The 71,600-nt window shown below is 47.1% G+C and overlaps 1 long non-coding RNA gene across 1 annotated transcript; it reads left to right on the top strand.

Annotated features, from left to right (window-relative positions):
- The first annotated feature begins 24,204 nt into the window (after positions 1-24,204).
- LOC140608452 (uncharacterized) lies at positions 24,205-60,108 on the top strand. The gene is made up of 3 exons (XR_012010489.1): positions 24,205-24,342; positions 25,412-27,399; positions 59,505-60,108. It is a non-coding gene; the product is annotated as an uncharacterized lncRNA (long non-coding RNA).
- The last annotated feature ends 11,492 nt before the right edge of the window (positions 60,109-71,600 follow it).

Below are 71,600 nucleotides of genomic sequence, written 5' to 3'. Positions count from 1 at the left end.
CTGTTTGTTTCTTTTTAAAGATGTCATTTATTTATTTGAAAGAGAGAGGAGAGAAAAACCAAGAGCGAGAGGGGCAGATGTAGAGGGAGAAGCAGGTTCCCTGCAAACAGGGAGCCTGCCTTGGGAATTGGATCATGATCTGAGCCTAAGACAATAGCTTATGTGACTGAGCCACCCAGATGCCACTTTTTCTTTCTTTTTCTTTTTTTAGTAATAAATTTACTTTTATTGGTATTCAATTTGCCCACATACAGAATAACACCCAGTGCTCAGCCCGTCAGTATACGTCACACATTCACCCCCACCCCCACCCTCCTCCCCTTCCATCACCCCTAGTTCATTTCCCAGAGTTAGGAGTCTTTATGTTCTGTCTCCTTTTCTGATATTTCCCACACATTTCTTCTCCATTCCCTTATATTCCCTTCACTATCATCTATATTCCCCAAATGAATGAGAACATACAATGTTTCTCCTTATCCGATTGACTTACTTCACTCAGCGAAATACCTTTCAGTTCCATCCACTTTGAAGCAAATGGTGGGTATTTGCTGTTTCTAATGTCTGAGAAAGGCCCACCTATTCTCTCTCTTCATCTTCTGAGTCTCCTATGGTATGAATGTTATTGTTTTAATAAGTGGATGACTTCCCTACGTCTGTCTCTGTGGTCCATAACCATTCTTGTTTTGAAGGCTTCCACTTGGGACTGCATCTCAGTTATACCATTTTTAACATTGGCCTGACTAGATTTTAGTTCTTTTATTTCTACAGTAAAGGTTTCTCTAGTTTTCTTCTGTGCTCTTTTTCTAGCCCAGCTGTTGTCTTTATAATCATTGTTTTAAACTGTATTTAGACATCATATATGTGTATTGATAAACTTCCTGGCTGTGAGTAGACCTCATGTTATTTTATGGAGGTGATTTTCTCCATCTCATTATATTTTCCAGAAAAGAAAGAAGGAAGAAAAAGAAAAAAACAAGAAAAACAATAACAACTGCCCTCCCCCCCAAAAAACAAAACAAAACAAAATAAAACCCAGATTATTTTGGCCTGCTTGTTAAAAGATTCTAAATCCCAAAATAGAAACAATTAAAGTGATCCCTGGGTGATGCAGCGGTTTAGTGCCTGCCTTTGGCCCAGGGCATGATCCTGTAGACTCTGGATCAAATCCCACGTCGGGGTCCCAGTGCATGGAGCCTGCTTCTCCCTCTGCCTGTGTCTCTGCCTCTCTCTCTCTCTCTCTTTCTCTCTGTTTGTGACTATCATAAATAAATTGAAAAAAATTTAAAAAAAGAATCACAATTAAAGTACTATGAAAGCAAAAATAAATATATAAGGTACATACATAGAAATTAAAATAAGGCAATTAATAAAAAAGAATCAAAGAAAATAAATGAAAAAAGAGCACAAAGTACAAAGGAATCTAGACCCTACTTTCCAGGCAGAGCTTAAGCTCTGCAGCCACTGTGGTCCAACAACTTGGTGGCAACGAATGCTCTGTGTGGGGTCTGGGGATGGGCCATGGCGCTGATTGTCAGGTGCACATCTGCCTGGGAGATGCACCTGCGGGGGTCAGAGGCGGGGTGGGCGTCAGCGCCTCTGGGCTCAGCGGGCTGCGCTGCCCTGTTCCTGAGACCTGGCCCTGATAGGCGGGATGCGGGTGGGGTCTCTAGGTCCTCTGGCTCTGGGGCAGAGCATCCCCCACCCCAGTCTTCTGGGGCCTCCACAGAAGAGCTGCCAAGCCCCCAGGTCTCCGCGGCTTCTCTCAGAACCCTGAGTTCACTCTACCTGTGTCCGAGCTTCTTTTGGTTTTGTTTTTTTATCTCAGACTGTTATGCCCAAGATTGCTAATCCGAGAAACCACCGAGAAGCTGACACCAAGGCAAACACATGAGAGTTTATTTACAAGCTTGAGCTTGTGTCCAAGTATACCCGACAGAGCAGAGCAGGGACTTGGACCCTGAGGTGGGTTTTAGCTGAGTTTTAAGAGTTGGTCTCTGGGTACTCCCGAAGGGCTGGAGCAATTCCTCAAGTTCTTTTTTTTTTAAACTACTTTTTTTTTTAAAGATTTTATTTTTTTTATGATAGTCACAGAGAGAGAGAGAGAGAGGCAGAGACACAGGCAGAGGGAGAAGCAGGCTCCATGCACCTGGATACCGATGTGGGATTCGATCCTGGGTCTCCAGGATCGCGCCCTGGGCCAAAGGCAGGCGCCAAACCGCTGTGCCACCCAGGGATCCCCCTCAAGTTCTGTTTACATTTTGTTTGTTTTTTTTTAAAGATTTTATTTATTTATTCTTGAGAGAGAGAAGGAGAGACAGAGCCAGAGACACAGGCAGAGGGAGAAGCAGGCTCCACGCACCGGGAGCCAGACGTGGGATTCGATCCCGGGTCTCCAGGATCGCGCCCTGGGCCAAAGGCAGGCGCCAAACCGCTGCGCCACCCAGGGATCCCATCTGTTTACATTTTGATATGGGGCCTTCAAAGGCATTGAGATCTATTCTCATTCTAATAGGGGCTTCCTGCACTTGGCCTGGGCTCATTTTTTATTCTATTGTGGGGCTTTCCAGGGTATTAAGCTGTAAACTTTTGTTATTTTCCTGTAACTGAAGTAATGTAAATTTCAGCTCTTCTTCACAGGGGCCTGGGATGGCTGGACGTGTTCGAACGCTGAACTTAAAGTGGAAAGGCCTTCATTTTCTCGGCCTCCTTGTGTTCCTTCCCATCCTATCTAGCTCCTTCCCCCTTCCCCAGAGCTCCTAAGAGAGCAATTGTTAATGATCTCAGCCTGGCAGCTTGTGTTGGGGGACAGGCCCAGGGATTTGGGATCAGGAAGACCTGGGGCTCGGGCGTCCCAGCTGTGCAGCGGGATTTGATGCTGCAACTCTTATTCCCTAAGGCTATCTTGACAACTGACTTTGTACATAGAAAAGCTGTCCTTTCTCTTTATAAGACGAAGAGCGAGTCAAAGTGTTTTTTTCTCTGCCCATCTGATTGCTCAGATTCCCAGGATAGATGTGGGCCCGCATCCACCCTGACAGGAACACCTGGGCCACTTCAGGACCTGCAGGGAGGCTTCAGGAAGCTGTGGTGCTGCGTCCACTCTGGCAGGAGCTCCCGGGCCACTCAGGACATAATTTGAGTCTTCTGGAAGGTGGGGGCCGCATCCATGGTGTCAGGAGCCCTGGCTTCCTCAGAATCCACAGTGAGGCTATGGGAGGACTGGGGGCCACGCCCAAACAACAGGACGCTGACGTCCTCAGGACCCCCGGTGTAGACTTCGGGAAATATGGGGATGCTTCCATGCAGACAGAAGACCCCATCCTTGTCAGGGCCTGTGGTGAGGCGTAAGAAAAATGTGGGTGCCGAATCCAAACTGACAGAAGTCTCCAGCCTCTTTAGGATCAGCACTTTGGCTTCAGGACATATGGGCCTGCGTCTATGCTGACAGGAGCCCACAGCCCCCTCAGGACCGGCAGTGAGTTTTCTGGGGGCCATGGGGCCATGTCCAGGCTGACAGGAGCCCTTGGCCTCCTGAGGACCTGCTGTGAGGCTTCCAGAGGATGTGAAGCATAGTCCACAGTGACAGGAGACCCGTGTCCTCAGGACCTGCTATGACCCAAGAACACGTGGGGCCACATCCACACTCACAGGATCCTGGCTTCCTCAGGACCCCCTGGAGGACTCTGGAGGTGCTGTTGGGGGCCACGTCCACATCAGAAGGGACTACTCAGAACCACAGGGTAAGTGAATGGGTAGAATGAATGGTAGGGTCAGGGGAGGGGAGGCAGTTGGTGGTTAAGTTAGGTTAGATGTTAGGGTTTAGTGATTATGCTTATGGTTACAGATTAGAGGATAGCGTGAGGGATAAGGGTAAGGGTCAGTGGTTAGGAGTTAGGCTGGGGGTTAGGGATTAGGGAAAGGGGTTAGGGTTAGTGTTAGGGACAGGATTTAGAGTTAGGGTTAGGGTTTAGGCTTAGGGATTAGGGCAGGATGTTAGGAGTTGGGGTTAGGGTTATGGTTGGTGTTAGGGTTGTGATTAGGTTTGCAGTTAGGGTTAGGGGTTAGGGTGTGAGTTAGGGTTAGGAGTTAGCGTTAAGGGTTAGAGTTAAAGTTAGGCCTAGGTTTAGGGTTAGGCTTAGGATAGGGTTTAGTGCTAGTGTTAGGGTTAGTGTTTGGTTAGGGGTTAGGGATAGGGTCAGGGTAGGGTCAGGGTATGGTTTTGGAAAAGGGTAAGAGATATGGTTAGGCAGTGGGTTAGGGATTAGTTTTAGGGTATGGGTAGTGTACAGTTTGGGGTATGAGATAGGGTTAGTATTAGAGGGTTAGGGTTAGGGTACAAATTAAGGTTAGGAATAGGATTTGAGTACATTAAGTTAAGGTTAGGGTTAGAGGTTAGGGTTACGATTAGATTTAAGGTAAGGGTCAGGGTTAAGGAAACCTCAGAATAGGTTTAGGAGTTAGGGTGTGGCTTGGCAGGTAGGTTCAGTGAATGTGGTTTGGTCTTGGGGTTTGTGTTTGGTTTTTGATTAGTGATAGTTCTTGTTTAAGTGTTAGGTTAACATTAGGCTTAAGTGTAGGGTAAGGGTTATGTCTGTGTATGGTTAGAGTTTGTGTCTTGGCATGTGCCTGCACTGGGACTCCTAGCATCTTGGGCAGTTTAGTTTTATGCACTCTATTTAGGTTTTGGTTTCAAAGATAGCCTGATTCCACCAAGTCAGTGGCCTCCCCAGAGAATCAAAATCCAGTCTTCTCTGGGGTGAGAATAGGCATGGCAGGATTCTCGTGAGCTGAGCGAAGGAGGGGATTTGTGGCTCTAAAAACTCTTTGTTTGGATTTTCAGTTGCCTTTCTGATTTTATCTCTTGTGTGCACTTGTTTTCTCTATACTACCAATTATTATTTTAAAGTTTTACTTAAATTCCTCTTTGTAAACACAGTATGATATAGTTTCAGGTTTACCACATAGTGATTCAACCCTTGAATACAACGCCTGGTACTGGTCACAGGTGCCCTCCACTATCCCCATCCCCTGATTTCCCACCCCCCACCTTCCTCTGGTATTTATTAGTTTATTCTCTGTGGTTAAGAGTGTGTTTCTTGGTTTGCATCTCTCATCCCACCCTTTGCCCATTTGCCAGTTTGTTTGGTTTCTTAAAATTCACATGTGAATGCAATTATATGGTATTTGGAATCTGTATTCTCTGACTGACTGAGTTCATTTAGCATAAGTCCCTTCCACTTCTCCCACGTCATTGTAAATGGCTTCATTTCATCCCTTCTGATGACCCAGTGATGTTGCAGTGTGTATATTTAACACATCGTCTCTGCCCATTCATCTGTCGATGGACATCTCGGCTCTATACACACTTTTGCTGTTGTATATAATGCTGCTACCAACACTGGGCTGCATGTTCCTCTTAAAATCTACTAAACTACTTTTGTATCCTCGGGGTAAATACCTAGCTGTGCAATTTTGGAATCGTAGAGTAGCTCTATTTTTAAAGTCTTTTTTAAATTTTTTTTATGACAGTCACAGAGACAGAGGCAGAGACATAGGGAGAGAAAGAAGCAGGCTACATGCACTGGGAGCCCGAAGTGGGATTCGATCCCGGGTCTCAGGGATCACGCCCTGGGCCAAAGGCAGGCACCAAACCACTGTGCCACCCAGGGATCCCCTATTTTTAATTTCTTGAGGACCCTCCAGACTGTTTTCCACAGTGGCTTCACCTTTATTTATGTATTCATGAGAGACACAGAGAGGCAGAGTTATAGGCAGAGGGAAAATGAGGCTTCATGCAGGGAGCCTGATGTCGGACGTGATCCCCCAGGACCCCGGGAACATGACCTGAGCCAAAGCAGATGCTCAACCACTGAGGCACCCAGGTGCCTTACTGATTCAATTTCTTTGTTAGTTATGGGTCTGTTCATATTTTCTATTTCTTCCTATTTCAGTTTTGCTCGTTTGCACATTTCTAGGGATTTGTCCATTTCTTCCAGGTCTCCCAGTTTGTTAGTGTATAATATTTCGTAGTATTCCCTTATAATCATCTTATTTTTCTGGTGTTGATTGTGATCTCTCTTCTCTCATTTGTGATTTTATTTATTTAGGTTTTCTCTTTTCTCGTTGATAAGGCTGGCTAGGGCTTGATCCATTTTATTAATTAATTTTTGAAGAACCAGCTCTTAGTTTCGTTATTCCATTCTACTGTTTTGTTTTTTCTGCATTGTTTATTTCTTCTCTCATCTTTATTTTTTCCCTTCTTCTGTAGGATTTAGGCTTTGTTTCCTATTCCTTTACCAGCTCCTTTAGGTGTAGGGTTAGGTTGTGTATTGGAGACTTCTTGTTTCTTTAGGGCTGTATTGCTATGTACTTCCCTCTTAGGACTGCCTTTGCTACATCCCAGAGGTTTGGAGAAACATGTTTTCATTTTCATTTGTTTTAAATTTCCTCTTTAATTTCCTGGTTGCTCCATTCATTCTCTAGTAGGATGTTCATAATCTCCATGTATTATTGGTTTGTCCAATTTTTTTTCTTACTGTCGACTTCGAGTTTCATAGCGTTGTGGTCCGAAAATGTACAAGGGGTGATATCAACCTTCTTGTACCTGTTGTACCTGTTGAGGGCTGATTTGTGGGCCATGATATGATCTTTTCTGGAGAATGTCCCATGTGCACTTGAAAGGAATGTGTATTCTGCTTTAGGAAGAAATGTTCAGACTATATCTGTTGAGTCCCTTTCGTCCAGTGTGTCAAGGCTATTGTTCCCCTGTTGATTTTCTGCATAGACGATCAGTCCATTGCCATAAGTGGGTGTTAAAATCCCCTGTCATTGTATTATTATCAGTGATTTCCTGTATGTTTGTTGTTAATTGGTTTCTATATTTAGGTACTCCTATGTTGGCAGCATAAATGTTTAGTTGTTTGAACTTTTTTTTTTAGTAAATTTATTTTTTATTGGTGTTCAGTTTACCAACAAACAGAATAACACCCATGCTCATCCCGGCAAGTGCCCCCCTCAGTGCCCGTCACCCATTCACCCGCACCCCCTGCCCTCCTCCCCTCCCAGCATCCCTAGTTACTTTCTCAGAGTTAGGAGTCTTTATGTTCTTTCTCCATTTCTCATATTTCCCACACATTTCTTCTCCATTCCCTTATATTCCTTTTCACTATTATTTATATTAACGCATTGAATGACAACATACATTTGTCCTTCTCCAATTGACTTACTTCACTCAGCATAATACCCTCCAGTTCCATCCACGTTGAAGCAAATGGTGGGTATTTGTCGTTTCTAATGGCTGAGGAATATTCCATTGTATACATAAACCACATCTTCTTTATTCATTCATCTTTCAATGGACACCATGGCTCCGTCCACAGTGTCGCTATTGTGGACATTCCTGGTAAAAACATCGGGGTGCAGGTGTCCTGGCGTTTCATTGCATCTGAATATTTTGGGTAAATAGGGAAGAGTGCAATTTCTGGGTCATAGGGCAGGTCTATTTTTAACTCTTTGAGGAACCTCCACACAGTTTTCCAGAGTGGCTGCACCAGTTCACATTCCCACCAACAGTGTAAGAGGGTTCCCTTTTCTCCGCATCCTCTCCAACATTTGTGGTTTCCGGCCTTGTTAATTTTCCCCATTCTCACTGGTGTGAGGTGGTATCTCATTTTAGTTTTGATTTCTATTTCCCTGAGGCAAGTGATGCAGAGCATTTTCTCATGTGCATGTTGGCCATGTCAGTGTCTCCCTCTGTGAGATTTCTCTTCATGTCTTTTGCCCATTTCATGATTGGATTCTTTGTCTCTTTAGTGTTGATTTTAAGAAGTTCTTTATAGGTCTTTGAAACTACCCCTTTATCTGATACATCATTTGCAAATATCTTCTCCCATTCTGTAGGTTGTCTTTTAGTTTTGTTGACTGTATCCTTTGCTGTGCAAAAGCCTCTTATCTTGATGAAATCACAACAGTTCATTTTTGCTTTTGTTTCTTTTGCCTTCGTGTATGTATCTTGCAAGAAGTTACTGTGGCCAAGTTCAAAAAGGGTGTTGCCTGTGTTCTTCTCTAGGATTTTGATGGAATCTTGTCTCACATTTAGATCTTTCATCCATTTTGAGTTTATCTTTGTGTATGGTGAAAGAGAGTGGTCTAGTTTCATTCTTCTGCATGTGGATGTCCATTTTCCCAGCCCCATTTATTGAAGAGACTGTCTTTCTTCCAATGGATAGTCTTTCCTCCTTTATCGAATATTAGTTGACCATAAAGTTCAAGGTCCACTTCTGGGTTCTCTATTCTGTTCCATTGATCTATTTGTCTGTTTTTGTGCCAGTACCACACTGTCTTGATGACCACAGCTTTGTAGTACACCCTGAAATCTGGCATTGTGATGTCCCCATATAAGGTTGTCTTTTTTAAATTCCCCTGGCTATTCGGGGTCTTTTCTGATTCCACACAAATCTTAAATAATTTGCTCTAACTCTCTGAAGAAAGTCCATGGTATTTTGATAGGGCTTGCATTAAACGTGTTCATTGCCTGGGTACCATTGACATTTTCACAATGATAATTCTGCCAATCCATGAGCATGGAATATTTTTCCATCTCTTTGTGTCTTCCTCAATTTCTTTCAGAAGTGTTCTATTGTTTTTAGGGTATATCCTTTACCTCCTTGGTTAGGTTTATTCCTAGGTATCTTAAGCTTTTTGGTGCAATTGTAAATGAAATTGACTCCTTAATTTCTCTTTCTTCAGTCTCATTGTCAGTGTATAGAAATGCCATTGATTTCTGGGCATTGATTTTGTATCCTGCAACGCTACCAAATTGCTGTATGTGTTCTAGCAATCTTGGGGTGGAGGCTTTTGGGTTTTCTAGGTAAAGTATTATGTCATCTGAAAAGAGGGAGTGTTTGACTACTTCTTTGCCAATTTGAATGCCTTTAATGTCTTTTTGCTGTCTGCTGAGGCTGGGACTTCCAGTACTATGTTGAATAGCAGTGGGAGAGTGGACATCCCTGTCTTGTTCCTGATCTTTGGGGAAAGGCCTCCAGTGCGGCCCCACTGAGAATGATATTTGCTGTGGGCTTTTCCTAGATTGCTTTTAAGATGACGAGAAATGTTCCTTCTCTCCCTATGCTCTGAAGTGTTTTGATCAGGAATGGATGCTCTATTTTGTCAATTGCTTTCTCTGCATCTAATGAGAGGATCATATGGTTCTTGGTTTGTCTCTTGCTGATATGATGAATCACATTGATTGTTTGACGAGTGTTGAACCAGCCTGTGTTCCGAGGATAAATCCTACTTGGTCATGGTGAATAATTTTCTTAATGTACTCTTGGATCCTATTGGCTAGTATCTTGTTGAGAATTTTTGCATCCATGTTCATCATGGCTATTGGTCTGTAATTCTCCTTTTTGGTGGGGTCTTTGTCTGGTTTTGGTATTAAGGTGATGCTGGCCTCATGGAATGAATTTGGAAGTACTCTATCTCTTTCTAACTTTCCAAACATCTTTAGTAGGATAGGTATGGTTTCTTCTTTAAACGTTTGATAGAATTCCCCTGGGAAGCCATCTGGCCCTGGACGTTTGTGTCCTGGGAGGTTTTGGAAGACTGCTTCAATTTCCTCCCTGGTTTTTGGCCTGTTCAGGTTTTGTATTTCTTCCTGTTCCAGTTCTGGCAGTTTCTGTCTTTCCAGGAATGCGTCCATTTCTTCTAGATTGCCTAATTTATTGGTGTATGGCTGGTCATAATATGTTTTTAAAATCCTTTTTATTTCCTTGGTGTTGGTAGTGACCTCTCCTTTCTCATTCATGATTTTATTAATTTGAATATTCTCTCTCTTCTTTTTAATAAGGTTGGCTAATGGTCTATCTATCTTATTAATTCATTCAACGAACCAACTCCTCCTTCCGTTGATCTGTTCCACATTTCTTCTGCTCTCGATTTCCTTGAGTTCTGCTCGAATGTTAATTAACTCTATTCTTCTGTTGGGTGTAGGATCTATCTGCTTTTTTTTTGCTCTAGCCTCTTTATGTGTAAGGTTAGCTTTTGTATTTGAGTAGTTTCGCGTTTTGGAATAGATGCTTATATTGTGATGTATTTCCCCCTTAGGACTGCTTTTGCTGCAAGCCAAATATTTTAATGGTTGTATGTTCATTCTCATTAGTTTCCATGAATCTTTTAATACTTCCTTAATTTCCTGGTTGGCCCTTTCATCTTTTAGCAGGATGATCCTTCACCTCCACGTGTTTGAGCTCCTTCCAAACTTCTTGTTATGATTTAGTTCTAATTCCAAGGCATTATGGTCTGAGAATATGCAGGGGACTATCCCAATCGTTTGGTATCGGTTCAGACCCTATTTGTGACCCAGTATGTGGTCTATTCTGGAGAAAGCTCCATGTGCACTTGAGAAGAATGTGCATTCAGTTGAGTTTGGATGTAAAGTTCTGTAGATTTCTGTGAAATCCATCTGGTCCAGTGTATCATTTAAAGCTCTCATTTCTTTGGAGATGTGCTTAGAAGACCTATCGAGGGTAGAAAGAACTAGATTGAAGTCACCAAGTATAAGATAATTATTATCTAAGTATTTCTTTACTTTGGTTATTAATTGGTTTAAGTATTTGCCAGCTCCCATATTCGGGGCATATATTGAGGATTGTTAAGTCCTCTTGTTGGATAGATCCCTTAAGTATGATTTAGTGTTCCTCTTCATCTCTCACTACAGTCCTCGGGGTAAATTTTAGTTTATCTGATATAAGGATGGCTACCCCTGCTTTCTTTTGAGGACCATTTGAATGGTAAATGGTTCTCCAACATTTAATTTTCAGATTGTAGGTGTCCTTCTGTCTAAAATGAGTCTCTCGTAGACAGCAAATAGATGGGTCCTGCTTTTTTATCCAGTCTGAAACCCTGGGCCTTTTGACGCGGTCATTAAGCCTGTTCATGTTCAGAGTTACTATCGATAGATATGAGTTTAGTGTCATCATGATATCTATTCAGTCCTTGTTTTTGTGGATTGTTCCACTGAACTTCTTCTTAAAGGGCAATTTTAAGAGTCCCCCTTAAAATTTCTTGCAGAGCTGGTTTGGAGGTCACATATTTTTTCAGTTCCTGCCTGTCTTGGAAACTCTTTATCTCTCCTTCCATTTTGAATGAGAGCTTGCTGGATAAAGTATTCTTGGTTGCATGTTCTTCTCATTGAGGACCCTGAATATATCCTGCCAGCCCTTTCTGGGCTGCCAGGTCGCTGTGGAGACATCTGCTGTTACCCTAATGCTCCTCCCCATAAAGGTCAGGGATTTCTTGTCTCTTGCTGCTTTAAGGATCTTCTCTTTATCTTTGGAATTTGGAAGCTTCACTATTAAATGTCAAGGTGTTGGACGGTTTTTATTGATTTTAGGGGGGAATCTCTCTATTTCCTGTATATGAATGCCTGTTTCCCTTCCCAGATTAGGAAATTTTTCAGCTAGGATTTGTTTAAATACTTATCCTGGCCCTCTGTCCATTTTGGTGCCCTCGGGAACCCCAATTACACGTAGGTTTTCTTCGTCAGACTGTCGTTTATTTCCCTTAATCTGTCTTTCTGGTCTTTTAATTGTCTGTCTCTTTTTTCCTCAGTTTCCCTCTTTGCCATCAACTTGTCTTCTATGTCATTCCCTCGTCCTTCTACCTTGTTAACACTCATCGTTAGGACTTCTAGTTTGGATTGCATCTCATTCAATTGATTTTTACTTTCTGCCTGATTGGATTTAAATTCTGCAGTCATGAAGTCTCTTGATCCTTTATGCTTTTTTCTAGAGCCACCAGTAGCTGTATAATAGTGCTTCTGAATTGGCTTTCTGACATTGAATTCTAATCCAGATTTTGTAACTCTGTGGGAGAGAGGACTGTTTCTGATTCTTTCTTTTGAGGTGAGCTTCTCCTTCTAGTCATTTTGCTCAGTGCAGTGGCCAAAAACAAATTTTATTGGGAAAAGGAGAAAAAGAGAGGAGAGAAAGAAGGAAAGAAAAGAGAAAAAGAAAAAAGAATAAAGGAAGATAGAAGAAAAAAGAGAATAAAAAGAGAAAGAAAAGGAAAGAAGGGGGAAAAGGGAGGGCGAAGCAATCAGAAATAAAAAAAAAAACGTGGGGGAGTATCTTCTGATTCTGTATACTTTAAGTCCCTTGACTTCCCCTGGAACTTGTCCGTCTAGCTGGACTTCTGGGGCAGGGCCTGTTGTGCTGATTTTCAGATGTTAGCACTTGGGGGAGCTGCTCTGTCCACTGCCTGGTGCAGGGCTCAGTGGGCGTAGTTTACCCCGTGAGGCCTCAGGAGGAACAACCCCAGTGGCAGCGGCCAGCTCTGGATACCTGTATTCAGCACCCACAGTAACTCCAGAGCAGTCCATCTGCAGGGTCTGGAGTCTGGGCCGGGACCGCTGATCTGCTCAGCTCTGGGCAGGAGAATCCTTGTTGTCCTGGGCCATCCGGGCCTCTGCCTGTCCCAGGGGAGGCCAAATCCTGGGCTGTGTCCTGGCGCCTTGTGCTCTGGGGCCTGCGCTGTTGGATTCACGCTCCTGTCTGTGCAGCCGCCTCTCCCCACAGCTGCTGCCCAGCCCCTCTGAGCTGCTCCTGGTCGGGCAGCCCCCTCAGGGAGCCACCGCCTGAGCACCTCCGAGTTGCTTCCTGAGCCGCACAGCCCCCTCTGCACGGAGCCACTTCCTCTGCTTGAGGCACTGCCACCAAGCTGCTCCCGGGGCATGCAACCCGCTCCACGCAGAGCCCTGCCCGAACCCCTCTGAGCTGCTCCCAAGTCAGTGCACGTGCCCTGCAGCACTTAGGGAGCTTGGTGCACTCTCCTGGGAGTGCAGGTGTCTCTTAGTGTCCCAGGGAGCACGAGGGTATCCCCGCCCTCCTGGGGTCCTGCTCTGAATCCCTGTGGGCGCCATTCTGCCCAGGAAGATTGGTGCTGATCCTGCTTCTCTGGGACAAAGCTCTCCTGACCAGGGGGCACACCGCCTGGCCTTAGCCCGGCTCCTCGTGGTGCCCCTCCACTTGGATGCCTTTTGTTTCTTTATTTCTTTTTCCCCGTCATCCTACCTTGATAGAAGCGCGAACTTTTCTCACTGTAGCATTCCAGCTGGTCTGTCTTTAAATCTCAGGCAGAATTCGAAGATTTTCAGAATGATTTGAAGGTTATCTAGGTAATTTGGAGGGGACAGGTGACTTGGGGACCCTACTCTTCTGCCATCTTGCCCCTGCTCCTGTATGTTGCCTTTTAGCTTTGGTTCTTTCCTTCACTTTGCAGAAGCTTTTCAATTTGATGAAGTCACAATAGGATATTTGCTTTTGTTTCCCTCACCTCAGAGGCATATCTAGAAAGAAGATCCAATGGCCAATGTCAAAGTCATTGCTGCCTATCTTTTCTTCTTTATATGTTTTTTGGTCTCACATTTAGGTCTTTCATCCATTTTGAATTTATTTTTTATATATATGGAGTAAGAAAGTGGTCCAGTTTCATTCTTCTGCATGTGGCTGCCTGGTTTTCCCAACACCATTTGTTCTTATCCTGCAGTCAGGGTTAGGGTTTGTTGAAGAGACTTTCTGCCATTGGATATTCCTTCCTGCCTTGTTGTCCATTATGGGTCATAGATACATGTTTGTATCTTGTTTTGGCTTTCCATTCTGTTCTATTGATCTAAGCATCTCCTATTGGTAGAACCCTGATTGCTGATTCAATTTCTTTGCTGGTCAACTGTCTGTTCAAATTTCTTATTTCTTCATTTTTAATTTTTGCTATGTTATATATTTCCAGGAATTGATCTATTTCTTCCAGGTTCTAGGTTGCTGGCATATAATTTTTCATCATATTCTCTTATAATCTTTTGTATTTCTCTAGTGTTGGTTTTTATTTCTCTTTTCTCATTTCTGATTTTATTTGTGTCCTTTCTAATCTTTTTATCTTTTTTCTTTTTTAAAGATTTTATTTATGTATTCATGCAAGACACAGAGATGCAGAGGTATAGGCACAGGGAACATGAGGCTCCATGCGGGGAGCCTGATGTGGGACTTGATTCCCCAGGACCCCAGGATCATGACCTGAGCCAAAGCACATGTTCAACAACTGAGGCACCCAGGTGCCTTGCTGATTCAATTCCTTTGCTAGTTATGGGTATGTTCACATTTTCTATTTCTCCTATTTCAGTTTTGCTCATTTGCACATTTCTAGGGATTTGTCCATTTCTTCCAGGTCTCCCAGTTTGTTAACCTATATTCTTTCATAGTATTCCCTTATAATTGTTTTATTTTTCTGGTGTTGATTGTGATCACTCTTCTCTCATTTGTGATTTTATTTATTTAGGTCTTTTCTCATTCATAAGCCTGGATAGGGCTTGATCCATTTTATTAATTATTTTGAAGAACCGGTTCTTAGTTTCGTTATTCCATTCTACTGTTTTTTTTATTTCTGTATTGTTTATTTCTGCTCTCATCTTAATTTTTTCCCTTCTTCTGTAGGCTTTAGGCTTTGTTTGCTATGCCTTTTCCAGCTCCTTTAGGTGTAGGGTTAGGTTGTGTATTAGAGACTTCTTGTTTCCTTTTTTTTTAAACATTTTATTTAATTTTTATTTATTTATGATAGTCTCAGAGAGAGAGAGAAGCAGAGACATTGGCAGAGGGAGAAGGAGGCTACATGCACCAAGAGCCCGATGTGGGATTCGTTCCCGGGTCTCCAGGATCGCGCCCTGGGCCAAAGGCAGGCGCCAAACCGCTGCACCATCCAGGGATCCCAGACTTCTTGTTTCCTGAGGTAAGCCTGTATTGCTATGTACTTCCCTCTTTGGACTGCCTTTGCTACATCCCAGAGGTTTGGAAACATGTTTTCATTTTCATTTGTTTTAAATTTCCTCTTTAATTTCCTGGTTGCTCCATTCATTCTCTAGTAGGATGTTCATAATCTCCACGTATTTTTGGTCTGTCCAAATTTTTTCTTACTGCCGACTTCAAGTTTCATAGCATCGTGGTTAAAAATATACAGGGTGGGGATCCCTGGGTGGCGCAGCGGTTTGGCACCTGCCTTTGGCCCAGGGCGCGATCCTGGAGACCCAGGATCAAATCCCACGTCAGACTCCTGGTGTATGGAGCCTGCTTCTCCCTCTGCCTATGTCTCTGCCTCTCTCTCTCCCTGTGTGACTATCATAAATAATTAAAAATTAAAAAAAAATATACAGGGTGTGATATCAAACTCCTTGAACCTGTTGTACCTGTTGAGGGCTGATTTGTGGCCTATGATATGATCTGTTCTGGAGAATGTCCCATGTGCACTTGAAAGGAATGTGTATTCTGGGATCACTGGGTGGTGCAGCAGTTTGGCGCCTGCCTTTGGCCCAGGGCGCAATCCTGGAGACCCGGGATCAAATCCCACATCAGGCTTCCTGCTTGGAGCCTGCTTCTCCCTCTGCCTATGTCTCTGCCTCTCTCTCTCTCTGTGTGACTATCATGAATAAATAAATAAAATCTTAAAAAAAAAAGAAAGTAATGTGTATTCTGCTTTAGGAAGAAATGTTCAGACTATATCTGTTGGGTCCCTGTGGTCCAGTGTGTCAAGGCTATTGTTCCCCTGTTGATTTCCTGCATAGACAATCGGTCCATTGCCATAAGTGGGTGGGTGTTAAAATCCCGTCATTGTATTATTATCAGTGAGTTCCTGTACATTTGTTGGTAATTGTTTTCCATATTTAGGTACTCCCATGTTGGCAGCATAAATATTTAGTTGTTTGATCCTGATAGAGAGTCTTTTTAACTATGAAATAATGCCCTTCTTCATCACTTCTTATAGTATTTGTTCTTTCTTTTTTGAGATTGAATATTTAATTTATTTATTCATGAGAGATACACAGAGAAGCAGAGGCAGAAACATAGGCAGAGGGAGAGAAAGGCTCCCCAAAGGGATGCCGATGTGGGACTCGATCCTGGGATCATAGGAACACACCTTGAACCAAAGGCAGATGCTCAACCACTGAGCCACCAGGTGTCCCCCAGGGTTTGGTTTCAAATCTAGTTTTTCTAATATAAGCATTGGTCCTCCAGCTTTCTTTTCATAACCATTAGCATGATAGATGATTTTCCATCCCTGACTTTCAATCTGCTGGTGTCTATAGGTCTAAGGTGAGCATCTAGTAGGCAGCATACCTATGGACCTTGTTTTTTTAATAACGATTTTATTTTTGAGAGCATGAGAGAGAGAGAGAGAGAGAGAGAGAGAGGCAGAAAATTAGGCCCAGAGAGAAGCAGGCTTCCCACCAGGAGCCCAATATGGGACTCGATCCCAGACTCTAGGATAACATCCTGATTCAAAGGCAGAGGCTCAAACCCTGAGCCACCCAGGCATCCCGGATCCTGTTTTTTAAGGCACTCTGATACCCTATATCTTTTGATTGGAGCATTTAGTATCAGCATTCAGAGTGCTTATTCAAAATATGAACTTTGTGCCTTTGTGTTACCAGAAGAGTTGGTGTTTCTGGTGACGTTCTCTGGTCCTTTCTAGTCTTTGTTGCTTTTGGTCTCTTTTTTCCCTCACTAGAATGGTCCCTCTGAAAATTCCTTACTGGACTGGTTTAGTGGTCATGAACTCCTTTATACTTTGCCTGTCTGGGAAAATCTTTCTCTCTCTTTCTATCCTGAATGACACCCTTGCTGAAGCAAGAATTCATACAAATTGGACTCCAATAAAAAGAAATATGAAAACATAAAATAAATTTTTGCTATTATGATTGTGGTAAATGGCATTTAGTAGGAAAAGCAGAAGCTGAAAGAGAAGAGGAATGATTTCACCATCCGTGGGCTTCACAGGGTCCTGTTGTCCTTTCCTAGGAGGGCCCCCCCCCTCTGTAGGATGCTTTCTGCCCCTCTGCGCTCCTTTTTGGAACACAGCAGGCACATCTCCGTGCCTCCAGCACCTCTGCAGTCATGGTTTATAGCATCTTCCAGGTATCCTATTGGGGACCACGTCGTCGTGTATGTAACCATCCAGCTGCTGTTTGACAACATTGGGGGGATTCTGACTTTTGTTGGTTGTGGGGTGTGTGTGTGTCTATCACATGAAGCTGTCACATGCAGCTATCAGATCTTCCGGCTGGGTCACCCAAATGCCGAAATGGTTGGTACAACTTCATTTCTGGTGCTGATGCTGGGTGGCTAGCTGGGCTCTCCTGGCTGATCCAGCGCTCGCTCCTGAGGTGAATTTCAGCCAGAGGGTCAGCTGAGGTGGAAGGTCTGGCTCGGCCACAATCCAATGTCCGGCAGTGGGTCTCCCCGAGCACCGCCTGCTTCTCTTCTCCCCAATGCCTCTCCAGCAGGGAGCCGGACCTCGGGGCCACCCTAGGTGGATCTCCAGAGGTGCCGGGTGCCCATTACGGGGAGCCATGGAGCAGCCTGTGTGTGGGAGTAGAGGTGGTGATGGGGCTGGTGTTCCTCGGTCCTCTGCTGCCTGGCCTTCAGGCCAAGCCCCATGCTCACCCAGCCCCTACTCACTAGGGCGAGGAGGGTGCCCTCTACACACTGGTGTGAGAGATCCAGCACCACAAGGTGTGCACAGTGAGTCCACCTGGTGAGGATGGCCCAGGTGCATGATCTGCAAGTGTGGGGCCCAGGAAATTTATCAAAAATCGCCTACCCCTGGACAAGCAGAGCAGGACTGATTCCATTTTGTGCTACAACCGCCACCTCTCCTATGACCCCCACATGACCTGCTTATGTCTTAAGGCGTTGCCCCAACCCAGTCAAGCCGCTGGGCACACCGTAATCGTAAATCTGCTCATAACAATGTAACCCTGCTTTGTGCCCGCCAAAACTGCACGCCGATTCTGACCAAAGAAATAGGCCAGGTCAAGTGGATCCTATAGGGTAAGGTGTAATTCAATCGGCCACCTGCATGTGGACCGACACGACTGTGCAACTTTCAGTGTATCCCATGGGCCACTGGCCCCTATAAACCTGCTACACCTCTTAGTCTCAGGGTCCAAATCCCTGCTCTGCTGTGTCGGGTGCACTAGGACACAAGCTCCAGATTGTAAGGAACCCTTGGGAGTTTGCATTGGTGTTGGCTCCTCACTGGTTTCTTGGATTCACAATCTTGGGCACAACTCAAAGGCCTACTGTCCTAACATCCCTTCTAGGACCATGCTGACGGCCCGGCAGGCCCTCTCTGCCCCAGCCACACAGGCACAGGGATGCGGGGAAGGGAGGAAGTGCCCCATACCCAGCCAGCCACGGCCTCCTGGAAAGAGGGAGCACAGACCTCTGGGTCGCTTTGCATAGACCCTGGTGACCTGAGGCTTCCTAGTGTCACTCTGTCCCAGGCCCTCCTGGCCCGCGGGGCATAGCCTGAGTCCCAGTAAAGTCTGTTGGGTCCTGACCCCGGCATCTGGCCACCTGTGGAAGGCACGTGGGGACGTCAGCCGGGTGTTCCTGGCGGCGCCCCTGCAGGGGCTTATGGGGCCTAGGTGGTACCCCCTCCTCCTCTCTGGGGGTCTCTCCATGCCCCATAAACAGTGTTCTGGGAGACACAGAAGTGGGCTGGCTGTGCATTTTCACACCACAACACTTTATTGACTTTATACAGTAAACGGGCTCAGAGCCGAGGGTGCACGCCTTCCCCTGGGGATGGAGAACTTTCTGTCCCTTAGGGAAGGGCAAGAATGACATGGGTTGGGGACGGATGCCGGAGTCCCCCACCTGGAAGCATGTGTGGACTCTGGGTGGGGGCGTGTGTCCTGAGGTTTCAGTCTGAGAGACGGTTCTGAGGACAGCAGAGCTGACCTGACCTGGACCTGCAGCTCATGGGCTTCTGCGCTGGGTCTCTGCAGGGCAGCTGGACCCCGGCCTCAGGCTCCCTGGGTCCCCAGCACCTGTAGGAGCCAGCCTCCTGGTGTGGGTTCAGGTGGGGCCCACCATCCAGCTGTGAGAGGGCTGGCTCTGCCTGGGGCCAGAATCCAGGGCTAGCCAGGGCTGTGTGTGCTGGATCCCATTAGTCTTTGTGTTGGGCCTGTGGTGGGGGCTCAAATCACCCCCAGCCCTCACAGAGCCCAGGGCCAGGCCAGCCCAGATCCCCATGGGTTAAGGGCTGGTGTCCTGTGCAGTGTTTGCCGCCCTAAATGAGGGACAGTGGGCAGAATCAGGGCACAGTGGGTCCTCTGCATCACTCAACTGCACCCACCCTGTCGGGGGCTTCCTGTCTTCCCTCCTCCCTGCAACCCCTGAGTACTCTATGGGACACCCGGGCTTCTGATGGGATTAGGGTATCCAGAGAACCCCGGGGAGGCTGAGCATGTCCCACAGGGGGAACCTGCATCGGGTCATTGCTGGGGGCCAATGGTGTGGTGGTGGATGGTGTGGGGGCAGGGGTATGATGGTGGTGGAGTGTGGGGGATTGTGTAGGGGTGATGGTGTTGGGGTATAGTGTGAGTGCGGATTGTGTGGGGCTGTGTGGGTGTGAGGGGGATGTGTAGGTGGGATACCATTGGGGATGATGATGTAGGAGGATGGTGTGAGAGTGGGGAATGTGGGGGATGTCGTGGGGGGCCTGCGGACACAGGAAATCTCCTTCCTCTATGATGCTAAGGAGACATCTACAGTTAAAGGCGACTAGTCTGGGGTTTGCAGTGACACCTGCCCCTGGGGCTCCGTGTGGTCATTGCAGGGCCCTGGCTGGACCGGGGACATTATCTGGAGGTCATTTTACTATATATGCTTTCAAATTGCAAATTGTCTCAAATTAAATGCATAACATTTAGAATAATATAAAGCACCGAGAGTGGATGTCACTCTGACCCGTCCGACCCTCATGGGATCGATGTGGTCCTGCTCCAGCTGCGGCTATGCAGCCTGGCCCCCTGGTCCGGTTCCTGCCCCCCACATCCCCCACCCCATCCCCTGCTTCTCAGGGAGCCGTCCCTCTCCTCTTTGGTCTTCATCTCCCATGGCTACCCCTGGAGGCCCCATCCTAGTGGCCTCCTCATCCCCGAGGCACCGGGAGTGTGGGCACGGGTGTCAGCCCCAGCATCCTACCGTGGAGCAGTGTGTTGTTGGCTGCTATTGCTCCCCCGGCCTCAGTAGCCCCGTTTTCCCTACCCAGAAGGCCCCGGGCCTCCCTTGGTGTCCCGAAGACCCCTGGCCCAGCAGCCTCACCCGACCCCCTAGCCATCCCAAAATATGGTGTGGCTGCCGAACATCCTGGTGACATCCAAGTCTACCTCCAAGATGTCCCTGGAGGAGACCAGGGCCTCCTCCTTCATTTCCTGTGGGAAACCCGGGGAGGAGGAGCAGGCGTCAGGGACACAGACCCCACCTGTCACGAGCTGCTGTGCTGGGCAGGGAGCCCTGGGGCCACCATGGGAGTGTGTCCTGCCAAAACCTCTTTCCTTCCTCTGGGAGGCCAGGCATGATGAAAGTGTCCACCGTGCCCGTGACACCTGTGTGAGGGCCTGTGCCCAGCTGTTGTGGGCGGGGAGGTGACTGAGTGTCAGCCTGGATGGGAGGGGATAGTGGTTCAGCCCAGGTGGGAGGGGACATGGGGGTGTTGTGCCCAAGATTGTGAATCCGAGAAACCACTATGGAGCTGACACTGATGCAAACAGACAAGGGTTGATTTCCAAACTCGAGCTTGCATCCAAGTACACCCGACACAGCAGAGCAGGGACTTGGACCCCAAGGTGGTGTTTTGCTTTTAAGGGCTTGTCTTGGGGACCTCCAAAAGGGCTGGAGCAATTCCTCAAGTTGTGTTTACATTTTGATATGGGGCCTTCAAGGGCATTGAGCTCTGTTCTCATTCTAATAGGTGCTTCCAGCCCTTGGCGTGGGCTCTGTTCTTATTCTATTGTGGGGCTTTCCAGGGCATTAAGCTGTAAACTTTTGTTTTTTTCCTGTAACTGAAGTAATGTAAATTTCATCTCTTCTTCACAGGGGCCTGGGATGGCTGGACGTGTTCGAACGCTGAACTTAAAGTGGAAAGGCCTTCATTTTCTTGGCCTCCTTGCATCTCTTCCCATCCTATCTAGCTCCTTCCCCCTTCCCCAGAGCTCCTAAGAGAACAATTGCAAATGACCTCAGCCTGGCAGCGTGTGTGGGGGACAGGCCCAGGGATTTGGGATCAGGAAGACCTGGGGCGTGGGCGTCCCAGCTGTGCAGCGGGATTCCATGCTGCAGACTCTTATTCCCTAAGGCTATCTTGACAACTGACTTCATACATAAAAAAGCTGTCCTTTCTCTTTATAAGATGAAGAGCGATTCAAAGTGTTTTTTCTCTGCCCTTCTGATTGCTCAGATTCCAATCTGAGACGTATTTCCTGTTAATAAGGATAATTTACTACTATCCATAGTACTATGGTTAAAATATTCTGACACAAGTAATTCAGAGGGATGAGGGTTTCTCATCTTTTTCTTCACAGCTCAGTCACTCCTCAGGAATTGCATCTTTATGGATTTGGAAAGAACTGAGATATATTATTACCAGTGGTCCTATTATTCTGTGAAGGATTCTTCCCTGAGATTCTTCCCCTGTTTCAACTGACACTGAAACACTTTGAACTCTTTGGAAGACAAATGTCAAGGAAATAAATGTTATGCATTGCTAATTTTAAATGCCCTTGCAATATGGTGTCTATTATAATAGAAGTATTTTTTATCTGATTTTTGCTATTTATTATCCGTTCCTGCTTTTCAGGTTGAGGAGACATTATACGTGTTCATAAGTGTTTTTCTTTCCTTCTGATATAAAATTATTACTTTGTTCCCATCGAAGGAAGTCTTTAAGAATAAGGCAAAAGTTAATTTAACTATTCTTAAAATGTCTTCACACTGAGAGCCTGATTCATTTAAGTCAATTTTCAAAATAAATCTTATTTATTAGGAAAAAAAAGAAAGATTTATAGGGAAATTGAGAAGATAGTACAGAGCATTCGCATGCACTTGCACTCAATTTCTCCAATTATTGATATCTTATATCAGTATGGTACAAATATTAGCTAATGAATCAATATTAAAATAGTTGCATTAACCAAGGACCATACTTTATTCAGATTTCCTTAGTTTTTGCTAAGTTACCATCCCTCATATCACATTTCATTTGTCCTCCTGTTTTCTTAGGCTCCTCTGGATTGTGACAGTCTTTCAGCCTTTCCTTGTTGTTGCACTGGAATACTTTGAGAAGGAGAGTATTTTGAAAATTTCCCTCAGTTGAGACATGTCTTTCGTTTATCTCATGATTGAACTGTTTTTGTGGATTATATACAGAGATATACTGCCATTTTCATTATATCATATAAAGGATAGATACTTTCAACATGATTTATCAGTCTTGGTATCGATCTGATTATCTTGCTGAGGTAGTGTTTGTCATCTTTCTCCGTAGTTAAGTGATTCTCCTCCTCCTCCTCCTCCTCCTCCTCCTCCTCCTCCTCCTTCTTCTTCTTATTATTATTTTAAGTTTTTCATAATATATTTTGTAGAAGGAAGTTACTATGTGTATTCCACACGTAAGAGTGGGAAGCTATGCTCATCAACTTGAGGGTGGAATGTCTGCACAAATTGTTTGAAATTCTTCTACATGGGAGATTTCTCTTCTTGTGGCTTTGTTTTTTTTAGTTTCTTTTTCAAAGATTTTTTTATTTATTTGAGAGAGAGAGGAGAGAAAAACCATGAGTGAGAGGGGCAGAGGGAGAGGGAGAAGCAGGTTCCCTGCTAAACAGGGAGCCTTCCTTGGGACCTGGATCATGATCTGACTTAAGGCAGAAGCTTAACTGACTGAGCCACCAAGGTGCCACTATTTCTTTCTTTCCCTCTTTCTTTTTTTTTTAAATAATATATTCACTTTTTATTGGTGTTCAATTTGACAACATACAGAATAACACTCAGTGCTCATCCCGTCAAGTGCCCCCCTCAGTGCCCGTCACCCATTCATACAGATCCTGATCTCCTCCCCTTCCATCACCCCTAGTTAGCTTCCTAGAGTTAGGAGTCTTTATGTTCTGTCTCCCTTTCTGATATTTCCCACACATTTCTTCTCCCTTCCCCTATATTCCCTTTCACTATTATTTATATTCTCCAAGTGAATGAGAACATACAATGTTTGTCCTTCTCTGATTGACTTACTTCACTCAGCATAATACCTTCCAGTTACATCCACATTGAAGCAATGGTGGGTATTTGTGGTTTCTATTGGATGAGTAAGGCCCACCTTTTCTCTCCCTTCATCTTCTGAGTCTCCTATGATATGAATGTTATTGTTTTAATAAGTGGCTGAGTTCCCTAAATCTGCCTCTGTGGTCCATAACTTTCTTTGTTTTTAAGGCTTCCACTTGGGACTGCATCTCAGTTATACTATTTTTAACATTCGCCTGACTAAATTTTAGTTCCTTTATTTCTACAGTAAGGGATTCTCTAGTTTTCTTCTGTGCTCTTTTTCCAGCCCAGCTGCTATCTTTATAATCATTGTTTTAAACTGTATTTAGACATCATATATTTGTTTTGATGGACTTTATGGCTGTGAATACTACCTCATGTTATTTCATGGAGGTGAATTTCTCGATCTCATTATATTTTCCAGAAAAGAAAGTAGGAAAAAAAGAAAAACCAAGAAAAACAATAACAACTGCCCTCCCCCAAAAAAACCACTAGATTATTTTGGCCTCCTTGTAAAAAGATTCTAAATCCCAAAATAACAAACACAATTAATGTTCCATGAAAGTAAAAATAAGAAATATATAAGGTACATACATAAAAAATAAAATAAGGCAATTAATAAAATAGAATAAAAAAATAAATGAAAATAAAGCACAAAATACAAAGGAAGCTAGACCCTTCTTTCCAGGCAGCGCTGAAGCTCTGCAGCCTTTTGGGTCTGACAACTTGGTGGCAGCGAATGGTCTGTGTGGGATCTGGGGATGGCCCATGGTGCTGATTGTCAGGTGCACATCTGCCTGGGAGATGCACCTGCGGGGTCAGGGTTGGGGTGGTCTTCAGCGCCTCTGGCCTCCAGCAGGTGACGCAGTGGTGCTCCCTGAGATTGGAGCTGTTTGGAGTGATTTGGGAGGGGACACTGGGTCCTCTGGTTCTGGGGCTAAGCATCCCACCCCCCAGTCTGCAAGCCCTCCACAGAAGAGCCCCAAGCGCGTCTCTCAGAACCCTGCTTTCACTTTGCCCGCGTCCGAAATGCTTTTGGTTTTGTTTTTTTATCTCAGACTGTTGTGCCCAAGATTGTGAATCCGAAAAACCATGGAGAAGCCCACACCGAAGCAAACACACGAGGGTTTATTTACAAGCTCGAGCTTGTGTCCAAGTATACCTGACAGTGCGGAGCAGGGACTTCGACCCCGTGGTGAGTTTTTGCTTAGGTTTAAGGGCTTGTCTCGGGGACCTCCAGAAGGGCTATAGCAATTCCTCAAGTTCTGTGTACATTTTTATATGGGATCTTCAAGGGCATTGAGCTCTGTTCTCATTCTAATAGGGGCTTCCTGCCCTTGGCCTGGGCTCAGTTTTGATTCTATTGTCGGGCTTTCTAGGACATTAAGCTGTAAACAGCAAAGGTTCCACACCTGGAAGGGGGACGTCACACTGTCCCTATATGCTGAAGACGCGATACTGGAAACAGGAAACCTGGGAGCCTCCACCAAAACCTGTTAGAACTAAGGAGTGAGTTCAGTAAAGTCACGGGACACAAACTGACCCTACAGAGCAGAGTAGCCTTGCTGTGTCCCGACAATGAGCACTCAGGAAGAAAAGGAAGGACGTGACTCCCTTCTCAGGAGCATCAAGGAGAATAAATAATGAGACTGAACCATAGGAGCACAAGACTTGTTCACTGAGCCATACATGGCTCTGTTCTGGGAGGCCGTCCTGGGTTTGAAGGGTGGGAGCCTCATCTTGTGAAAATGTCCACAGTTTCTGAAGCCACCCTCAGTTTCAAAGTCATTCCTATCAAAATCATGGTGGCATATCTTAGAAATAGCAAAAAAAAAAAGAAAAGAAAAAAAGAAAAAAAAACATAACATCAATCTGCCCCCACAAATGACCCCGGACAGCAAATCAGTACTGGAGGAGCAGGAGAGAGTGGGACGCAGCACTTTCCTATTTCAAACGATGTCACAGACACAAAGGATAAAGCAGTGTGGTTCTCGGGCCCCCAGCTGGCTCCGTTGGTTAAGCATCTGACTCCTGACCTCACCTTCGGTACTGATCTCAGGGGTCTTGAGTTCTAGCCCTGGGCTGGGCCATGGACGGTGCGTGGAGCCTACTTAGGCAAACCAGTCCCATGGGGGGTGGTTCGGGCATAAGCTGAAGGAGCAAAACAGAGAGTCCAGAAGGAAATGTGCTCTGATACAATGGATTTTTTTAACTTAATTTAATTTAAACCCAATTAATTAATGGATAGTGTATTATACTTTCAGAGGAAGAATCAGGGATTCACCAGTTGGAGATAACAGCAATGCTCGTGACATCACGTGACCTCCTTCATGCAGGTCCCCTGTTAACCTCCCTGCCTCCAACGACCATCAGTTTGTTTCCTATCATTAAGAGTCTGTATTTCGGGGATCCCTGGGTGGCGCTGCGGTTTGGCGCCTGCCTTTGGCCCAGGGCGCGATCCTGGAAACCCGGGATCGAATCCCACATCGGGCTCCTGGTGCATGGAGCCTGCTTCTCCCTCTGCCTATGTCTCTGCCTCTCTCTTTCTCTCTGTGACTATCATAAATAAATAAAAATTAAAAAAAAGTCTGTATTTCCTGCAACTGTTTTCATCTTACTTGTTTTTCCTTCCCTTCACAGTTGTTATATGCTTTGCTTTTTAATTCCACCTATGAATGACACCACACGGTCATTCTCTTTCCTGACTGACTTATTTCATTTAACATGATCCCTCTAGTTCTATCCACGTCATTGCAAATGGCAATATTTCCTTCTCTTTGATAGCTGAGTTCCATTCCTCTCTCTATGACCATCATCTATCTCCCATCCTTTTTATCCATCATCTGCCACAGAGCACCGAGGCTCCTCCCACAGTGTGGCTACTGTGGACCCGGCTGCTGTATACATTGGGGTGCAGGTGTCCCAAGTCTCACTGCATCTGTATCTTCGGAGTGAAATCGGGCCGTTCACCTGCTGTTCACAGGATGTTACAAATAGAGTCGCCCTGCAGAGCCTCCACACTGTTTCCAGGGTGGCTGCACCAGCCCGCAATCCCGCCCACAGTGGAAGAGGGTTGAGTGGGTTTTGCGGGACGTGGTAAAACTCTGGTCCACATTTCATTTTGCGTCCTGTGGGCTCCAATTCCTTGTCCTTAAGTATTTCTGGGGAAGCCAGGTGTTGGGCTCCGTTTCAGTGAGACGTTTCCAAAGCTAACAGGCCACAGCAGGAGCCTGAAAGGAGGCAGGTGCGGCCCCTGGAGCGCCCGCTGCCTTCTGCACAGCCTCCTGCAGCGCCTGAGCGTCCTGCAGGGGGCGCCCGAGCCCAGGCCCCACCCAGCGGGCATCAATGTGCAGTAGGCCTCCTCTGCCTGCACTAACAGGAGCCAGCCTGTGCTGGGGAGGCCTGAGGAGGACGTGGGGACACGTCCACGCTGATGAGCCGCAGCTTCAGGAAGATGTGGGCCCGCATCCACGCTGACAGGAGCCCCTGGGCCACCTCAGGACATAAGTTGAGGCTTCTGGAAGCTGCGGGCCGCATTAATGGTGGCAGAAGCCCCGGCCTCCTCAGAACCCTCGGTGATGCTTCGGGAGGACGTTGTGTCACATCGACACAACAGGATGCTGAATCCTTAGGACCCCTGGTGTTGACTTGGGGAAATATGGGATGCATCCATGCGGACAGAAGACCCCAGGCTTGTCAGGGCCTGTGGTGAGGCCTAAGAAAAATGTGGGTGCCGCATCCACACTGACAAGAGTCTCCAGCCTCCTCAGGACCCACTGTGAAGGTTTGAGAAGATTTGGGGCCACATCTATGCTGACAGGAGCCCCCAGCCTCCTCAGGTCTTCTGGTGAGGCTTGAGGAAAATGTTGGGCCACCTCAACACTGACAGGACCCCCGTCCTCCTCAGGACATGCACTTTGGCTTCGGGAAATATGGGGCTGCGTCTATGCTGACAGGAGCCCACAGCTCCTCAGGACGTGTGGTGAGTTTTCTGGGGGACGTGTGGCCATGTCCAGGCTGACAGGAGCCCCGGGCCACCTGAGGACCTGCTGTGAGGCTTCCAGATGATGTGAGGCATAGTCCACAGTGACAGGAGACCCAGCGTCCTCAGGAACCTCTGACTATGACTCAGGAACAATTGGGGCCATGTCCATACTCACAGGAGCCCTGCTTCCTCAGGACCCCCTGGAGGACTCTGGAGGCGCTGTTGGGGGTCACGTCCACATCAGAAGGGACTACTCAGAACCACAGGGTAAGTGAATGGGTAGAATGAATGGTAGGGTCGGGAGAGGAGGCAGTTGGTGGTTAGGCTTAGGTTAGATGTTAGGTGTTTGTGATTAAGCTTATAGTTACGGAATACAGGTTAGGGTGAGGGATAAGGTTAAGAGTCAGTGGTTAGGAGTTAAGATGGGGGTTAGGGATTAGGGAACGGGGTTAGGGTTAGTGACAGGATTTAGAGTTAGGCTTAGGGTTTAGGCTTTAGGGATTAGGACAGGAGGCTTGGAGGTGGGGTTAGGGTTATGGTTACAGTTAGGGTTGGGCTTAGGTTTGCATTTAGGGTTAGGGGTTAGGGTGTGAGTTAGGGTTAGGGGTAAGTGTTAGGGGTTCGGGTAAAAGTTATGGCTACGTTTAGGGTTAGGGCGAGGATTAGGTTTAGGATAGGGGTTAGGGCTAGGGTTAGGGTTAGTGTTTAGTTAGGGATTAGGGTCAGGTCAGGGTCAGGTTACGGTTTTTTAAAAGGGTAAGAGATAGGTTTAGGGAGTGGTTTAGGAGTTAGTTTTAGGGTACAAGTTAGAGTACCATTTGGGGTATGAGATAGGATTAGTATTAGAGGGTTAGGGTTAGGGTACAGGTTAAGGTTAGGAATAGGATTTGAGTACATTAAGTTAAGGTTAGGGTTAGAGGTTAGGGTTAGATTTAAGACAGGGGTCAGGGATAAGGGTTTCGAATAGGTTTAGGAGTTAGGGTGAGGGTTGGCAGGAAGGTTCACTGAATGTGTTTTGGTCTTGGGGTTTGTGTTTGGTTGTCGATTAGTGATGGGTCTTGTTTAAAGTTTAGTTTAACATTAGGATTAAGTGTAGGGTTAGGGTTATGTCTGTGTATGGTTAGAGTTTGGTTCCTGGCATGTGCCTGCACTGGGACTCCTAGTATCTTGGGCCATTGAGTTTTATGCACTCTATTTAGGTTTTGGGTTCAAAGATAGCCTGACTCCACCAAATTAGTGGCCTCCCCAGAGACTCAAAATCCAGGCTTCTGATGGGGTCAGAATAGACATTACAGACTTCTTCCAAGCTGAGCTAAGGAGGGGATTTGTGGCTCTAAATACTCTTTATTTGGATTTTTAGTTGCCTTTCTGATTTTTTCTCTAGTGCGCACATGTTTCATCAATACTACCAATTATTATTTTTAAGTTTTATTGAATTCCTGTTTGTGAACACGGTGTGATATAGTTTCAGGTTTACCACTTAGTGATTCAACACTTGGATACAACGCCTGGTACTGGTCACAGGTGCCCTCCACTGTCCCCATCCCCTGATTCCCCATCCCCCCACCTTCCTCTGGTATTTATTAGTTTATTCTCTGTGGTTAAGAGTGGGTATCTTGGCTTGCTTCTCTCATCCCCCCTGAGCCCCTTTGCCAGTTTGTTTGGTTTCTTAAAATTCACCTGTGAATGCAATTGTATTGTATTTGGTATCTGTCTTTCTCTGAGTTCATTTAGCATAAATCCTTTCCACTCCTTCCACATCATTGTAAATGGCTTCATTTCATCCCTTCTGATGACCGAGTGATGTCGCAGTGTGTATATTTACCACACTGTCTCTGCCCGTTCATCTGCCGATGGACGTAGGGCTGTATCCACAGTTTGGCTGTTGTTGATAATGCTGCTAGAAACACTGGGCTGCGTGTCCCCCTCGAATCTACTAAAGTACTTTTGTGTCCTCAGGGTAAATACCTAGCTCTGCAAATTTGGAATCGTAGGTTACCTCTATTTTTAACTTTTTAAAAAAATTTTTTTATGATAGTCACAGAGAGAGAGGTAGAGACACAGGCAGAGGGAGAAGCAGGCTCCATGCACCGGGAGCCCAATGTGGGATTCGATCCCCGGTCTCCAGGATCATGCCCTGGGCCAAAGACAGGCACCAAACCACTGCACCACCCAGGGATCACCTATTTTTAACTACTAGAGGACCCTCCACACTGTTTTCCACAGTGGCTACTTCTGTTCGCATGCCCACCAGGAGTGTAAGGGAGCGACCCCTTCTCCATAGCCTCACTAAAACCTGTTTTTTCTTGTGTTGTTAATATTAGCCATTATGACGGCTGTCAGGTGAACTATCATTGTGGTTTTGATTTGCATTTCCTTGATGATGGGTGATGCTTAGTGTCTTTCCTTGTGTCTGGTTGCCATCTGGCAGTCTTTCAGAGAGAAAGTCCATTCATTTTTCTGCCCATCTCCAGTTGCATAATTTGTTTTTAGGATCTTGAGATTTATATTTGCTTTATGTGTTTTGCATACTAACTCTTTAGTGGATGTGTTGTTTACCAATATCTCCTTTCATTTTGTATGTTGCCTTTTAGCTTTGGTTGTTTCCTTCACTTTTCGGAAGCTTTTCAATTTCTTAAAGTCCCAATAGGATTTTTGCTTTTGTTTCCCTCACCTCAGAGGCATATCTAGAAAGAACATCCAATGGCCCATGTCAAAGACTTTGCTGCCTATCTTTTCTTCTTTGTATGGTTTCAGGTCTCACAGTTAGGTCTTTCATCCATTTTGAATTTATTTTTTATATATATGGAGTAAGAAAGTGGTCCAGTTTCATTCTTCTGCATTTGGCTGCCTGGTTTTCCCAACACCATTTGTTCTTATCCTGGGGTCAGGATTAGGGTTTGTTGAAGAGACTGTCTTTGTGCCATTGGATATTCCTTGCTGCCTTGTTGTCGATTAATGGATCATAGAGTTACAGGTTTGTATCTTGTTTCGGCTTTCCATTCTGTTCTATTGATCTAAGCATCTCCTGTTGGGAGATTCTTGATTGCAGATTCAATTTCTTTGCTGGTTATCTGTCTGTTCAAGTTTCTTATTTCTTCCTTTTTCATTTTTGCTATGTTATATATTTCCAGGAATTGATCTATTTCTTCCAGGTTCTAGGTTCCTGGCATATAATTTTTCATAATGTTCTCTTATAATCGTTTGTATTTCTCTAGTGTTGGTTGTTATTTCTCTTTTCTCATTTGTGATTTTATTTAGGTCCTTTCACATCTTTGTATTTGTTCTCTTTTTTTAAAGATTTTATTTATGTATTCATGCGAGACACAGAGAGGCAGAGTTATAGGCAGAGGGAAAATGAGGCTCCATGTGGGGAGCCTGATGTGGGACTTGATCCCCCAGGACCCCGGAATCATGACCTGAGCCAAAGCACATGCTCAACCACTGAGGCACCCAGGTACCTTGCTGATTCAGTTCCTTTGCTAGTTATGGGTCTATTCACACTTTCTATTTCTTCCTATTTCAGTTCTGCTCATTTGCTCATTTCTAGGGATTTGTCTATTTCTTTCAGGTCTCCCAGTTTGTTTGCGTATAATCTTTCATAGTATTACCTTATAATTGTCTTATTTTTCTGGTGTTGATTGTGATCTCTCTTCTCTCATTTGTGATTTTATTTATTTAGGTCTTTTCTCTTTTCTCGTTGATACGGCTTGCTAGGGCTTGATCCATTTTATTAATTATTTTAAAGAACCAGCTCTCAGTTTTGTTTTTCCATTCTACTGTTTTGTTCTTCCTATATTGTTTATTTCTGCTCTCTTTTTTATTTTTTCCCTTCTTCTGTAGGCTTTAGGCTATGTTTGCTATTTCTTTTTCAGCTCCTTCAGGTGTAGGGTTACGATGTGTATTGGAGACTTCTTGTTTCTTGAGGTAGGCCTGTATTGCTATGTACTTCCCTCTTAGGACTGCCTTTGCTACATCCCAGAGGTTTGGAGAAACATGTTTTGATTTTCGTTTGTTTTATATTTCCTCTTTAATTTCCTGGTTGCTCCATTCATTCTCTAGTAGGATGATCATAAACTCAACATATTTTTGGTCTGTCCAAATTTTTTCTTACTGTCGACTTCAAGTTTCATAGCGTTGTGGTCCAAAAATGTACAGGGTGTGATATCAACCTTCTTGTAACTGTTGTACCTGTTGAGAGCTGTTTTGTGGGCCTTGATATTATCTGTTCTGGAGAATGTCCCATGTGCAGTTGAAAGGAATGTGTATTCTGCTTTCGGATCGAATATTCTGACTATATCTGTTGAGTTCCTGTGGTCCAGTGTGTCAAGGCTATTGTTCACTTGTTGATTCTGCTAGATGATCGGTCCATTGCCATAAGTGGGTGTTGAAATCCCCTGTCAGTGTATTATTACCAGTGATTTCCTGTATGTTTGTTGTTAATTGGTTTCTATATTTAGGTACTCTCATGTTGGCAGCATAAATATTTAGTTGTTTGATCCTGATAGAGTGTCTTTTTAAGTATGAAATAATGTTCTTCATCTCTTCTTACAGTATTTGTTCTTCCTTTTTGAGATTTAAATATTTTATTTATTTTTTCATTAGAGATACACAGAGAAGCAGAGGCAGAAACATAGGCAGAGGGAGAGGCAGGCTCCCCAAAGGGAGTCCGATGTGGGACTCGATCCTGGGATCCCAGGATCACACCCTGAGCCGAAGGCAGATGCTCAACAACTGAGCCACCAGGTGTCCCCCAGGGTTTGGTTTCAAATCTCTTTTGTCTGATATAAGTATGGGTCCTCCAGCTTTCGTTTGATATCCATTAGCGTGGTAGATGATTTTCCCTCCCCTGACTATCAATCTGCTGGTGTGTCTAGGTCTAAGGTGAGCATCTTGTAGGCAGCATACAGATGGATCTTGTTTTTTTAATAACGATTTTATTTATGAGAGAGAGAGAGAGAGAGGCCGAAAATTAGGGAGAAAGAGAAGCAGACTCCCCACCAGGAGCCCCATATGGGACTCGATCCCAGACTCCAGGATCACACCCTGAGTCAAAGGCAGATGCTCAACACCTTGAGCCACCCAGGCATCCCAGATCCTGTTTTTTAAGCCACTCTGGTACCCTATATCTTTTGATTGGAGCATTTAGTCTATCAGCATTCAGAGTGATTATTCAAAGATATGAACTTTGTGATTTTGTGTTACCGGAAGAGTTGGTGTTTCTGGTGACGTACTCTGGGCCTTTCTAGAGTTGTTGTTTTTGGTCTCTTTTTTTCCCCCACTAGAAAAGTCCCTCTTAAAATTCCTTACTGGACTGGTTAAATGGTCATGAACTCCTTTATATTTTGCCTGTCTGGGAAAATCATTATCTCTCCTCTCCTCCTGAATGACACCCTTGCTGAAGCAAGAATTCATACAAATTGGACTCCAATAAAAGAAATTTAAAAACATAAAATAAATTTTTGGTCTTATGATTGAGGAAAATGGCATGTAGGAGGTAAACCAGAAGCTGAAAGAGTAGAGGACAGATTTCACCATCCGTAGCCTTCACAGGGACATGATGTCCTTTCCAAGGAGGGGCCTCCCCTCCGTAGGATGCTTCCTGCCCCTCTGTGCTCCTTGTTGGAACCCAGCAGGCACATCTCTGTGCCTCCAGCACCTCTGAAGTCATGGTTTATTGCGTCTTTCATGTATCATATTGGGGACAACAGCGTCGTGTATGTAACCATCCGGCTGCTGTTAGACAACACTGGGTGGATTCCAACTTTTGTTGGTTGTGTGGTGTGTGTGTGTCTATCACATGTAGCTATCACGTGCAGCTATTGGATCCTCTGGCTGGCTCACCCAAATGCCGAAATGGTTGGCACAACATCATTTCTGGTGCTGGCGCTGGGCGGCTAGCTAAGCTCTCATGGCAGACCAACGGCTCGCGCGTGCAGTGATTTTCCGCTGGAGGGTAGGCTGAGCTGGAAGATCCGGCTTGGCCATATTCCCATGTGCGGAAGTGGGTCCTGCCATGCGCTGGCTGCTTATCTTCTCCCTGATGCCTCTCCAGCAGGGAGCTAGACCTCGGGGCCATCCTGGTGGGAGCTCCTGAGGAGTCAGCTGCCCATGGGTGGGGAGCTCTGGGACTGCCTGTGTTTGGGAGTCTGGGTGGAGATGGGGCTGGGGTTCTTTGGTCCCCTGTGCTGCCTGGCCTTCAGGCTGAGCCCCATGCTCACCCAGCCCCTATTCACTAAGGCAAGGAGGGTGCCCTCCACATGCTGGTGTGAGAGATCTAGCACCACAAGGTGTGCACGCCGAGTACACCTTGTGAGGGTGGCCCACGTGCGTGAGCTGCAGTGTGGGACCCAGTAAATTTAACAAAAATCCCTTACCCCTGGACAAGCAGAGCAGGACTGATTCCATTTTGTGCTCCACCAGCCATCTCCCCTATGACCCCACGTGACCTGCTTATGGCTTAAGGCGCTGCCCCACCCGACTCAAACCGCTGGGCACACCCTAATCTGAAATCGGGTCATCACATTGTAACCCTGCATTGTGCCACAAAAAGCTGCGCCCAATTCTGACCAAAGTAATAGGCCAGTTCAAGTCGATACTATAGGGTAAAGTGTAATTCAACCAGCCACCTGCGTGTGGACAAACATGACTACGCATCTTTCAGCATTCCCATGTGCCACTGGCTCCTATAAAGCTGCTACATCTCTTAGTCTCGGGGTCCAAATCCCTACACCTCTGTGTCCGGTGCACTTGGACCCAAGCTCCAGCTTGTAAAGCTGTAAAGAAACCCTCGGGAGTTTGCATCGGTGTGGGCTCCTTGGTGGTTTATCGGATTAGCAATCTTGGGCACAACACAAGGGCCTGTTGTCCTCACATCCCTTCCAGGGCCACGCTACCGCCCCGCAGGCCCTCTGTGCCCCAGGCACACAGGCACGGGGATACGGGGAGGGGAGGAAGTGCCCCGGAACCCAGCCAGCCCTGGCCCCCTGGACAGAGAGAGCACAGACCACCCAGGTCTCTTCCACAGACACTGGTACCCTGAGGCTCCCTGGCTGTCACTCTGTCCCAGCCCCTCCTGGCCTGCTGGGCACAGGCTGAGTCCCAGTAAAGTCTATGGTGCCTGACCCTGGTGTCTGGCAGCCCCTGGAAGGCATGTGAGGATGTCAGCTGGGTGTGACTGACAGCGCCACTGTAGGGGCTGTTTGGGGCATGGATGTAGCCCCTCCTCCTCTCTCGGGGTCTCTCCACACCCTCTGCTCAGAGTTCTGGGATACACATAAATGGGCTGGCTGTGCATTTTCGCACCACAACACTTTATTGACGATCTACAGCAATGGGGCTCAGAGCCGAGGGCACATGCTTTTCCCTGGGGAGGGAGACCTTTCTGTCCTTTAGGGGAGGGCAACAATCACATGTGGAGTGGGGACGGGTGCTGGAGTCCCCCACCTGGGAACATGTTTGGACTCCGGGTGGGGACGTGTCTTGAGGTTTCAGCAAGAGAGACGATTCTGAGGGCAGCAGAGCTGAGCTGGACCTGAGCTCATGGACTCCTGCACTGTTCCCCGCAGTGTAGTTGGACCCCGGTCTCGGGGCCCTGGGGCCCCAGAACCTGGTGGAGCCTGTCTCCTAGTGTGGGTGTGGGTGTGGCCCACCGGCCTACCCCTTCTCTCCCAACATTGGGTGTCCCGGGATTCCTAGGGCTGCCCTAGGTCAGCGACCTGGATCTGTGGGGCACACCCAGGGCCCAAGAGGCCACATCCAGCTGTGGGAGGGCTCTCTCAGCCTGGGGCCAGAATCCAGGGCTAGCCAGGGCCATGGGGGGCTGGATCCCATTAGTCTTTGTGTTGGGCCTGGGGGGGCTCAAATCACCCCAACCCCACAGAGCCTGGGGACAGGCCAGCCCATGTCCCTCTGGGTTAGGGGCGTGTCCTATGCAGGGTGTGCCGCCCTCCAGGAGGGACAGTGGGTGGAGGCAGGGCACAGTGGGTCCTCTGCACCACTCACCTGCACCCACCCTGTCTGGGGCTCCCTGCCTTCCCTCCTTCCTGCAACCCCTGGGTACTCTATGGGAAACCCGGTCTTCTGATGGGAGCAGGGTATCCAGAGAACCCCGGTGAGGCTGAGTATGTCCCACAGGGGGCAGCTGCCCAGGGTCCTTGCTGGGGACAGATGCTGTGGGGGTGGATGTTGTGGGGGCAGGGGCATGATGGTGGTGGAGTGTGGGGGACGGTGCAGGGGGGATGGTGGGGGGAATAGTGTGGGTGGGGATTGTGTGGGGCTGTGTCAGTGTGAGGGGGATGATATAGGTGGGATGCCATTGGGGATGATGATGAAGGGGGATGCTGTGGGGGTGGGGAAAGAGGGGATGACATGGGGGGCCTGCCGACACAGGGCATCCACTTTCTCTCAGACGCACATGGATATGTCTACAGATAAAGGCGATCCCAGTCTGGGGTTTGCTGTGACACCTGCCCCTGGGGCACCGTGTGGTCAGTGCAGGACGCTGGCTGGACTGGGGGCATTATCTGGGGGTCATCATACTATGTATGCTTACAAATTGCAAATTGTCTCAAATTAAATGCATAGAATTTAGATATATATAAAACACCGAGTGTGGGTGTCACCCTGACCCGTCCGACCCTCATGGGAACGATGTGTGTCCTGCTCCAGCCACGGCCATGCCGCCTGGCCCGCAGGTCCGGTTACTGCCCTCCACGGGCCCCACCGCAGCCCCCTGCTTTTCAAGGGGCCGTCCCTCGCCCCTGTGTGGTTCAGCTCCCATGGAAACCCCTAGAGGCACCGACCTAGTGACCCCCTCAACCCCCAAGCCCCGGGGATTGGGGCATGGGTGTCATCCCCTGCACCCAACCATACAGTGGTGTGTTGCTGGCTGCTGTTGCTTCCCCGGCCTCTTAAGCCGGGTGTTCCCTACCCAGAAGCCCTTGGGCCTCCCCCGGGGCCTAGAAGCCCCCTGACTCAACAGCCTCTCCCCACCCTCTAGCAATCCCAAAACTTAATTTGGCTGCTAAACATCTTGTTGATGTCCAGGTCTATCTGCATGATGTCCCTGGAGGAGTCGAGGCCTCCTCCTTCATTTCCTGCGGGAAAACCGGGGAGGAGGAGCCGGCGTCAGGGACACAGACACTGGCCAGTCACCAGCTGCCATCCTGGGCAGGGAGCCCTGGGACCACCATAGGAGTGTGTCCTGCTGAAATCTCCTTTCTTCTCCTCGGAGGCCGGGGATGGCCAGAGTGCCGACCGTGGCTGTGGGACCTCTGTGAGGGGCTGTGGTGAGCCGCTGTGGGCGGGAGGTGACTGAGGGTCAGCCTGGGTGGGAGGGGACAGGGTATCAGCCCAGGTGGGGAGGGGACTTGGGGGTGTTGTGCCCAAGATTGCAAGTGCCCAACACTTGGGGGTGTTGTGCCCAAGATTGTCCAAGCAGACACCGATGCAAACACACGAGGGTTGATTTACAAACTCAAGGTTGGGTCCAAGTATACCCCACACAGCGGAGCAGGGACTTGGACCCCGAGGTGGGTTTTAGCTTAGTTTTAAGGGCTGGTCTCAGGGTCCTCCAGAAGGGCTGGAGCAATTCCTCAAGTTCTGTTTACATTTTGATATGAGGCCTTCAAGGACATTGAGCTTTGTTCTCATTCTAATATGGGGCTTTCTGGGACCTTAAGCTGTAAGTTTTTTTTCTTTTTTTCCTGTAACTGAAGTAATGTAAATTTTAGCTCTTATACACAGGGTCCTGGGATGGCAGTACTTGTGCTAACTGTGAACTTAAAGTGGAATGGCCTCAATTTTCTCAGCCTCCCCACAGACAAGTGCCTGAAGTTTAAAACTCCAAATTTTAGGGGCTGCCCTGGTGGAGACCTGTTCTCTTCCTGCCCGGGAGGGTGTCCGCACACTCCTGGCCTTTGCTGCTCTGTCCCAGGAACTGGGCCCCATAACTGCACAGGGGTTTGCAGCTTATGGCCACACAGGGCAGACAGCTGGCCCGAGCCCCACTGCTCTCAGCTGGGTTCCTGCTCCTGTGCCTGGGAACAGTTGGCGCCACTGTCCTTGGGACCCCTGGGATCCTGAGCCCACCCTGTCGCTCCAGGGACTGCCCCCCACTTCTCCACTTGAACACCTTAAGGCTGGTGTGTCCCCCACTCTAGGAGACTTCTGAAAGTACAATTTTTGTGCACTGCTGCTTATAATATTGTGAGTAGATTCGTAGGTTGGCTCTCTGCCCTTGTGGGATCCGGGGCTCTGTCTCTCCAAGATCAACTGATTGATTTTTTTAAGATTTTATTTTTCTGTAATCTCTACAGCCAACATGGGGCTTGAACTTGCTACCCCAAGAACAAGAGTCCCATGTTCTTACGAACCACACTGAGCCGGTCAGACTCTCTTTGATTGATTGATACATGTTAATTGAAGCAGGGGTCTTGCATGTGTCAGGGCAGAAACTGAGCCCACGCTTTGAGGTGTGGTGGAGTCATTTGGACCTGATCAATGTGAAAGAAACCATAGCTTCCCTGGGAGCCCAGGGAGCAAGGCCCACACACGTGAATAGTTGATAATTTCCTTTACTGTAGTAGTTATTTTACTGACTATTTATTTAAAGTGCTATTCAATGGTAAATGTCAATCTAGGATTGGGATACAGTGAGAACATTCTAGGATTTGTAGGTAACTAAAGCTTCCCGTCCAGGACTTAATGTTCCAGTTCGATGCAGAGATAGGCAAGGAAGCAAAGAGTTATGAAACATGGCACTGGGGTGCCTGGCTGGCCTGGTTGGGGGATCTTGATCTCAGGGTTGTGAGTTTGAACTCCATGTTGGGTATAGAGAGGACATGAAACGAAAATATTTAACAAATAATAAATGGATGAACAAATAAAGCATGACATCAAAGGTAAGTGTTTGCTTATGTCTCACCTGCGAACTATTCTTGATCGCCCCACTTGTCCTACTTAGCCCAGATGACGTCCTCCACAAGGGATAGTCCTGCCTCAGTGTAAGTGGGCGTCTTTCATTGTAAGACCTGTGGTTCCCCTCGTTCTGCAGGGAGAGAAGAGCCGTGAAGCCACGACTTCGGGGGATCAGCATACACCTAGGCAATGACCATTTCTGAACACAGTAGCCAGAGCTCGGCCTCCTTTAGGACGCGATGTCATAATGAAGCCTCTTTGGTCATAGTCTTGGATGCAGGGTGGCGGCTAAACTAGAATTAGGAAGAACAAAAGAGGAGGAAAACCAGAAGCTGAAAGAGAGGAGGACAGATTTCACCATCCGTAGCCTTCACAGGGACCTGGTGTCCTATCCTAGGAGGGGCACCCCCTCCGTAGGATGCTTCCAACCTCTCTGTGCTCCTTTTTGAAACCCAGCAGGCACATCTCCGTGCCTCCACTACCTCTGCAGTCATGGTTTATAGCGTCTTCCATGTATCCTATTGGGGACCACAGCGTCGTGTATGTAACCATCTGACTGCTGTTTGACAACATTGGGGGATTCCGACTTTTGTTGGTTTTGGGTTGTGTGTGTGTCTATCACATGCAGATATCACGTGCAGCTATCTGATCCTCTGGCTAGGTCACCCAAATGCCGAAATGGTTGGCACAACATCATTTCTGGTGCTGGCGCTGGGCAGATAGCTGGGTTCTCCTTGCTTACTCGGGGCTCGCTCTTGCAGTGACTTTCCTCTGGGGGGTCAGCTGAGCTTGAAGTTCGGACTCCGCCACATTCCCATGTCCAGCAGGGGGTCCCGCTGAGCGCAGGCTGCTTCTCTTCTCCCTGATGCCTCTCTATCAGGGAGCCAGACCTCAGCGCTGCCTGGGGGAGATCCTGAGGAGCTGCCCATGGCGGAGAGCCCTGTTGCTGCCTGTGTGTGGGAGTCGAGTTGGGGTGAGGGCTGGGGTTCTAGGTCCCCTGTGCTGCCTGGCCTTCTGGCGAGCCCCATGCTCATCCAGCCCCTACTCACTAGGGCAAGGAGGGTGCCCTCCACACGCTGGTGTGAGAGATCCAGCACTACAAGGTGTGCAGGCTGAGTCCACCTGGTCAGGGTAGCCAAGGTGCATGAGCTGCAAGTGTGGGACCCAGGAAAGTTAACAAAAATCCCCTACTCCTGGACAAGCAGGGCAGGACTGATTCCATTTTGTGCTACACCTGCCACCTCCCCTATGACCCCCACATGACCTGCTTATTGCTTAAGGTGCTGCCCCACCCTAGTCAGGCCGCTGGGCACACCCTAATCGGAAATCGGCTTATAACAATGTAACCCTGCTTTGTGTCCCCCAAAACTGTGCGACGATTCTGACCAAAGTAATAGGCCAGCTCAATTGGATACTATAGGGTAAGGTGTAATTCAATCAGCCACCAGCTTGTGGACCGGCATGATCGTGCAACTTTCTGTGAATCCCATGTGCCACTGGCCCCTATAAAGCTGCTATGCCTCTTAGTCTCGGGATCCATGTCCCTGCTCCGCTGTGTTGGTTGCAATTACACCCAAGCTCCAGCTTGTAAAGAAACCCTCGGGAGTTTCCATCGGTGTGGGCTCCTTGGTGGTTTCCCTGATTTACAATCTTGGGCACAACACCAAGGCCTGGTGTCCTGGCATCCCTTCCAGGGCCACGCTGACCGCCCCACAGGCCCTCTGTGCCGCAGGCACACAGGCATGGGGATGTGGGGACAGGAATAAGTGCTCTGGAACTCGGCCATCCTCGTTCATCAGGACAGAGGGAGCACAGACCTCCCAGGTCGCTGTGCACAGACCCTGGTGACCTGAAGCTCCCTGGCTGTCACTCTGTCCCAGCCCCTCCTGGCCCAGTGGGCAGAGCCTGAGTCCCAGGAAAGTCTGTGGGTCCTGACCCTGGCATCTGGCCGCCCCTGGAAGGCCTGTGGGGATGTCAGCTGTGTGTACCTGGTGGCGCCCCTGCAGGGGCTGTTTGGGGCCTGGATGGTGCCCCCTCCTCCTCTCTGGGTATCTCTCCACGCCCCATGCAGAGTTCTAGGAGACACAGAAATGGCCTGGCTATGCATTTTCGCACCACAAAACTTTATTGACTTTTTACAGCAAACGGGCTCAGAGCCTAATGTGAGCCTTCCCCTGGGGAGGGAGACCTTTCTGTCCTTTAGGGGAGGGCAAGAATCACACAGTGTGGGGGGGGGAGGGTGCTAGGGTCCACATTGTGGGAGCATGTGTGGACTCCGGGTGGGGGCGTGTGTCCTGAGTTTTCAGCCTGAGTGACTGTTTTGAGGACAGCAGAGATGACCTGGACCTGCAGCTCATGGGCTCCTGCACTGGGACCCACAGGGCAGCTGGACCCCGGCCTTGGGCCCTCTGGGGCCCCAATACCCAATACCTGGAGCCTGCCTCCTGGTGTGGGGTCGGGTGGGGCCAACCGGCCTATCCATCCTCTCCCCACCCTGGGTTGTCCCGGGATCCCCCAGCCTGCCCTAGGTCAGTGACCTGGATCTGTGTGGCACACACAGGGCCCAAGAGGCCACGTCCAGCTGTGAGAGGGCTCACTCATCCTGGGGCCAGAATCCAGGGCTAGCCAGGACCATGGGGGCCTGGATCCCATTAGTCTTTGTTTTGGGCCTGGGTGGGGCTCAAATCACCTCAGCCCCCACAGAGCGCGGGGCCAGGTCAGCCCAGGTCCCTTTGGGTTAGGGGCTGGTGTCCTGTGCAGGGTGTGCCGAACTCCAGGAGGCACAGTGGGCGGAGGCAGGGCCCAATGTGTCCTCTGCACCACTCACCTGCACCCACCATTTCGGGGATCCTTGCCTTCCCTCCTCCCTGCAAGCCCTGGGTTCTCTATGGGACAATCGGGCTTCTGATGGGAGCAGGGTATCCAGAGAACCCTGGGGAGGCTGAGCATGTCCCACAGGGGGGCAGCTGCACTGGGTCCTTGCTGGAGGCCGGTGGTGTGGTGGTGGATGGTGTGGGGCAGGGATATGATTGTGGTGTTATATTAGTCCGGTACAAATATTAGCTAATGAATCAATATTAAAATAGTCGCATTAACCAAAGACCATACGTTATTCAGATTTCCTTAGATTTTGCTAAGTTACTATCCTTCATATCACATTCCATTTGTACTCGTGTTTTCTTAGGCTCCTCTGGATTGTGACAGTCTTTCAGCCTTTCCTTGTTGTCGTTGAACTGGAACACTTTGAGAAGTAGAGTATTTTGTAAAATTTACCTCAGTTGGGACATGTCTGTTGTTTATCTCATCATTGAACTGTTTTTGTGGATTATATACAGAGATATACTGCCATTTTTATTATATCATATAAAGGATAGATATTATCAACATGATTTATCAGTCTTGGTATTGATCTGATCATCTTGCTGAGGTAGTGTTTGTCAGCTTTCTCCATAGTAAAGTGATTTTATTATTATTATTATTATTATTATTTTTATTTTTATATTAAGATTTTCATATTATATTTTGTAGAAGGAAGTTACTATGTGTATTCCACACATAAGAGTGGGAGGCTATGCTAATCAACTTGAGGGTGGAATGTCTGGACAACTTCTTTGAAATTCTAATACATGGGAGATTTCTCTTCCTTCTGTTTGTTTCTTTTTCAGGATGTTATTTATTTATTTGAGAGAGAGAGGAGAGAAAAACCATTAGTGAGAGGGGTAGATGGAGAGGGAGAAGCAGGTTCCCTGCTTCAGGGAGCCTGCCTTGGGACCTGGATCATGATCTGAGCCTAAGGCAGAAGCTTAACTGACTGAGCCACCCAGATGCCACTTTTTCTTTCTTTCTTTCTAATGATAAATTTACTTTTTATTGGTGTTCAATTTGCCCACATACAGAATAACACCCAGTGCTCATCCCGTCAAGTGCCCCCCTCAGTACACGTCACCCATTCACCCCCACCCCCATCCTCCTCCCCTTCCATCACCCCTAGTTCATTTCTCAGAGTTAGGAGTCTTTATGTTCTGTCTCCATTTCTGATATTTTCCACACATTTCTTCTCCCTTCCCCTATATTCCCTTTCACTATTATTTATATTCCCCAAGTGAATGAGAACATACAATGTTTGTCCTTCTCCGATTGACTTACTTCACTCAGCATGATACCTTCCTGTTCCATCCACGTTGAATCAAATGGTGGCCATTTGTCTTTTCTAATGGCTGAGCAAGGCCCACCTTTTCTCTCTCTTCATCATCTGAGTCTCCTATGATATAAATGTTATTGTTTTAATAAGTGGCTGAGTTCCCTATGTCTGCCTCTGTGGTCCATAACCTTTCTTGTTTTGAAGGCTTCCACTTGGGACTGCATCTCAGTTATAGCATTTTTAACATTGGCCTGACTAGATTTTAGTTCTTTTATTTCTACAGTAGGAATTCTCTAGTTTTCTTCTGTGCTCTTTTTCCAGCCCAGCTGCTACCTTTATAATCATTGTTTTAAACTGTAATTAGATATCATATATGTGTATTGATGAACTTCCTGGCTGTGAGTACTACCTCAGTTATTTTATGGAGTTGAATTTCTCCATATCATTATTTTTTCCATAAAAGAAGGAAGAAAAAGGAAAACCAAGAAAAACAATAACAACTACCCTCCCAAAATAAAAAACACCAGATTATTTTGGCCTGCTTGTTAAAGATTCTAAATTCCAAAATAAGAAACACAATTAAAGTACCATAATAGTAAAAATAAGAAATATATAAGGTACATACATAAAAATTAAAATAAGGCAATTAATAAAAAAGAATCAAAGAAAATAAATGAAAATAAAGCACAAAGTACAAAGGAAGCTAGACCCTACTTTCCAGGCAGAGCTCAAGCTCTGCAGCCTCTGTGGTCCGACAACTTGGTGTCAGTGAGTGGTCTGTGCAGGGTCTCGGGATGGGCCATGGCGCTGATTCTTAGGTGCACATCTGCCTGGGAGATGCAACTGTGGGGTCAGAGGCAGGGTGGGCGTCAGCGCCTCTGGCCTCCAGTGGGCGGCGCTGTTCTGCTCCCTGAGACTCTCCTGATGGGCGGGATGTGGGTGGGGACATTGAGTCCTCTGGCTCTGGGGCTGAGCATCCCCCCACCCCCCCACCCCACCCCCCATCTGCAAGGGACTACACAAAAGACCTGCCAACACCCTGAGTCTCCACTGCTTCTCTCAGAACCCTGCTTTTACTCTGCCTGTGTCCAAGCTTCTTTTGGTTTTGTTTTTTTTTCTCAGACTGTTTTGCCCAAGATTGCGAATCCGAGAAAACACCGAGAAGCCGACACCAATGCAAACACACGAGGGTTTATTTACAAGCTCGAGCTTGTATCCAAGTACACCCGACATAGCGGAGCAGGGACTTGGACCCCGAGGTGGGTTTTAGCTTAGTTTTAAGTGCTGATCTCCGGACCTCCAGGAGGGCTGGAGCAATTCCTCAAGTTCTGTTTACATTTTGATATGGGGCCTTCTAGGGCATTGAGCTCTGTTCTCATTCTAATAGGGGCTTCCTGCCCTTTGCCTGGACTCAATTTTTATTCTATTGTGGGGCTTTCTAGGACATTAAGCTGTAAACAGCAAAGGTTCCACAACTGGAAGGGGAACTCACACTGTCCCTGTATGCTGAGGACGTGGTACTAGAAACAGGAAAGTCGAGAGCCTCCACCAAGCCTGTTAGAACTAAGGAGTGAGTTCAGTAAAGTCAGGGGACACAAACTGACCCTACACAGCAGAATAGCCTTGCTGTATCCTGACAATGAGCACTCAGGAAGGAAATGAAGGACGTGACTCCCTTCTCAGGAGCATCACAGAGAATAAATAATGAGACAGAAACAAAGGAGCACAAGACTTGTGCACTGAGCCATACCAGGCTCTGGGAGGCCTTCCTGGGCTCGGGGGTGGGAGCTTCATCTTGTGAAAATGTCCGCAGTTCCTGAAGCCACCTTCAGTTTCAATGTCATTCCAATCAAAATCATGGTCGCAGATCTTAGAAATAGGAAAAAAAAAAACATAACATCCATCCGCCCGCCAAAATGACCCCGGACAGCAAATCAGTATTGGAGGAGCAGGCCAGAGAGGGACATGGCACTTTCCTATTTCAAACGATGTCACAGAGACACAGGATATAGCAGTGTTGTTCTCGCGCCCCTGGCTGGCTGTCAGTTAAGCATTCGACACCTGACCTCACCTCCCGTCCTGATCTCGGGGTCGGGGTCGTGAGTTCTAGCCGGGGGCTGGGCCATGGATGAGGCATGGAGCCTACTTAAACAAACCAGACACAAGGGAGGTGGTCCTGGCATAAGCTGAATGAGCAGAACAGAGATTCTAGAAGGAATTGTGCTCTGATACAACTGATTTTTTTTAACTTAATTTAATTTAAACCCAATTAATTAATGGATAGTGTATTATACTTTCAGAGGAAGAATTCAGGGATTCACCAGTTGGAGATAACAGCAGTGCACGTGACATCACGTGCCCTCCTTCATGCCGGTCCCCTGTGATCCCCTCACCCGTCCCCTACCCTCCAGCGACCCTCAGTTTGTTTCCTATAATTAAGAGTCTGTATTTCCTGCATCTGTTTTCATCTTATTTGTTTTTCCTTCCCTTCACAGATGTTCATCTGCTTTGCTTCTTTAATTCCACCTATGAATGACACCCCACAGTCATTCTCTTTCCCGACTGACTTATTTCACTTAACATGATTTCTCTAGTTCTATCCACATCATTGCAAATGGCAAGATCTCCTTCTCTTTGATACCTGAGCACCATTCCTCTCTCTATGACCATCATCTATCTCCCATCCTCTTTATTCATCATCTGCCTGAGGGCACCGAGATACCTCACACAGTGTGGCTACTGTGGACCTGGCTGTTGTGGACATTGCGGTGCAGGTGCCCTGAGTCTCACTGTATCTGTATCTTCGGAGTCAGCTCCAGGCCCTGCACCAGCTGGTTGCAGGGCGTCTGTATTTGTAACTTCCTGAGGAGCCTCCACACTGTTTCCAGGGCGGCTGCACCAGCCCGCAGTCCCACCCACAGTGGAAGGGAGTTGAGTGAATTTTGCAGGACTTGCTAAAGTCTGGTCCACATTTCATTTTGCAGTCTGTGGGCTCCAATTCCTTGTCCTTAAGTATTTCTGGGGAAGCCGGGTGTTGGACTCCTTTTCAGTGAGACGTTTCCAATGCTAACAGGCCACAGCTGGAGCCTGGAAGGAGGCAGGTGTGGCCCCCTGCACCAGCAAGCCGCCTCCTGCACAGCCTCCTGCAGCGCCTAGCATCGCAAAGGGGGCGCTCAAGCCCAGGCCTCACCCAGGGTGCCCGCATGTGCAGTAGGCCTCATCTGCCTGCACTAATAGGAGCCAGCCTGTGCTGGGGAAGCCTGATGAAGACATGGGGACGCGTCCACCCTGATCAGCCACAGCCTCCTCAGGACGCGCAGGGAGTCTAAAGGGGGATATTGGGCCGTGTTCACGCTGAGAGGAGCCCCGGTCCTCTCAGGACCCTCGGTGAGGCTTCAGGAAGATGTTGGCCCACATACACCCTGATAGGAAACCCTGAGCTACCTCAGGACCCGCGGGGAGGCTTCAGGAAATTGTGGGCCCGCATCCACGCTGACAGGAGCCTCTGGGCCACCTCAGGACCCGCGGGGAGGCTTCAGGAAGATGTGGCACCGTGTCCACTCTGGCAGAAACTCCCAGACCCCTCAGGATATAAGTTGAGGCTTCTGGAAGCCGGCGGCCGCATTCAGAGTGACAGGAGCCACGGCCTCCTCAGTACCCTCAGTGACATTTTGGTAGTACGTGTGGTCATGTCCACACAACAGGATGCTGACTTCCTCAGGACCCCTGGTCTAGTCTTTGGGAAATATGGGTATGCGTCCATGCGGACAGAAGACCCCAGCCTTGTCAGGGCCTCTGGTGAGGCTTAAGAAAGATGTGAGTGCCGCATGCACACTGACAGGAATCTCCGGCCTTCTCAGGACACACTGTGAAGTTTTGGGAAGATTTGGAGCCCTGTCAATGCTGACAGGAGCCCCCAGCCTCCTCAGGTCTTATGGTGAGGCTTGAGGAAAATGTGGGGCCACGTCAACACTGACAGGACCCCTGTCCTCCTCAGGACCTGCACTTTGGCTTCGGGAAATATGGGGCTGGGTCTATGCTGACAGGAGCCCACAGCTTCATCAGGACCCACAGTGAGTTTTCTGGGGGATGTGAGGCCATGTCTAGGCTGACAGGAGCCCCCAGACTCCTGAGGACTTGCTGTGAGGCTTCCAGAGGATGTGAAGCATAGTCCACAGTGACAGGAGACCTGGCGTCTTCTGGACCCACTGACTATGACACAGGAACACTTGGGGCCATGTCCGCACTCACAGGAGCCTGGCTTCCTCAGGACCCCCTGGAGGACTCTGGAGACGCCGTTGGGGGCCACGTCCATATCAGAACGGACTCCTCTGAACCACAGGGTAAGTGAATGAGTAGAATGAATGGTAGGGTCAGGGGAGGGGAGGCAGTTGGTGGTTAGCCTTAGGTTAGATGTTAGGTGTTAGTGATTATGCTCATGGTTATGGATTAGAGGTGAGGGTGAGGGATAAGGGTAAGGGTCAGTGGCTAGGAGTTAGGATGTGGGTTAGGGGTAGGGATAGGATTTAGAGTTAGGTTAGGGTTTAGGCTTTAGGGATTAAGGCACGAGTTTTGGAGTTGGGGTTAGGGTTATGGTTAGAGTTAGTGTTGGGCTTAGGTTTGCAGTTAGGGTTAGGGGTTAGGGTGTGAGTTAGGGTTAGGGGTTAGAGTTAAGAGTTAGAGTTAAAGTTAGTGCTAGGTTTAGGGTTAGGGCGAGGGTTACTTTTAGGATAGGGGTTAGGGCTAGGGTTAGGGTTAGTGTTTGGTTAGGGGTTAGGGTTAGGGTCAGGTCAGGGTCATGGTACGGTTTTGGAAAAGGGTTAGGGAGTGGGTTAGGGGTTGGTTTTAGGGTACGGGTTAGGGTACAGTTTGGGGTATGAGATAGGATTAGTATTAGAGGGTTAAGGTTAGGGTACAGGTTAAGGTTAGGAATAGGATTTGAATACCTTATTTTAAGGTTAGGGTTAGAGGTTAGTGTTCGGGTTAGATTTAAGTTAGAGGTCAGGGTGAAGAGTTCATAATAGGATTAAGAGTTAGCGTGAGGGTTGGCAGGAAGGTTCAGTGAATGTGTTTTGGTCTTGGGGTTTGTGTTTGGTTTTCGATTAGTGATGGGTCTTGTTTAAGGGTTAGGTTAACATTATGATTAAGTGTAGGGTTAGGGTTATGTCTGTGTATGGTTAGAGTTTGGATCTTGACATGTGCCTCCACGGGGACTCCTAGTATCTTGTGCAGTTTATTTTTTTAATTTTTTTTTAATTTTTTAAATTTATTTATGATAGTCACAGAGAGAGAAAGAGAGAGAGGCAGAGACATAGGCAGAGGGAGAAGCAGGCTCCATGCACTGGGAACCCGATGTGGGATTCGATCCCCTGTCTCCAGGATCGCGCCCTGGGCCAAAGGCTGGCGCCAAACTGCTGCGCCACCCAGGGATCCCTCTTGTGCAGTTTAGATTTATGCACTCTATTTAGGTTTTGGGTTCAAAGATAGCCTGACTCCACCAAGTCAGTGGCCTCCCCAGAGAATCAAAATACAGGCTTCTGTTGGAGTCAGAATAGACATGGCAGGATTCTCCCGAGCTGAGCTAAGGAGGGTATTTGAGGCTCTAAAGACTCTTTATTTGGATTTTCAGTTGCCTTTCTGATTTTATCTCTAGTGCACACATATTTCATCAATACTACCAATTATTATTTTAAAGTTTAACTTGAATTACTGTTTCTAACACAGTATAATATAGTTTCAGGCTTACCACATAGTGATTCAACCCTTGGATAGAATGCCTGGTACTGGTCACAGTGCCCTCCACTATCCCCATCCCCTGATTCCCCATCCCCCCCACATCTCTGGTATTTATTAGTTTATTCTCTGTGGTTAAGAGTGTGTTTTTTGGGATCCCTGGGTGGCGCAGCGGTTTGGCGCCTGCCTTTGGCCCAGGGCGCGATCCTGGAGACCCGGGATCGAATCCCACATCGGGCTCCCGGTGCATGGAGCCTGCTTCTCCCTCTGCCTGTGTCTCTGCCTCTCTCTCTCTCTCTCTGTGACTATCATAAATAAATAAAAATTAAAAAAAAAGAGTGTGTTTTTTTTTTGTTTGCTTCTGTCATCCCCCCCTCTGTCCCTTTGCCAGTTTGTTTGGTTTCTTAAAATTCACATTTGAATGCAATTGTATGGTATTTGGTATCTGTCTTTCTCTGACTGAGTTCATTTAGCATAAGTCCTTTCCACTTCTCCCACGTCATTGTAAATGGCTTCATTTCATCCCTTCTGATGACCCAGTGATGTCGCAGTGGGTATATTTACCACATCGTCTCTGCCCATTCATCAGTCGATGGGCATCTGGGCTGTATCCACAGTTTGGCTCTTGTTGATAATGCTGCTACAAACACTGGGCTGCGTGTCCCTCTTTGAAACTACTAAGCGACTTTTGTATCCTCGGGGTAAATACCTAGCTCTGCAATTTTGGAATCGTAGGGTAGCTCTATTTTTAACATCTTTTATAAATTTTTTTTATGATAGTCACAGAGAGAGAGGCAGAGACACAGGCAGAGGGAGAAGCAGGCTCCATGCACTGTGAGTCCGACATGGGATTCCATCCCGGGTCTCCAGGATCGCGACATGGGCCAAAGGCAGGTGCCAAACCACTGCACCACCCAGGGATCCCCTTTTTTTAACTTCTCAAGGACCCTCCACAGTGTTTTCCACATTGGCTGCACCTGTTCGTATTGTGATGTATTTCCCCCTTAGGACTGCTTTTACTGCATCCCAAAGATTTTGAATGGTTGTATGTTCATTCTCATTAGTTTCCATGAATCTTTTTAATCCTTCCTTAATTTCCTGGTTGACCGTTTCGTCTTTTAGCAGGATGATCCTTCACCTCCACGTGTTTGAGCTCCTTCCAAACTTCTTGTTGTGATTTAGTTCTAATTTCTTTTTTTCATTATTTTATTATTAATTTTAATTTATGATAGTCACACAGTGAGAGAGAAAGAGAGGCAGAGACACGGGCAGAGGGAGTGCTCTTCTAGCACCGGAAGCCCGACGTGGGATTCAATCCCGGGTGTCCATATTCACGCCCTGGGCCAAAGGCAGGCGCCAAACTGCTGCACCACTCAGGGATACCTTAGTTCTACTTTCAAGACATTATGGTCTGAGTATATGCAGGGGACAATCCCAATCTTTTGGTATCAGTTCAGACCCGATTTGTGCCCCAGTATGTGGTCGATTCTGGAGAAAGTTCCATGTGCACTTGAGAAGAATGTGTATTCAGTTGAGTTTGGATGTAAAGTTCTGTAGATTTCTGTGAAATCCATCTGGTCCAGTGTATCATTTAAAGCTCTCGTTTCTTTGGAGATGTTGTGCTTAGAAGACCTATCGAGGGTAGAAAGAACTAGATTGAAGTCACCAAGTATAAGTGTATTATTATCTAAGTATTTCTTCACTTTGGTTATTAATTGGTTTAAATATTTGGCAGCTCTCACATATGGGGCAATATATTGAGGATTGTTAAGTCCTCTTGTTGGATAGATCCTTTAAGTATGATTTACTGTCCCTCTTCATCTCTCACTACAGTCTTCGGGGTAAATTTTAGTTTATCTGATATAAGGATGGCTACCCCTGCTTTCTTTTGAGGACCATTTGAATGGTAAATGGTTCTCCAAACATTTATTTTCAGGCTGTAGGTGTCCTTCTGTCTAAAATGAGTCTCTTTTAGACAGCAAATTGATGGGTTCTGCTTTTTTATCCAGTCTGAAACCCTGCGCCTTTTGATGGGGTCATTAAGCCCGTTCACATTCAGAGTTACTATCAACAGATATGAGTTTAGTGTCATCATGATATCTATTCAGCCCTTGTTTTTGTGGATTGTTCCACTGAACTTCTTCTTAAAGGGGAATTTTAAGAGTCCCCCTTAAAATTTCTTACAGAGCTCGTTTGGAGGTCACTTATTCTTTCAGTTCCTGCCTGTCTTGGAAGCTCTTTATCTCTCCTTCCATTTTGAATGAGATCCTTGTTGGATAAAGTATTCTTGGTTGCATGTTCTTCTCATTTAGGATCCTGAATATATCCTGCCAGCCCTTTCTTGCCTGCCAGGTCGCTGTGGAGAGGTCTTCTGTTACCCTAATGCTCCTCCCCATAAAGGTCAGGGATTTCTTGTCTCTTGCTGCTTTAAGGATCTTTTCTTTATCTTTGAAATTTGCAAACTTCACTATTAAATGTGGAGGTGTTGGACGGTTTTTATTTATTTTAGAGGGGATCTCTCTATTTCCTGGATCTTAATGCCTGTTTCCCTTCCCAGATTAGGAAAGTTTTCAGCTAGGATTTGTTCAAATACATATTCTGGACTTCTGTCCATTTCGACGCCCTCTGGAACCCCAATTAAACGTAAGGTTTTCTTCCTCAGGCTGTCGTTTATTTCCCTTAATCTGTCTTTCTGGTCTTTTAATTGTCTGTCTCTTTTTTCCTCAGTTTCCCTCTTTGCCATCAACTTGTCTTCTATGTCACTCACTTGTTCTTCCACCTCGTTAACCCTTGTCGTTAGGACTTTTAGTTTGGATTGCATCTCATTCAATTTATTTTTACTTTCTGCCTGATTGGATCTAAATTCTGCAGTCATGAGTCTATTGAGTCCTTTATGCTTTTTTCTAGAGCCACCAGTAGCTGTATAATAGTGCTTCTGAATTGGCTTTCTGACATTGAATTGTAATCCAAATTTTGTAACTCTGTGGGAGAGAGGACTGTTTCTGATTCTTTCTTTTGAGGTGAGGTTTTCCTTCTAGTCATTTTGCTCAGTGCACAGTGATCAAAAACAAGTTGTATTGGGAAAAGGAGAAAAATAGAGGAGAGAAAGAAGGAAAGAAAAGAGAAAGAAAAAAGAATAAAGGAAGAAAGAAGGAAAAAAGAGAATAAAAAGAGAAAGAAAAAGAAAGAAAGGGGGAAAAGGTTGGGGGAAGCAATCAGAAATGAAAAAAAAAACATTGGGGAGTATCTTCTTATTCTGTATACTTTAAGTCCCTTGAATTCCCCTGGAACTTGTCCGTCTAGCTGGTCTTCTGGGGGATGGGCTTGTTATGCTGATTTTCAGGTGTTAGCCGTTTGGGGAGCTGATCTGCCCCCTGCCTGTTGCAGGGCTCAGTGGGGGTTGTTAACCCCGTGAGACCCCAGGAGGAACAATCCCAGGGGCAGAGGCCAGCTCTGGAAACCTGGATTCAGCCCCCCCAGTTACTCCGGAGCAGTCCGTCTGACAGTTCAGGAGGCTCCGGGGCAGGGCCTCTGATCTGCTCAGCTCTGGGCAGGAGGGTCCTTGTGGTCCTGGGCCCCCCCGGCCTCTGCCTGTCTCGGGCGAGGCCAGATCCTGGGCTGTGTACCGGAGTCCTGTCCTCCGGGGCCTGCACTGTTGGATTCGAGCTCCCGGCCGTGCAGCCGCCTCTCCACCAAACCGCCTCCCCAGCCCCACTGAGCTGCTCCTGGAGCCTCACAGCCCCCTCTGCCCGGAGCCTTTTCCTCTGCCCTAGGCGCCGCAGCCAAGCCCCTCCCAGGTTCGTGCAGCCCCTTCACCACAGAGCCACCGCCCGAGCCCCTTGGAGCTGCTCCAGGGTCAATGCATTTGCCGTGTACCCCTTAGTGAGCTCAGTGGACTCTCTTGGGAATGCAGGTGTCTGTTAGTGTCCCAGGGAGCCCGAGGGCATCCCCGCCCTCCAAGGTCCTGCGCTGACTCCCTGCGGGCCCAATTCCACCCTGGAAGGTTGGTTCAGCTCCTGCTTCTCTGGGACAGAGCTCTCCTGACTGGGAGGCACTCGCTGTGGCCATAGCCTGGATCTTCGCAGGACCCCTCCCCTTGGATGCCCTTTGTTTCTTTATTTCTTTTCCCCCGTCTTCCTACCTTGATAGATGCGCAAACTTTTCATACTGTAGCATTCGATCTGGTGTCTTTTTAAATCTCAGGCCGAATTCGTAGATTTTCAGGATGATTTGAAGGTTAGTTAGGTAATTTGGTGGGTACAGGTGACTTGGGGACCCTACTCTTCCGCCATCTTGCCCCTCCTCCTGTATGTTGCCTTTTAGCTTTGGTTGTTTCCTTCACTTTGCAGAAACTTTTCAATTTGATGAAGTCCCAATAGTATTTTTGCTTTTGTTTCCCTCACCTCAGAGGCATATCTAGAAAGAGGATCCAATGGCCAATGTCATAGATGTTGCTGCCTCTCTTTTCTTCTTTGTATGGTTTCAGGTCTCACAGTTAGGTCTTTCATCCATTTTGAATTTATTTTTTATATATATCGTATAAGAAAGTGGTCCAGTTTCATTCTTCTGCATGTGGCTGCCTGGTTTTCCCAACACCATTTGTTCTTATCCTGCGGTCAGGGTTAGGGTTTGTTGAAGAGACTGTCTTTGTGACTTTGGATATTCCTTCCTGCCTTGTTGTCGATTAATGGATCATAGAGTTACAGGTTTGTATCTTGTTTCGGCTTTCCATTCTGTTCTATTGATCTAAGCATCTACGGTCGGGAGATCCTTGAATGCTGATTCAAATTCTTTGCTGGTTATCTGTCTGTTCAAGTTTCTTATTTCTTCCTTCTTCATTTTTGCTATGTTATATATTTCCAGTAATTGATCTATTTCTTCCAGGTTCTTGGTTGCTGGCATATAATTTTTCATAATGTTCTCTTATAATCGTTTGTATTTCTCTAGTGTTGGTTGTTATTTCTCTTTTCCTTTGTGATTTTATTTGGGACCATTCTCTTTTTTATCTTTGTTCTTTTTTAAAGATTTTATCTATGTATTCATGAGAGACACAGAGAGGCAGAGGTATAGGCAGAGGGAAAATGAGGCTCCATGCAGGGAGCCTGATGTGGGACATGATCCCCCAGGACCCTGGGATCATGACCTGAGCCAAAGCAGATGCTCAACCACTGAGGCACCCAAGTGCCTTGCTGATTCAATTCCTTTGCTTTTATATGTCTGTTCACATTTTCTATTTCCTCCTATTTAGGTTTCCTCGTTTGACATTTCTAGGGATTTGTCCATTTCTTCCAGGTCTCCCAGTTTGTTAGCGTATAATCTTTCATAGTGTTCTCTTATAGTTGTCTTATTTTTCTGGTGTTGATTGTGATCTCTCTTCTCTCATTTGTGATTTTATTTATTTAGGTCTTTTCTCTTTTCTTGTTGATAAGGCTGGCTAGGGCTTGATTCAATTTATTAATTATTTTGAAGAATCATCTCTTTGTTTCGTTATTCCATTCTACTGCTTCGTTGATTCTGTATTGTTTATTTCTGCTCTCATCTCTATTTTTCCCCTCTTCTATAAGCTTTAGGCTTTGTTTTCTATTTCTTTTCCAGGTCCTTAAGGTGTAGGGTTAGGCTGTGTATTGGAGACTTCTTGTTTCTTGAGGTAGGCCTGTATTGATATGTACTTCCCTCTTAGGACTGCCTTTGCTGCATCCAAGAGGCTTGGAGAAACATGTTTTCATTTTCGTTTGTTTTAAATTTCCTCTTTAATTTCCTGATTGCTCCATTCTCTAGTAGGATGATCATAAACTCAACGTATTTTTGGTCTGTCCAAATTTTTTCTTACTGTCGACTTCGAGTTTCATAGTGTCGTGGTCTGACAACGTACAGGGTGTGATATCAACCTTCTTGTACCTGTTGTACCTGTTTAGGGCTGATTTGTGGCCCATGATATGACCTGTTCTGGAGAATGTCCCATGTGCACTTGAAAGGAATGTGTACTCTGCTTTAGGTTGAAATGTTCAGACTATATCTGTTGAGTCCCTGTGTTCCAGTGTGTCAAGGCTATTGTTCCCTTGTTGATTTTCTGTATAGATGATCGGTCCATTGCCATAAGTGGGTGTGAAAATCCTCTGTCATTGTATTATTATCAGTGAGTTCCTGTAAGTTTGTTGTTAATTGGTTTCTATATTTAGGTACCCCCATGTTGGCAGCATAAATATTTAGTTGTTTCATCTTGATAGTCTTTTTAATTATGAAATAATGCCCTTCTTCATCTCTTCTTACAGTATTTGTTCTTTCTTTTTTGAAATGTAAATATTTTATTTATTTATTCATGAGAGACACACAGAGCAGCAGAGGCAGAAACATAGGCAGAAGGAGAGGCAGGCTCCACACAGGGAGGCCGATGTGGGACTCGGTCCTGGGATCCTAGGATCACACCCTGCGCCAAAGGCAGATGCTCAACCACTGACCCACCAGGTGTCCCCCAGGGTTTGGTTTCAAATCTAGTTAGACTGATATAAGTATGGGTCCTCCAGCTTTCGTATGGTATCCATTACCGTGATAGATGGTTTTCCATCCCCTGACTTTCAATCTCCCGGTGTCTATAGGTCTAACGTGAGCATCTTGTAGGCAGCATACAGATGGATCTTGTTTTTTTAATAACGATTTTATTTATGAGGGAGTGAGAGAGAGAGAGAGGCAGAAAATTAGGCAGAGAGAAAAGCATGCTCCCCACCAGGAGCCCAATATGGGACTGGATCCCAGACTCCAGGATCACAGCCTGAGTCAAAGGCAGAGGCTCAACCCCTGAGCCACCCAGGCATCCCGGATCCTGTTTTTTAAGCTACTCTGATACCCTATATCTTTTGATTGGAGCAATTTTTCTATCAGCATTCAGAGTGATTATTGAAAAATATGAACTTACTGCCTTTGTGTTACCGGTAGAGTTGGTGTTGCTGGTGACGTTCTCTGGTCCTTTCTAGTCTTTGTTGCTTTTGGTCTCTTTTTTCCCCCACTAGAAGAATCCCTCTTAAAATTCCTTACTGGACTGGTTTAGTGGTCATGAACTCCTTTATACTTTGTCTGTCTGGGAAATCTTTATCTCTCCTTCTTTCCTGAATGACACCCTTGCTGAAGAAAGAATTCATATGAATTGGACACCTGTAAAAAGAAATTTAAAAACATAAAATAAATTTTTGCTATTTTCATTGAGGAAAATGGCATTTAGGAGGAAAACCAGAAGCTGAAAGGGAGGAGGACAGATTTCACCCTCTGTAGCCTTCACAGGGACCTGGTGTCCTTTCCAAGGAGGGCCCCCCCCCCCTCCGTAGGATGCTTCCTTCCCCTCTGGGCCTCTTGTTGGAACCCACCAGGCACATCTCCATCCCTCTGACACCTCTGCAGTCGTGGTTTATACCATCTTTCTTTTTTTTTTTTAATTTTATTTATTTATTTATTTACGTTAGTCACAGAGAGAGAGAGAGAGGCAGAGACACAGGCAGAGAGAGAAGCTGGCTCCATGCATCGGGAGCCCGATGTGGGATTCGATCCCCGGTCTCCAGGATCGTGCCCTGAGCCAAAGGCAGGCGCCAAACCGCTGCGCCACCCAGGGATCCCCTATACCATCTTTCATGTATCCTTTTGGGGACCATAGCATCGTGTATGGAATCATCCGGCTACTTTTTGACAACATTGGGGGGGATTCTGACTTTTGTTGGTTTTAGGGTGTGTGTGTGTCTATCACATGCAGCTATCACGTGCAGCTATCGGATCCTCTGGCTGGGTCACCCAAATGCCGAAATGGTTGGCACAACATCATTTCTGGTGCTGGATCTGGGCAGCTAGCTGGGGTCTCCTGGCTGACCCTGTGCTCGCTGGTGCAATGACTTTCAGCTGGAGGGTCAGCTGAGCTGGAAATTCTGGCTCAACCACATTCTCATGACCTGCAGTGGGTCCCACCAGGTGCCGGGTGCTTCTATTCTCCCTGATGCCTCGCCAGCAGGGGGCCAGACCTTCGGGACGATCTGGGGGGAGCTCCTGAGGAGCCGGTTGCCCATGGCGGGAGCCCTGGGGCTGCCTGTGTGTGGGAGTCGGGGTGGGGATGGGGCTGGGGTTCTTCAGTCTGCTGTGCTGCCTGGCCTTCAGGCCGAGACCCATGCTCACCCAGCCCCTACTCACTAGGGTGAGGAGGATGCCCTCCATATGCTGGTGTGAGTTATCCAGCACCACAAGGTGTGCAGGCTGAGTCCACCTGGTGCGGGTGGCCCAGGTGCATGAGCTGCAAGTGTGGGACCCAGGAAATTTAACAAAAATCTCCTACCCCTGGGCACACAGAGCAGGACTGATTCCATTTTGTGCTACACCCGCACTTCCCCTATGACCCTGACATGACCTGATTGTTGCTTAAGGCGCTGCCCCACCCTAGTCAGGCTGCTCAACACACCCTAATCAGAAATCAGCTCATAACAATGTAACCCCGCTTTGTGCCCGCCAAATCTGTGCGCCGATTCTGACCAAAGCAATAGGCCAGCTCAAGTGGATACTATAGGGTAAGGTGTAATTCAATCGGCCACCTGCGTGTGAGCTGACATGACTGTGCAACTTTCTGCATATCCCATGGGCCACTGGCCCTTATAAAGCTGCTACGCCTTTTAGTCTCGGGGTCCAAGTCCCTGCTCTGCTGTGTCGGGTGCACTTGGACACAAGCTCCAGCTTGTAAAGAAATCCTTGGGAGTTTGCAATGGTGTTGGCTCCTCAGTGGTTTCTCAGATTCATAATGTTGGGCACAACACAAGGGCCTACTGTCCTGACATCCCTTCTAGGGCCATGCTGACCGCCCTGCAGGCCCTCTCTGCCCCGGGCACACAGTCAAGCGAATGCAGTGAGGGGAGGAAGTGCCCCACACCCAGCCAGCCACAGCCTCCTGTACAGAGGGAGCACAGACCTCCGGGTCGCTTTGCACAGACCCTGGTGACCTGAGGCTTCCTGGCTGTCACTCTGTCCCAGGCCCTCCTGGCCCGCGGGGCGTAGCCTGAGTCCCAGTAAAGTCTGTTGCGTCTTGACCCCGGCATCTGGTCCAGTGGAAGGCACGTTGGGATGTCAGCTGGGTGTTGCTGGCGGCGCCCCTGCAGGGGCTGGTGGGGCCTAGGTGGTACCCCGTCCTCCTCTCTGGGGGTCTCTCCATGCCCCATGAACAGTGTTCTGGGAGACACAGAAACGGGCTGGCTGTGCATTTTCACACCACACACTTTATTGACTTTCTACAGCAAACGGGCTCAGAGCTCAGAGCCTTCCCCTGGGGAGGGAGACCTTTCTGTCCTTTAGGGGAGGGCAAGAATGACATGGGTTGGGGGGTGGGTGCTGGAGTCCCCCACCTGGGAGCATGTGTGGACTCTGGGTGGGGGCGTGTGTCCTGAGGTTTCAGTCTGAGAGATGGTTCTGAGGACAGCAGAGCTGACATGGACCTGCAACTCATGGGCTTCTGCGCTGGGTCCCAACAGGGCAGCTGGAACCCGGCCTCAGGCTCCCTGGTGCCCCAGCACCTGGAGGAGTCTGCCTTCTGGTGTGGGTGTGGGTGGGGCCCACCATCCTACCCCAGGGTCCAGGAGTCAACATTCAGCTGTGAGAGGGCTCGCTCAGCCCAGGGCCAGAATCCAGGGCCATGTGGGCTGGGTCCCATTAGTCTTTGTGTTGGGCCTGGGGCGGAGGCTCAAATCACCCCAACCCTCACAGAGCCCAAGGCCAGGCCAGCCCAGATCCCCATGGGTTAGGGGCTGGTGTCCTGCGGGGTGTGTATGCTAAATGAGGGACAGTGGGCGGAGGCAGGGCACAGTGGGTCCTCTGCACCACTCACCTGTACTCACCCTGTTGGGGGTTCCCTGTCTTCCCTCCTCCCTGTAACCCCTGGGTATTCTATGGGACACCCAGGCTTCTGATGGGAGCAGGGTATCCAGAGAAACCTGGGGAGGCTGAGCATGTCCCACAGGGGGCACCTGTACCGGGTCCTTGCTGAGGGCTGATGGTGTGGTGGTGGATGGTGTGGAAGCAAGGTTATGATGGTGGTGGAGTGTGGGGGATGGTGTAGGGGTGATGGTGTTGGGGTATAGTGTGAGTGGGGATTGTGTGGGGCTGTGTGGGTTTGAGGGGGATGGTGTAGGTGGGATGCCAATGGAGATGATGATGTAGGGGGATGGTGTGGGAGTGGGGAATGAGGGGGATGTCGTGGGGGGCCTGCGGACACAGGGCATCTCCTTCCTCTAAGATGCACAAGGAGACGTCTGCAGTTAAAGGCGAATAGTCTGGGGTTTGCAGTGACACCTGCCCCTGCCCTGGCTGGACCAGCAGCATTATCTGGGGATCATTATACTATGTATGTTTTCAAATTGCAAATTGTCTCAAATTAAATGCATAGAATTTAGAATAATATAAAGCATCGAGAGTGGGTGTCACTCTGGCCCGTCTGACCCTCATGGGATTGATGTTCGTCCTGCTCCAGCAGCGGCCATGCAGCCTGGCCTCCAGGTTCGGTTCCTCCCCCCACATCCCACACCCCATCCCCTGCTTCTCAGGAGGCCGTCCCTCTCCCCTTTGGTGTTCAGCTCCCATGGCAACACCTGAAGGCCCCATCCTACTGGGTTTCTCATCCCCGAGGCATCGGGAGTGTGGGCACGGGAGTCATCCCCAACATCCTACCATGGAGCAGTGTGTTTTTGGCTTCTATTGCTCCCCGGCCTCAGAAGCCCCATTTTCCCTACCCGGAAGGACCCGGGCCTCCCTCAGGGCCCCGAATCCCCCTGGCCCAGCAGCCTCACCTGACCCCCTAGCCATCCCAAAATATGGTGTGGCTGCCGAACGTCCTGTTGAAGTCCAAGTCTACCTGCGTGATGTCCCTGGAGGAGACCAGGGCCTCCTCCTTCATTTCCTGTGGGAAAACTGGGGAGGAGGAGCAGGCGTCAGGGAAACAGACCCCGACTTCTCACGAGCTGCCGTGCTGGGCAGGGAGCCCTGGGGCCACCATGGGAGTGTGTCCTGCCGAAACCTCCTTCCTTCCTCTGGGAGGCCGGGCATGGTGGGAGTGCCCACCGTGCCCGTGGGACCTGTGTGAGGGCCTGTGCCCAGCTGTTGTGGGCGGGGAGGTGACTGAGTGTCAGCCTGGGTGGGAGGGGATAGGGGTTCAGCCCAGGTGGGAGGGGACATGGGGGTGTTGTGCCCAAGATTGTGAATCCGAGAAACCACTATGGAGCTGACACTGATGCAAACACACAAGGGTTGATTTCCAAACTCGAGTTTGCGTCCAAGTTCACCCGACACAGAGGAGCAGGGACTTGGACCTCGTGGTGGGTTTTTGCTTAGTTTTTAGGACTTGTCTCAGGGACCTCCAGAAGGGCTGGAGTAATTCCTCAAGTTCTGTTTACATTTTGATATGGGGCCTTCAAGGACATTGACCTCTGTTCTCATTCTAATAGGCGCTTCCAGCCCTTGGGGTGGGCTCAGTTCTTATTCTATTGTGGGGCTTTCTAGGACATTAAGCTGCAAACTTTTGTTTTTTTCCTGTAACTGAAGTAATGTAAATTTTACCTCTTCTTCACAGGGGCCTGGGATGGATGGACCTGTTCGAACCCTGAACTAAAGAGGAAAGACCTTCATTTTCTTGGCCTCCTTGCGTCCCCTCCCATCCTATCTAGCTCTTTCCCCCTTCCCCGGAGCTCCTGAGAGAGCAATTGCAAATGACCTCAACTTGGCAGGGTCTGTTGGGGGACAGGCCCAGGGATTTGGGATCAGGGAGACCTGGGGTGCGGGCATTCCGGCTGTGCATCGGGATTTGATACTGCAGACTCATTCCCTAAGGCTATCTTGACAACTGACTTTGTACATAGAAAAACTCTCCTTTATCTTTAAAAGATGAAGAGCCAGTCAAAGCCTTTTTTCTCTGCCCATCTGATTGCTCAGATTCCAATGTGAGACGTATTTCCTGTTAATAAGGATAATTTACTATCCGTAGTACTATGGTTAAAATATTCTGACACAATTAATTCAGAGGGATGAGGGTTTCTCACCTCCTTCTTCACAGCTCAGTCACTCCTCAGGAAATGCATCTTTATGGATTTGGAAAGAACTGAGAGACATTATTACCAATGGTCCTATTATTATGTGAAGGATCCTTCCCTGAGATTCTTCCCCTGTTTCAACTGACACTGACACACTTTGAACTCTTTGGAAGACAAATGTCAAGGAAATAAATGTTATGCATTGCTAATTTTAAATGCACTTGCAATATGGTGTCTATTATAATAGAAGTATTTTTATCTGATTTTTGCTATTTATTATCTGTTCCTGCTTTTCAGGTTGAGGAGGCATTATACGTGTTCATAAGTGTTTTTCTTTCCTTCTGATATAAAATTCTTACTTTGTTTCCATCAAAGGAACTCTTTAAGAATAAGGCAAAAGTTAATTCAACTATTCTTAAAATGTCTTCACACTTGGAGCCTGATTCATTTAAGTCAATTTTCAAAATAAATCTTATTTATTAGGAAAGAAACAATGATTTATAGGGAAATTGAGAAGATAGTACAGAACATTTGCATGCACTTGCACTCAGTTTCTCCAATGATTGATATATCAATACGGTACAAATATTAGCTAATGAATCAATATTAAAATATTCGCATTAACCAAAGACGATACTTTATTCAGATTTCCTTAGTTTTTGCTAAGTTACCACCCCTCATATGACCTTCCATTTGTCCTCCTGTTTTCTTAGGCTCCTCTGGATTGTGACAGTCTTTCAGCCTTTCCTTGTTGTTGTTGCACTGGAACACTTTGAGAAGTAGAGTATTTTGTAAAATTTCCCTCAGTTGAGACATGTCTGTTGTTTATCTCATGATTGAACTGTTTTTGTGGATTATATACAGAGATATACTGCCATTTTTATTATATCATATAAAGGATAGATACTATCAACATGATTTATCAGTCTTGGTATCGATCTGATCATCTTGCTGAGGTAGTGTTTGTCATCTTTCTCCATAGTTAAGTGATTCTTCCTCTTCTCCTTCTTCTTCTTCTTCTTCTTCTTCTTCTTCTTCTTCTTCTTCTTCTTCTTCCTATTATTATTATTATTATCATTATATTATCATTATTATTTTAAGTTTTTTATAATATATTTTGTAGAGGGAAGTTACTATATGTATTCCACACGTAAGAGTGGGAAGCTATGCTCACCAACTTGAGGGTGGAATGTCTGCACAAATTGTTTGAAATTCTTCTACATGGGAGATTTCTCTTCCTTGTGTGTTTTTTTTTTTTTTATTTTTCAAAGATGTTAATTATTTGAGAGAGAGAGAGAGGAGAGAAAAACCACGAGTGAGAGGGGCAGATGGACAGGGAGAAGCAGATTCCCTGCTGAACAGGGAGCCTACATTGGGACCTGGATCATGATCTGACTTAAGGCAGAAGCTTAACTGACTGAGCCACTCAGGTGCCCCTATTTCTTTCTTTCTTTCTTTCTTTCTTTCTTTCTTTCTTTCTTTCTTTCTTTCTTTCTTTCTTTCTTTCTTCTTTTTCTTTCTTCTTTCAAATAATAAATTTACTTTTTATTGGTGTTCAATTTGCCAACATACAGAATAACACTCAGTGCTCATCCCGTCAAGTGCCCCCCTCAGTGCCCGTCACACATTCACATCCACCCCTGCCCTCCTCCTCTTCCATCACCCCTAGTTCGTTGCTCAGAGTTAGGAGTCTTTATGTTCTGTTTCCCTTTCTGATATTTCCCACACATTTCTTCTCCCTTCCCCTATATTCCCTTTCACTATTATTTATATTCCCCAAGTGAATGAGAACATACAATGTTTGTCCTTCTCCAATTGACTTACTTCACTCAGCATAATACCTTCCAGTTACATCCACGTTGAAGCAAATGGTGGGTATTTGTCGTTTCTAATGGATGAGCAAGGCCCACCTGTTCTCTCTCTTCATCTTCTGAGTTTCCTAAGATATGAATGTTATGGTTTTAATAAGTGACTGAGTTCCCTATGTCTGCCTCTGTGGTCCATAACTTTCATTGTTTTTAAGGCTTCCACTTGGGACTGCATCTCAGTTATAGCATTTTTAACGTTGGCCTGACTAAATTTTAGTTCTTTTATTTCTACAGTAAGGGATGCTCTAGTTTTCTTTTGTGCTCTTTTTCTAGCCCAGATGCTATATTTATAATCATTGTTTTAAACTGTAGTTAGACATCATATATTTGTATTGATGGACTTCCTGGCTGTGAATACTACCCCCTGTTATTTTATGGAGTTGAATTTCTACATCTCATTATTTTTTCCAGAAAAGAACGAAGGAAGAAAAAGAAAAACCAAGAAACACCATAACAACTTCCCTCTCCCCCCCAAAAAGAAAACACCAGATTATTTTGGCCTCCTTGTTAAAAGATTCTAAATCCCAAAATAACAAACACAATTAAAGTCCCATGAGTTTAAAAATAAGAAATATATATGGTACGTACATAAAAATTAAAATAAGGCAATTAATAAAATAGAATCAAAGAAAATAAATGAAAATAAAGCACAAATTACAAAGGAAGCTAGACCCTACTTTCCAGGCAGTGCTGAATCTCTACAGCCTCTGTGGTCCGACAACTTGTTGGCAGTGAGTGGTCTGTGCGGGGTCTGGGGATGGCCCATGGTGCTGATTGTCAGGTGCACATCTGCCTAGGTGATGCACCTGTAGGGTCAGGGGCCGGGTGGGTTTCAGTGACTCTTGCCTCCAGCGGGTGGCACTGTGCTGCTCCCTGAGACTCAGCGCTGTTTGGCATGATGCCGGTGGGGATGCTGGGTCCTCTGGGTCTGGGGCTGAGCATCCCACCCCCAGTCTGCAGGCCCTCCACAGAAGAGCCCCCAAGCTCATTTCTCAGAACCCTGCTTTCACTCTGCCTATGTCCAAGCTGCTTTTGGTTTTGTTTTTTAATCTCAGACTGTTGTGCCCAAGATTGCGAATCCGAGAAACCACCAAGAAGCCCACACCGAAGCAAACACACAACGGTTTATTTATAAGCTCGAGCTGGTGTCCGAGTATACCCGACACAGCGGAGCAGGGACTTGGACCCCGAGGTGGGTTTTAGCTTAGTTTTAACGGCTTGTCTCAGGGATCTCCAGAAGGGCTAGAGGAATTCCTAGAGTTCTGTTTACATTTTGATATGTGGTCTTCAAGGGCATTGAGCTCTGTTCTCATTCTAATAGGGGCTTCCTGCCCTTGGCCTGGGCTCAGTTTTGATTCTATTGTGGAGCTTTCTAGGACATTAAGCTGTAAACAGCAAAGGTTCCACAACTGGAAGGGGTATGTCACACTGTTGCTATATGCTGAAAATGCGGTACTGGAAACAGGAAACCCGTGAGCCTCCACCAAAACGTTAGAACTAAGGAGTGAGTTCAGTAAAGTCACGGACACAAACTGACCCTACAGAGCAGAGTAGCCTTGCTGTGTCCCGACAATGAGCACTCAGGAAGGAAAGGAAGGACGTGAAGGCCTTCTCAGGAGCATCAAGGAGCATAAATAATGAGACTGAACCAAAGGAGCACAAGACTTGTGCACTGAGCCATACCAGGCTCTGGGAGGCCGTCCTGGGCTCGTGGGGTGGGAGCCTCATCTTGTGAAAATGTCTGCAGTTCCTGTAGGCACCCTCAGTTTCAATGTCATTCCTATCAAAATCATGGTGGCAGGTCTTAGAAATAAGAAAAAAAAATCCATAACATCCATCCTCCCCCACAAATGACCCGGGACAGCAAATCAGTATTTGAGAAGCAGGACAGAGCGGGATGCAGCACTTTCCGATTTCAAATGATGTCACAGAGACACAGGATAAAGCAGTGTGGTTTTCGGGCCCCCACCTGGCTCTGTTGGTTAAGCATCCGACTCCTGACCACACCTCCTGCCCCGATATTAGGGGTGGTGAGTTCTAGCCCTGGGCTGGGCCATGGACGAGGTGTGGAGCCTATGTAGGCAAACCAGTCCCATGGTGGGTGGTCCCAGTATAAGCTGAATGAGCAAAACAGACAGTCCAGAAGGAAATGTGCTGTGATACAACTGATTTTTTAACTTAATTTAATTTAAACCCAATTAATTAATGGATAGTGTATTATACTTTCAGAGGAAGAATTCAGGGATTCACCAGTTGGAGATAACAGCAGTGCTCATGACATCACATGCCCTCCTTCATGCCGGTCTCCTTTTAACCCACCCCCCCGCCTCCAACGCCCCTCAGTTTGTTTCCTATCATTAAGAGTCTGTATTTCCTGCAACTGTTTTCATCTTGTTTTTCCTTCCCTTCACAGTTGTTATATGCTTTGCTTCTCTAATCCCACCTATGAATGACACCACACGGTCATTCTCTTTCCTGACTGACTTATTTCACTTAACATGATCCCTCTAGTTCTATCCACGTCATTGCAAATGGCAAGATTTCTTTCTCTTTGATAGCTGAATACCATTCCTCTCTCTATGACCATCATTTATCTCCCATCCTTTTTATCCATCATCTGCCCGAGGGCACCGAGGCTCCTCCCACAGTGTGGCTACTGTTGACCCGGATACTGTGAACATCAGGACATGCAGGTGTCCCGATTCTCACTGCATCTGTATCTTCGGAGTGAGCTCAGGCCGTTCACCTGCTGGTCGCAGGGCGGCTCTATTTGTAACTTCCTGAGGAGCCTCCACACTGTTTCCAGGGTGGCTGCACCAGCCCGCAGTCCCGCCCACAGTGGAAGAGGGTTGAGTGAGTTTTGTGGGATGTGGTAAAAGTCTGGTCCACATTTCATTTCGCATCCTGTGGGCTCCAATTCCTTGTCCTTTAGTATTTCTGGGGAAGCCGGGTGTTGGGCTCCGTTTCAGTGAGACGTTTCCGAAGCTAACAGGCCAAAGCTGGAGCCTGAAAGGAGGCAGGTGCTGTCCCTGAAGCACCCGCTGCCTCCTGCACAACCTCCTACAGCGCCTGAGCGTCCCGCAGGGGGCGCCTGAGCCCAGGCCCCACGCAGGGGGCATGAATGTGCAGTAGGCCTCCTCTGCCTGTAATAACAGGAGCCAGCCTGTGCTGGGGTAGGCCTGAGGAGGACGTGGGGAAGCGTCCACACTGATGAGCCACAGCTTCAGGAAATTGTGGGCTTGCATCCAGGCTGAAAGGAGCCCCTGGGCCACTCAGGACCCACGGGGAGTCTTCAGGAAGATATGGGCCCACATCCACGCTGACAAGAGCCCCTGGGCCACCTCAGGACATAAGTTGAGGCTTCTGGAAGTTGGGGTCCACATTCACGGTGACAGGAGCCCCGGTCTCCTCAGAACCCTCAGTGATGTTCGGGAGGACGTTGGGTGACATCTACACAACAGGATGCTGACTTCTTTAGGACCCCCGGTGTTTACTTGGGGAAATATGGGATACGTCCATGCGGACAGAAGACCCCAGCCTTGTCAGGGCCTGTGGTGAGGCCTCAGAAAAATGTGGGTGGCTAATCTACACTGACAAGAGTCTCCAGCCTCCTCAGGACCCACTGTGAAGTTTTTGGAAGATTTGGGGCCACATCTATGCTGACAGGAGCCCCCAGCCTCCTCAGGTCTTATGGTGAGGCTGAGGAAAATGTGGGGCCACGTCAATCCTGACAGGACCTGGACTTTGGCTTCTGGAAATTTGGGGCTGCGTCTATGCTGACAGGAGCCCACAGCCTCCTCAGGATGCGCCGTGAGTTTTCTGGGGGATGTGGGGCCATGTCCAGGCTGACAGGAGCCCCCGGCCACCTGAGGACCTGCTTGAGGCTTCCAGAGGATGTGAGGCATAGTCCACAGTGACAGGAGACCCAGCATCCTCAGGACGCGCTGACTATGACTCAGGAACACGTGGGGCCACGTCCGCACTCACAGAAGCCCGGCTTCCTCAGGACCCCCTGGAGGACTCTGGAGGTGCCGTTGGGGGCCACGTCCACATCAGAAGGGACTACTCAGAACCACAGGGTAAGTGAATGGGTAGAATGAATGGTAGGGTCAGGGGAGGGGAGGCAGTTGGTGGTTAGGCTTAGGTTAGATGTTAGGTGTTTGTGATTAAGCTTATGGTTACGGATTACAGGTTAGGGTGAGGAATAAGGGTAAGGGTCAGTGGTTAGGAGTTAGGATGGGTGTTAGGGATTAGGGAACGGGGTTAGGGTTAGCGATAGGATTTAGAGTTAGGGTTAGGGTTTAGGCTTTAGGGAATAGGGCAGGAGGTTTGGAGGTGGGGTTAGGGTTATGGTTACAGTTAGGGTTGGGCTTAGGTTTCCATTTAGGGTTAGGGGTTAGGGTGTGAGTTAGGGTTAGGAGTAAGGGTTAGGGGTTAGGGTAAAAGGCTATGTTTAGGGTTAAGGCGAGGGTTAGGTTTAGGATAGGGGTTTGTGCTAGGTTTAGGGTTAGTGTTTAGTTAGGGATTAGGGTCAGGTCAGGGTCAGGGTATGGTTTTGGAAAAGGATAAGAGATAGGTTTAGGGTGTAGTTTAGGAGTTAGTTTAGGGTACAGGTTAGAGTACAGTTTGGGGTATGTGATAGGATTGGTATTGGGTTAAGGTTAGGGTACAGGTTAAGGTTAGGAATAGGATTTGAGTATATTAAGTTAAGGTTAGGGTTAGAGGTTAGGGTTAGATTTAAGGTAGGGGTCAGGCTTAAGGGTTTAGAATAGGTTTAGGATTTAGGGTGAGGGTTGGCAGAAAGGTTCAGTGAATGTGTTTTGGTCTTGGGGTTTGTGTTTGGTTTTCGATTAGTGATGGGTTTTGTTTAAGGGTTACGTTAACATTAGGATTAAGTATAGGGTTAGGGTTATGTCTGTGTATGGTTAGAGTTTGGGTCTTGGCATGTGCCTGCACTCGGACTCCTAGTATTGGGCAGTTTAGTTTTATGCACTCTAGGTTTTGGTTTCAAAGATAGCATGACTCCACCAAGTCAGTGGCCTCCCTGGAGAATCAAAATCCAGGCTTCTGCTGGGGTCAGAATATACATGGCAGGCTTCTCCCAAGCTGAGCTAAGGAGGGGATTTGTGGGTCTAAAGACTCTTTATTTGGATTTTCAGTTGTCTTTCTGATATTATCTCTACTGCGCCCATGTTTCATCAATACTACCAATTATTATTTTAAAGTTTTACTTGAATTCCTCTTTGTAAACACAGTATGATATAGCTTCTGGTTTACCACATAGTGATTCAACCCTTGGATACAACGCCTGGTACTAGTCACAGGTGTCCTCCACTGTCCCTATCCCCTGATTCCCCATCCCCCCCCTTCCTCTGGTATTTATTAGTTTATTCTCTGTGACTAAGAGTGTGTCTCTTGGTTTGCTTCTCTCATCCCCCCTGAGCCCCTTTGCCAGTTTGTTTGGTTTCTTAAAATCCATATGTGAATGCAATTGTATGGTATTTGGTATCTGTCTTTCTCTGACTGAGTTCATTTAGCATAAATCCTTTCCACTCCTTCCACGTCATTGTAAATGGCTTCATTTCATCCCTTCTGATGACCGAGTGATGTCGCAGTGTGTATATTTACCACATCTTTCTGCCCATTCATCTGCCGATGGACATCTGGGCTGTATCCACAGTTTGGCTGTTGTTGATTACGCTGCTACAAACACTGTGCTGCATGTTTAGAATCTACTAAAGTACTTTTGTATCCACAGGGTAAATACCTAGCTCTGCAATTTTGGAATCGTAGGGTAGCTCTATTTTTAACTTCTTTTTAAAAAAATTTTTTTATGATAGTCACAGAGAGGCAGAGACATAGGCAGAGGGAGAAGCAGGCTCCATGCACTAGGAGCCCGAAGTGGGATTCCATCTCGGGTCTCCAGGATCGCGCCCAGGGCCAAAGACAGGCACCAAACCACTGCACCACCCAGGGATCCCCTTTTTTTAACTTCTCGAGGACCATCCACACTGTTTTCCACAGTGGCTACATCTTTTTGCATGCCCACCAGGAGTGTAAGCGTGCTACCTCTTCTCCATAGCCTCACCAACACCTGTTGTTTCTTGTGTTGTTAATATTAGCCATTGTGACGGTTGTCAGGTGACATATAATTGTGGCTTTGGTTTGCATTTCCCTGATGATGGGTGACGCTTAGTGTCTTTCCGTGTGTCTGGTGGCCATCTGGCTGTCTTGGCAGAGACAAAGTCCATTCATTTTTCTGCCCATCTCCAGTTGCATAATTTGTTTTTAGGATCTTGAGATTTATATTTCCTTTATGTGTTTTGCATACTAACTCTTCATTGGATGTGTTGTTTACCAATTGCTCCTTTCATTTTGTATGTTGCCTTTTAGCTTTGGTTTTTTCCTTCACTTTGTGGAAGCTTTTCAATTTGATGAATTCCCAATAGTATTTTTGCTTTTGTTTCCTCACCTCAGAGGCATATCTAGAAAGAAGATCCAGGGATCTCTGGGTGGCGCAGCGGTTTAGTGCCTGCTTTTGGCCCAGGGCCCGATCCTGGAGACCTGGGATCGAGTCCCACGTCAGGCTCCCTGCATGGAGCCTGCTTCTGTCTCTGCCTATGTCTCTTTCTCTCTGTGTGTGTGTGTGACTATCATAAATAAATAAAAATTAAAAAACAAATTATATATATATATATATATATATATATATATATATATATATATATATATATAAAAGAAGATCCAATGGCCAATGTCAAAGACGTTGCTGCCTATCTTTTCTTCTTTGTATGGTTTCAAGTCTCACATTTAGGTCTTTCATCCATTTTGAATTTATTTTTTATATATATGGTGTAAGAAAGTGGTCCAGTTTCATTCTTCTGCATTTGGCTGCCTGGTTTTCCCAATACCATTTGTTCTTATCCTGGGGTCAGGGTTAGGGTTTGTTGAAGAGACTGTCTTTGTGCTCTGGATATTCCTTCCTGCCTTGTTGTCGATTAATGGATCATAGAATTACAGGTTTGTATCTTGTTTCGGATTTCCATTCTGTTCTATTGATCTAAGCATCTCCTGTTGGGAGATCCTTGATTACTGATTCAATTTCTTTGCTGGTTATCTGACTGTTCAAGTTTCTTATTTCTTCCTTTTTCATTTTTGCTATGTTATATATTTCCAGGATTTAATCTATTTCTTCCAGGTTCTAGGTTGCTGGCATATAATTTTTCATAATGTTCTCTTATAATCGTTTGTATTTCTCTAGTGTTGGTTGTAATATCTCTTTTCTCATTTGAGATTTTATTTGGGTCCTTTCATCTTTTTATCTTTTTTCTTTTTTAAGGATTTATTTATGGATTCATGAGAGACACAGAGAGGCAGAGGTATAGACACAGGGAAATTGAGGCTCCATGCGGGGAGCCTGATGTGAGACTTGATTCCCCAAGACACCTGGATGATGACCTGAGCCAAAGCAGATGCTCAACCACTGAGGCACCAAGGTGCCTTGCTGATTCAAATCCTTTGCTAGTTAAGGGTCTGTTCACATTTTTTATTTCTTCCTATTTCAATTTTGCTCATTTGCACATTTCTAGGCATTTGTCCATTTCCTCCAGGTCTCCCAGTATGTTAGCGTATAATCTTTCATAGTATTCCCTTATAATTGTCTTATTTTTCTGGTGTTGATTGTGATCTCTCTTCTCTCATTTGTGATTTTATTTATTTAGGTCTTTTTTCTCGTTGATGAGGCTGGCTAGGGCTTGATCTATTTTCTTAATTATTTTGAGGAACCATCTCTTTGTTTCGTTATTCCATTCTACTGCTTTGTTGTTTATGTATTGTTTATTTGTGCTCTCATCTTTATTTTCCCCCTGTTCTATAGGCTTTAGGCTTTGTTTACTAATCATTTTCCAGCTTCTTAAGGTGTAGGGTTAGGCTGTGTATTGGAGACTTCTTGTTTCTTGAGGTAGGCCTGTATTGCTATGTACTTCCCTCGTACGACTGCCTTTGCTACATCCCAGAGGTTTGGAGAAACATGTTTTCATTTTCATTTGTTTTAAATTTCCTCTTTAATTTCCTGGTTGCTCCATTCATTCTCTAGTAGGATGTTCATAATCTCCACATATTTTTGGTCTGTCCAAATTTTTTCTTACTGTTGACTTCGAGTTTCATAGCGTCATGATCTGAAAATGTACAGGGCGTGATATCAACCTTCTTGTACCTGTTGTACCTGTTGAGGGCTGATTTGTGGGCCATGATATGACCTGTTCTGGAGAATGTCCCATGTGCAATTGAAAGGAATGTGTATTCTGCTTTAGGAATAAATGTTCAGACTATATCTGTTGAGTTCCTGTGGTCCATTGTGTCAAGGCTGTTTTTCCCTTGTTGATTTTCTGTATAGATGAGCGGTCCATTGCCATTAGTGGGTGTTAAAATCCGCTGTCATTGTATTATTATCAGTGAGTTCCTGTACATTTGTTGTTAATTGGTTTCTATATTTAGGTACTGCCATTTTGGCAGCATAAATATATAGTTGTTTGATCTTGACAGAGAGTCTTTTTAATTATGAAATAATGCCCTTCTTCATCGCTTGTTACAGTATTTGTTCTTTCTTTTTTGAAATGTAAATATTTTATTTAGTTATCCATGAGAGATACACAGAGAAGCAGAGGCAGAAATATAGGCAGAAGTACAGGCAGGCTCCCCAAATGGAGGCTGATGTGGGACTCGGTCCTGGGATCCCCAGGCATACAGGCACGGGGATGATGGGCGGAGGAGGGGCCCCAGAACATGGCCTGCCCCGGCCCCCTTGACAGAGGGAGCACAGACATCGGGGTGGCTTTGCACAGAAACTGATGACCTGAGGCTTCTTGGCTATCACTCTGTCCCAGCCCCTCCTGGCCCGCGGGGCACAGCCTGAGTCCCAGAAAAGTCTGTCAGGTCCTGAACCTGGCATCCGGCCGCCCCTGGAAGTCACATGGGGAGGTCAGCTGGGTGTGGATGGTGGCGCCCCTGCAGGGGCTGGTGGGGCCTGGGTGGTGCCCCCTCCTCCTCCCTGGGGGTCTCTCCAAGCCCCGTGCACAGTGTTCTGGGAGACACAGAAAAGGCCTGGCTGTGTATTTTCGCACCACAACACTTAATTGGCTTTCTACAGCAAATGGGCTCAGAGCCGAGGGTGCACGCCTTCCCCTAGGGACGGAGAGCTTTCTGTCCTTTAAGGGAGGGCAAGAATGACACGGGTTGGGGGGGCGGGTGCTGGAGTCCCCCACCTGGGAGCTTGTGTGGAATCCGGTTGGGGGCGTGTGTCCTGAGGTTTCAGCCTGAGAGACGGTTCTGAGGACAGCAGAGCTGACCTGGACCTGTAGCTCATGGGCTCCTATGCTGGGTCCCCGCAGGGCAGCTGGACCCCGGCCTCGGGCTCCCAGGTACCCCAGCACCTGGAGCAGCCTGCCCTCTGGTGTGGGTATGGGTGGGGCCCACCGACCTACCCCTGCTCTCCCCACCCTGGTGTGTCCCAGGATCCAAAGGGCGCCCTAGGTCAGCAACCTGGATCAGTGGGGTATGCCCAGGGCCCAAGAGACCACATCCAGCTGTAAGACGGCTTGCTAGCCCGGGGCCAGAATCCAGGGCTGGCCAGGGCCATGGGGGGCTGGATCCCATTAGTCTTTGTGTTAGGCCTGGCGGGGGCTCAAATCAACTCAGCCCCCACAGAGCCCGGGGCCAGGTCAGCCCAGGTTCCTATGGGTTAGGGGCTGGTGTCCTGTGCAGGGTGTGCCG

Source organism: Canis lupus, chromosome 17, assembly GCF_048164855.1.
Source record: "Canis lupus baileyi chromosome 17, mCanLup2.hap1, whole genome shotgun sequence".
NCBI classification, from domain to species: Eukaryota; Metazoa; Chordata; class Mammalia; order Carnivora; family Canidae; genus Canis; species Canis lupus.
The sequence above is the reverse complement of the archived record's forward strand: the minus strand, read 5'-3'. Positions and strand labels throughout refer to the sequence as shown.